Source organism: Sceloporus occidentalis, unplaced genomic scaffold, assembly GCF_023333645.1.
Source record: "Sceloporus occidentalis isolate IW3139 unplaced genomic scaffold, rSceOcc1.0.p SCAF_111, whole genome shotgun sequence".
In the NCBI taxonomy this organism is placed as follows: domain Eukaryota; kingdom Metazoa; phylum Chordata; class Lepidosauria; order Squamata; family Phrynosomatidae; genus Sceloporus; species Sceloporus occidentalis.
The window spans coordinates 155,337-212,500 of NW_028317091.1; the positions used below are offsets into that span (position 1 = coordinate 155,337).

Here is a 57,164-nt window from a genome sequence, read left to right on the forward strand (position 1 = left end):
CATTAACCCATTCCCTGCTGGGGCTAACGTGAACCCACTTAATGGATTGTTAGAGAAAGGTGTTAACCCTTTGAGTGCTGCAATGGGAGTCGACTGAATTAACCCTCTGCCATCCCTAGCAGGAATGAACCACCTGCTTATATAGTAATTAACCCTGTGTGTGCTGTACCAGTCGCATGCATTAGCCCTTCCCATGCCTCCTGTGTGCCATGAAATGCTCTTCTAGGTGATGTAAAGAGGCATTAACCCATTCAGTGCTCAGCTATGATAATAATAGAATTAACCCTTGCTATACTGCACCGGGAGCATTGGTGGGGTGCAGGTGCCCGGGGATGGTGCCCGCCGGGCGTTCTGGATCCTGACAGTAACCCCTCTTGTTGTGCCAGAGGTCAGCTGTGGGGGGTAATTGTGAAAGCCCCCTCGGCCCGTGCGCTGAGAGGCCTGTGATAATGGACGGGTGGGAGGGGGCCGCCAATCCGGCACAGCCGGGTGGCTATTCTTTGTTGAGAAAGGAGTGGCGGATTGTGGGGCCCCAGAATACAACAGAGCAGCTGCTTCCGCACGGCTGGGACACGTTCATACGTGACACACGCCAGGCCAGAGGAGCCCGGAATCTGCCTGCTGTGAGTGCTTAGTGGCCCTCAGCCTCGTCAGATGGGGCCCCGTCACTGCGCAGCCAGTCTGTGACAGGCGGCAGAATACCCCGGCTGGCATCGCACCCACCCCACCCCACCCTGGAGAAGCTGCGGCGGAGAGCTATGACATCATCGCTAGATCAGCGACATGCTGGAGGAAATGCAACTCTCATCAACCCCAGGCGGCACTGCTGTCCTACAAGTGAAAGCCGTCCGGCTCTGACGCGGTCATGTACACGGTAACAGTCTGGGCTACTTAAATGGGAGCGCTTTTGGGACATAGCGAGGCGACGCGGTCTCTTTTTGGGACACGGCCAGGTGACGGGGTCTCTTTTTGGGACACAGCTAGGCGATGCTGTCTCTTTTTGGGACGCGGCGAGGGGTTGCAGTCTCTTTTTGGGACACAATGAGGCGTCGCGGTCTCTTTTTGGGACACAGCGAGGCGTCGCGGTCTCTTTTTGGGACACGGCGAGGGGTCGCGGTTTCTTTTTGGGACACGGCGAGGGGTCGCTGTCTCCTTTTGGGACACGGCGAGGGGTCGCGGTCTCTTTTTGGGACACGGCGAGGGGTCGCGGTCTCTTTTTGGGACACGGCGAGGCGGCGCGGTCTCCTCTTTTTGGGACACGGCGAGGGGTTGCGGTCTCTTTTTGGGACACGGCGAGGGGTCGCGGTCTCCTCTTTTTGGGACACAGCGAGGGGTCGCGGTCTCCTCTTTTTGGGACACGGCGAGGCTGGGCGGTCTCCTCTTTTTGGGATACGGCAAGGTCTCTTTTTGGGACACGGCGAGGCGGCGAGGTCTCTTTTTGGGACACGGCGAGGCGGCGCGGTCTCTTTTTGGGACACGGCGAGGCGGCGCGGTCCCTTTTTGGACACAGCGAGACGACGCGGTCTTTTTTTGGGACACGGCGAGGGGTCGCGGTCTCCTCTTTTTGGGACACAGCGAGGCGGCGCTGTCTCTTTTTGGGACACGGCGAGGCGGCGCAGTCCCTTTTGGGACACGGTGAGGTCTCTTTTTGGGACACGGCGAGGTCTCTTTTTGGGACACGGCGAGGTCTCTTTTTGGGACACAGCGAGGCGGCGCTGTCTCTTTTTGGGACACGGCCAGGTGACGGGGTCTCTTTTTGGGACACAGCTAGGCGATGCTGTCTCTTTTTGGGACGCGGCGAGGGGTCGCAGTCTCTTTTTGGGACACAGCGAGGCGTCGCGGTCTCTTTTTGGGACACGGCGAGGGGTCGCGGTTTCTTTTTGGGACACGGCGAGGGGTCGCTGTCTCCTTTTGGAACACGGCGAGGGGTCGCGGTCTCTTTTTGGGACACGGCGAGGGGTCGCGGTCTCTTTTTGGGACACGGCGAGGCGGCGCGGTCTCCTCTTTTTGGGACACGGCGAGGGGTTGCGGTCTCTTTTTGGGACACGGCGAGGGGTCGCGGTCTCCTCTTTTTGGGACACAGCGAGGGGTCGCGGTCTCCTCTTTTTGGGACACGGCGAGGCTGGGCGGTCTCCTCTTTTTGGGATACGGCAAGGTCTCTTTTTGGGACACGGCGAGGCGGCGAGGTCTCTTTTTGGGACACGGCGAGGCGGCGCGGTCTCTTTTTGGGACACGGCGAGGCGGCGCGGTCCCTTTTTGGACACAGCGAGACGACGCGGTCTTTTTTTGGGACACGGCGAGGGGTCGCGGTCTCCTCTTTTTGGGACACAGCGAGGCGGCGCTGTCTCTTTTTGGGACACGGCGAGGCGGCGCAGTCCCTTTTGGGACACGGTGAGGTCTCTTTTTGGGACACGGCGAGGTCTCTTTTTGGGACACGGCGAGGTCTCTTTTTGGGACACAGCGAGGCGGCGCTGTCTCTTTTTGGGACACGGTGAGGCGGCGCTGTCTCTTTTTGGGACACAGCGAGGCGGCGCTGTCTCTTTTTTGGACACGGCGAGGGGTCGCGGTCTCCTCTTTTTGGGACACGGCGAGGTCTCTTTTTGGGACACAGCGAGGCGGCGCGGTCCCTTTTGGGACACGGCGAGGCGGCGCGGTCCCTTTTGGGACACGGCGAGGCGGCGCGGTCCCTTTTGGGACACGGCGAGGCGGCGCGGTCCCTTTTGGGACGTGGTTGGCATTAAATGGAGTTAAGGAGACTTCAGTAATGCGGCTCATCGTATCCCCCCCGGTCCTTGTCCCCTCTCTAAGGACCTTTTGGTTTAATAATAGCGAGGAGTGATTCCCGGGGGCCGTGCGTGAAATATTATTAGTGTCTGGCACAGTCTCGCCCCTCACCTGATGTTTTCCAGAATAAACTCCTCTGCAGCACTATTTTTTCCATCATTCCGCCTATTTCTGGCGATGGGAGCGTGAGAAAGTCCGATGATTCCGGCGTCTCGCTCCCCGCGCGGCTTGGTGTCTGGGAATGAGACACGGGATTGGGGTTCACTCTTTTGCAGCTGGAATCCCGAAACGTCACCCCGCAGAGAGGCTCCTAACGGGAGGCGAGCGGGTTCTGTGCCCTGCCGGTAACGGGAGCGCCGCCACTGGGCTCAGGGATTGGACGGGTTTTTGCGGTAATAATACTGCGCGGATATTAGAGAGTTTACGGGAAGAGCCATAAGCCAACTCGCTATCGGTAGCATATTAACTGCAACTCATATAACACTCAGCCAGCCCCCTTCACCACAGGGTTCACTAACACCACAAACGTCGTTATGTGATTTATCTAATCATACAGTGCTGTACAGATAGCAAACGGGGCTGGTCTGGCAAGCTGACAATCTAGGAGTGGCATGCAGGAGAAGCACCGGGTAGAGAGGTGATAGGGGGGAGAGGACGAGTAACAGCCGGGAGGTGCCGACGCTGGATGGACTCCAGCTTTGCCACTAATGAAGATTGTACTTTCATGTTTTTGGGGAGAAGGCATCTGGGTAGCTGACTCTGTGCATGCGCTGTGCTGAGAGACACACCGTGCGTCCGGTTACCGGACCAGGTAACCTGTGCCCATCGCGCCCCCAGCCCATGACACCTCCAGCCCATCGCGCCCCCAGCTCATCACATCTCTAGCCCATCGCACCTCCAGCCCATCGCGCCCCCAGCTCATCACATCTCTAGCCCATCGCTCCCCCAGCCCATCGCGCCCCCAGCCCATCACACCTGCTGCCCATTGCGCCCCCAGCCCAACCCAGGGCACAATTTCCTGTCACCCGTCAGTGAATGAATCAGACGTGGCAGGAATTAACAAAATATCCGTGGGAATGTCCTTCATTCCCCGTCTCTGCCGGCGCTTTATAAATAAACGTAATGTCTCTGCCCGGCTGGATTTCGGGCATTTAAAGGCCCCTGGTTTTTGTACCATCTTTGAGAAGCGGCCACTCCTAGTCACAGAATAATGAATTCCTCTGATGTACACTAATGCCTAAGACAGTAGCTTCCATGGCTGGGGATTATGGGAGTTGTAGACCGGGGCCCTTTGGGTGCCGGAATGGACGAGCCTGCTTTTCCACCCAAATGTGCCAGTGCTTTCTCTTCTCGTGGAAATCGTCAGCGGTGACGTTATTGGGGGCGTCTGGCGCATACACGCTCGGGTTACCACACCTTGGCGTGAGGCGCCCGGTCTTACCCCGGGGGGGGGGGATATAAGATGCCACGGCCGAGTCACTGAGATAACCTCATCTGTCTCTGGTGATCGGAGGGTGTGAGAAACCTTCCCCCGGCCCCCCGCGGCTCCTCATTCTGTGCCGGAGCAGAAGGCTGCAGTCGCCCGGCGTTTCCTGCATCGCTCGCTGTGTTGCCGGAGCGATGGCTGCCGGCCGGCGGGAGCTGATGCTGTAATGCAGCCCCCGTCTGGAGCCTGGCAGTAAATCCATAATGTCTGTTTGATCTGTAATGTGTGTGATATATATAACACACCCGATATATATATATATATCCTCCAGAATCTAGAAAATGGGTGTGGGGGCCCTAACTCCCATGACACTCGGCCTGTACAGAGGGAGTGGGATGGCTCAGGTGCTTTGCGTAACTGTGAAGTGTCGGGGTGACTTTGAGTCTCATGGTCTGAATGGGCCAATTCTCAGGGTTTTTACCCTTAGTCTCGGGGTGAAGGGGCAGATTCTTGTGGGTCACATGGTCTGGAGCTGATCCCTTCATATTCTCCTCTGGTTTAATGATACCTGATCACTCCAATGGGTGCTTTTTCTCTCTGCTGTATCACAACTGGAATCCCTGCTTGAATAGAGGTGTCTCAGGAGCTGATGAATTCTCAATCATGTAGAGAAGGTCAGACATCCGGAGCGATGTGATGTGTGGGCCGTTTTCAGGCAGGCAGTAGTTGGCGCGCGGGACGTATCCCCCGATGGGCGCTGTCTCCCTTTCACTCCTCGAAGCTTCTAGGCGGCTGCTGGCAGGTCGCCCGTCTCGGTTGAGCGGTCTGATGGCCCCTTCTGCGCGGTCAGCATTGAAGCGCCGTGTGGTTTCCGCCTGTTCTTTGTGCAGATGGATCGCGTCGCTCGGACCGACTTCTCATAAACCTCTCATCGGTTCAAAGGCCGGGACCCCTATATCTATATTATGGCTTCAAAGGACCGTTCCATCCTAAACCAATCATTCCGTCTACATCCATCCCAGTAATATCTGTCCCAACCAGCTTCGCCCAGGGCACCGGCTGCTCGCGGTCAGTGGTCTGGTACTTGGCTTTGGGTCTGACTCCCAGATCTGATGTCCTTCTACCCGCTGTCCGCAGAGGCTGAGCTAGGAGCCGGCCAGGGGCCTATGAACCGCCACCTTGGGGGCTCTGTCCTGGTGTCTGGTGACCGGTTACGTGTTTGGTGACAGACCCCCAAAAAGACACATTTCAGAGTCACTGCTTAATAATTATAATACAAATAAAGTATTAAATGGCGTCCGGGGGACATTGACATTGGCCCCCAGGGGCCCTTTTTTCCATAACAAACAATCCCAGTTTGGTTTTAACGCGGCTCGTCTTCCTTCATTAGCGCTGTTACCTCCCTTATGGTATGTGGCGTGAGGTCTGATTAATGCATTAAGTGTATTTCGGGATCTCCAATAACATCCCGCATGTGTCGTCTCTTCCGACAGCCATGCACGCCAACGCAGCCAGCGTCCGGATCCTCATTAAGGGCGGGAAGGTGGTGAATGACGACTGCACGCAGGAAGCCGACGTTTACATCGAGAACGGCATCATCCAGCAGGTGGGGAGGGAGCTGATGATCCCTGGTGGGGCAAAGGTGATCGACGCCACGGGCAAACTCGTAATCCCTGGGGGCATAGACACCAGCACCCACTTCCACGAGACCTTCATGAATGCCACTTGCATGGACGACTTCTACAATGGGACCAAGGTGAGACCTCCCAGCGGGAGAGGAGAGGGACCCCACTTTTATATGTACAAATATATCTGTCACATACATCTACCTACAGAGCCTGTCTAGGACATGCAGGTGCCTATATTATATAAATATAACTAATTTGTCTACCTAATAGATGAAGTATCTGTGTATATCGTACAGCCCTGAAAACGGGAAAACTGCCTTCCTGACTCCGAAAGGGTGTCTGATTTCTCACTGGATCAACAAACTAACTAATCCCGTCCTTATAACCTGTGATATCCCTGTATATTCCTCATATCATATATTATATACTCTCCGGCCGTATAACTAATCCCGTCCTTATAACCCGTTATATCCCTGTATATTCCTCATATCATATATTATATACTCTCCGGCCGTATAACTAATCCCGTCCTTATAACCCGTTATATCCCTGTATATTCCTCATATTATATATTATATACTCTCCGGCCGTATAACTAATCCCGTCCTTATAACCCGTTATATCCTGTATATTCCTCATATTATATACTCTCCGGCCATATAACTAATCCCGTCCTTATAACCCGTTATATCCCTGTATATTCCTCATATTATATATTATATACTCTCCGGCCGTATAACTAATCCCATCCTTATAACCCGTTATATCCCTGTATATTCCTCATATTATATATTATATACTCTCCCCCCGTATAACTAATCCCGTCCTTATAACCCGTTATATCCTGTATATTCCTCATATTATATATTATATACTCTCCGGCCCATATAACTAATCCCGTCCTTATAACCCGTTATATCCTGTATATTCCTCATATTATATATTATACACTCTCCGGCCGTATAACTAATCCCGTCCTTATAACCCGTTATATCCTGTATATTCCTCATATTATATATTATATACTCTCCGGCCGTATAACTAATCCCGTCCTTATAACCTGTGATATCCCTGTATATTCCTCATATCATATATTATATACTCTCCGGCCGTATAACTAATCCCGTCCTTATAACCCGTTATATCCTGTATATTCCTCATATTATATATTATACACTCTCCGGCCGTATAACTAATCCCGTCTTTATAACCCGTTATATCCCTGTATATTCCTCATATTATATATTATATACTCTCCCCCCGTATAACTAATCCCGTCCTTATAACCCGTTATATCCCTGTATATTCCTCATATTATATATTATATACTCTCCGGCCGTATAACTAATCCCGTCCTTATAACCCGTTATATCCTGTATATTCCTCATATTATATACTCTCCCCCCGTATAACTAATCCCGTCCTTATAACCCGTTATATCCCTGTATATTCCTCATATTATATATTATATACTCTCCGGCCCATATAACTAATCCCGTCCTTATAACCCGTTATATCCCTGTATATTCCTCATATTATATATTATATACTCTCCGGCCGTATAACTAATCCCGTCCTTATAACCCGTTATATCCCTGTATATTCCTCATATTATATATTATATACTCTCCGGCCGTATAACTAATCCCGTCCTTATAACCCGTTATATCCTGTATATTCCTCATATTATATATTATATACTCTCCGGCCGTATAACTAATCCTGTCCTTATAACCCGTTATATCCTGTATATTCCTCATATTGTATATTATATACTCTCCGGCCCATATAACTAATCCCGTCCTTATAACCCGTTATATCCTGTATATTCCTCATATTATATATTATATACTCTCCGGCCTTATAACTAATCCCGTCCTTATAACCCGTTATATCCTGTATATTCCTCATATTATATATTATATACTCTCCGGCCGTATAACTAATCCCGTCCTTATAACCTGTGATATCCCTGTATATTCCTCATATCATATATTATATACTCTCCGGCCCATATAACTAATCCCGTCCTTATAACCCGTTATATCCTGTATATTCCTCATATTATATATTATACACTCTCCGGCCGTATAACTAATCCCATCTTTATAACCCGTTATATCCCTGTATATTCCTCATATTATATATTATATACTCTCCCCCCGTATAACTAATCCCGTCCTTATAACCCGTTATATCCCTGTATATTCCTCATATTATATATTATATACTCTCCGGCCGTATAACTAATCCCGTCTTTAGAACCCGTTATATCCCTGTATATTCCTCATATTATATATTATATACTCTCCGGCCGTATAACTAATCCCATCCTTATAACCCGTTATATCCTGTATATTCCTCATATTATATATTATATACTCTCCGGCCGTATAACTAATCCTGTCCTTATAACCCGTTATATCCTGTATATTCCTCATATTATATATTATATACTCTCCGGCCCATATAACTAATCCCGTCCTTATAACCCGTTATATCCTGTATATTCCTCATATTATATATTATATACTCTCCGGCCGTATAACTAATCCCGTCCTTATAACCTGTGATATCCCTGTATATTCCTCATATCGTATATTATATACTCTCCGGCCCATATAACTAATCCCGTCCTTATAACCCGTTATATCCTGTATATTCCTCATATTATATATTATACACTCTCCGGCCGTATAATTAATCCCGTCTTTATAACCCGTTATATCCCTGTATATTCCTCATATTATATATTATATACTCTCCCCCCGTATAACTAATCCCGTCCTTATAACCCGTTATATCCTGTATATTCCTCATATTATATACTCTCCGGCCGTATAACTAATCCCGTCCTTATAACCCGTTATATCCTGTATATTCCTCATATTATATATTATATACTCTCCATCCGTATAACTAATCCCGTCCTTATAACCCGTTATATCCTGTATATTCCTCATATTATATATTATATACTCTCCCCCCGTATAACTAATCCCGTCCTTATAACCCGTTATATCCCTGTATATTCCTCATATTATATATTATATACTCTCCGGCCGTATAACTAATCCTGTCCTTATAACCCGTTATATCCTGTATATTCCTCATATTATATATTATATACTCTCCGGCCCGTATAACTAATCCCGTCCTTATAACCCGTTATATCCCTGTATATTCCTCATATTATATATCATATACTCTCCTCCCCGTATAACTAATCCCGTCCTTGTAACCCGTTATATCCTGTATATTCCTCATATTATATATTATATACTCTCCGGCCGTATAACTAATCCCGTCCTTGTAACCCGTTATATCCTGTATATTCCTCATATTATATATTATATACTCTCCGGCCGTATAACTAATCCCGTCCTTATAACCCGTTATATCTCTGTATATTCCTCATATTATATATTATATACTCTCCGGCCGTATAACTAATCCCGTCCTTATAACCCGTTATATCCTGTATATTCCTCATATTATATATTATATACTCTCCGGCCGTATAACTAATCCCGTCCGTATAACCCGTTATATCCTGTATATTCCTCATATTATATACTCTCCCCCCGTATAACTAATCCCGTCCTTATAACCCGTTATATCCCTGTATATTCCTCATATTATATATCATATACTCTCCTCCCCGTATAACTAATCCCGTCCTTATAACCCGTTATATCCCTGTATATTCCTCATATTATATATTATATACTCTCCGGCCGTATAACTAATCCCATCCTTATAACCCGTTATATCCCTGTATATTCCTCATATTATATATCATATACTCTCCTCCCCGTATAACTAATCCCGTCCTTGTAACCCGTTATATCCTGTATATTCCTCATATTATATATTATATACTCTCCGGCCGTATAACTAATCCCGTCCTTATAACCCGTTATATCCCTGTATATTCCTCATATTATATATTATATACTCTCCGGACGTATAACTAATCCCATCCTTATAACCCGTTATATCCCTGTATATTCCTCATATTATATATCATATACTCTCCTCCCCGTATAACTAATCCCGTCCTTGTAACCCGTTATATCCCTGTATATTCCTCATATTATATATCATATACTCTCCTCCCCGTATAACTAATCCCGTCCTTATAACCCGTTATATCCCTGTATATTCCTCATATTATATATTATATACTCTCCGGCCGTATAACTAATCCCATCCTTATAACCCGTTATATCCCTGTATATTCCTCATATTATATATCATATACTCTCCTCCCCGTATAACTAATCCCGTCCTTGTAACCCGTTATATCCTGTATATTCCTCATATTATATATTATATACTCTCCGGCCGTATAACTAATCCCGTCCTTATAACCCGTTATATCCTGTATATTCCTCATATTATATATTATATACTCTCCGGCCGTATAACTAATCCCGTCCTTATAACCCGTTATATCTCTGTATATTCCTCATATTATATACTCTCCGGCCGTATAACTAATCCCGTCCTTATAACCCGTTATATCCCTGTATATTCCTCATATTATATATCATATACTCTCCTCCCCGTATAACTAATCCCGTCCTTGTAACCCGTTATATCCTGTATATTCCTCATATTATATATTATATACTCTCCGGCCGTATAACTAATCCCGTCCTTATAACCTGTTATATCTCTGTATATTCCTCATATTATATACTCTCCGGCCGTATAACTAATCCCGTCCTTATAACCCGTTATATCCTGTATATTCCTCATATTATATACTCTCCGGCCGTATAACTAATCCCGTCCTTATAACCCGTTATATCCTGTATATTCCTCATATTATATATTATATACTCTCCATCCGTATAACTAATCCCGTCCTTATAACCCGTTATATCCTGTATATTCCTCATATTATATATTATATACTCTCCCCCCGTATAACTAATCCCGTCCTTATAACCCGTTATATCCCTGTATATTTCTCATATTATATATTATATACTCTCCGGCCGTATAACTAATCCTGTCCTTATAACCCGTTATATCCTGTATATTCCTCATATTATATATTATATACTCTCCGGCCCGTATAACTAATCCCGTCCTTATAACCCGTTATATCCCTGTATATTCCTCATATTATATATCATATACTCTCCTCCCCGTATAACTAATCCCGTCCTTGTAACCCGTTATATCCTGTATATTCCTCATATTATATATTATATACTCTCCGGCCGTATAACTAATCCCGTCCTTATAACCCGTTATATCCTGTATATTCCTCATATTATATATTATATACTCTCCGGCCGTATAACTAATCCCGTCCTTATAACCCGTTATATCTCTGTATATTCCTCATATTATATATTATATACTCTCCGGCCGTATAACTAATCCCGTCCTTATAACCCGTTATATCCTGTATATTCCTCATATTATATATTATATACTCTCCGGCCGTATAACTAATCCCGTCCGTATAACCCGTTATATCCTGTATATTCCTCATATTATATACTCTCCCCCCGTATAACTAATCCCGTCCTTATAACCCGTTATATCCCTGTATATTCCTCATATTATATATCATATACTCTCCTCCCCGTATAACTAATCCCGTCCTTATAACCCGTTATATCCCTGTATATTCCTCATATTATATATTATATACTCTCCGGCCGTATAACTAATCCCATCCTTATAACCCGTTATATCCCTGTATATTCCTCATATTATATATCATATACTCTCCTCCCCGTATAACTAATCCCGTCCTTGTAACCCGTTATATCCTGTATATTCCTCATATTATATATTATATACTCTCCGGCCGTATAACTAATCCCGTCCTTATAACCGTTATATCCCTGTATATTCCTCATATTATATATTATATACTCTCCGGACGTATAACTAATCCCATCCTTATAACCCGTTATATCCCTGTATATTCCTCATATTATATATCATATACTCTCCTCCCCGTATAACTAATCCCGTCCTTGTAACCCGTTATATCCCTGTATATTCCTCATATTATATATCATATACTCTCCTCCCCGTATAACTAATCCCGTCCTTATAACCCGTTATATCCCTGTATATTCCTCATATTATATATTATATACTCTCCGGCCGTATAACTAATCCCATCCTTATAACCCGTTATATCCCTGTATATTCCTCATATTATATATCATATACTCTCCTCCCCGTATAACTAATCCCGTCCTTGTAACCCGTTATATCCTGTATATTCCTCATATTATATATTATATACTCTCCGGCCGTATAACTAATCCCGTCCTTATAACCCGTTATATCCTGTATATTCCTCATATTATATATTATATACTCTCCGGCCGTATAACTAATCCCGTCCTTATAACCCGTTATATCTCTGTATATTCCTCATATTATATACTCTCCGGCCGTATAACTAATCCCGTCCTTATAACCCGTTATATCCCTGTATATTCCTCATATTATATATCATATACTCTCCTCCCGTATAACTAATCCCGTCCTTGTAACCCGTTATATCCTGTATATTCCTCATATTATATATTATATACTCTCCGGCCGTATAACTAATCCCGTCCTTATAACCTGTTATATCTCTGTATATTCCTCATATTATATACTCTCCGGCCGTATAACTAATCCCGTCCTTATAACCCGTTATATCCTGTATATTCCTCATATTATATACTCTCCGGCCGTATAACTAATCCCGTCCTTATAACCCGTTATATCCTGTATATTCCTCATATTATATATTATATACTCTCCATCCGTATAACTAATCCCGTCCTTATAACCCGTTATATCCTGTATATTCCTCATATTATATATTATATACTCTCCCCCCGTATAACTAATCCCGTCCTTATAACCCGTTATATCCCTGTATATTTCTCATATTATATATTATATACTCTCCGGCCGTATAACTAATCCTGTCCTTATAACCCGTTATATCCTGTATATTCCTCATATTATATATTATATACTCTCCGGCCCGTATAACTAATCCCGTCCTTATAACCCGTTATATCCCTGTATATTCCTCATATTATATATCATATACTCTCCTCCCCGTATAACTAATCCCGTCCTTGTAACCCGTTATATCCTGTATATTCCTCATATTATATATTATATACTCTCCGGCCGTATAACTAATCCCGTCCTTATAACCCGTTATATCCTGTATATTCCTCATATTATATATTATATACTCTCCGGCCGTATAACTAATCCCGTCCTTATAACCCGTTATATCTCTGTATATTCCTCATATTATATATTATATACTCTCCGGCCGTATAACTAATCCCGTCCTTATAACCCGTTATATCCTGTATATTCCTCATATTATATATTATATACTCTCCGGCCGTATAACTAATTCCGTCCGTATAACCCGTTATATCCTGTATATTCCTCATATTATATACTCTCCCCCCGTATAACTAATCCCGTCCTTATAACCCGTTATATCCCTGTATATTCCTCATATTATATATCATATACTCTCCTCCCCGTATAACTAATCCCGTCCTTATAACCCGTTATATCCCTGTATATTCCTCATATTATATATTATATACTCTCCGGCCGTATAACTAATCCCATCCTTATAACCCGTTATATCCCTGTATATTCCTCATATTATATATCATATACTCTCCTCCCCGTATAACTAATCCCGTCCTTGTAACCCGTTATATCCTGTATATTCCTCATATTATATATTATATACTCTCCGGCCGTATAACTAATCCCGTCCTTATAACCCGTTATATCCCTGTATATTCCTCATATTATATATTATATACTCTCCGGACTTATAACTAATCCCATCCTTATAACCCGTTATATCCCTGTATATTCCTCATATTATATATCATATACTCTCCTCCCCGTATAACTAATCCCGTCCTTGTAACCCGTTATATCCCTGTATATTCCTCATATTATATATCATATACTCTCCTCCCCGTATAACTAATCCCGTCCTTATAACCCGTTATATCCCTGTATATTCCTCATATTATATATTATATACTCTCCGGCCGTATAACTAATCCCATCCTTATAACCCGTTATATCCCTGTATATTCCTCATATTATATATCATATACTCTCCTCCCCGTATAACTAATCCCGTCCTTGTAACCCGTTATATCCTGTATATTCCTCATATTATATATTATATACTCTCCGGCCGTTATAACTAATCCCGTCCTTATAACCCGTTATATCCTGTATATTCCTCATATTATATATTATATACTCTCCGGCCGTATAACTAATCCCGTCCTTATAACCCGTTATATCTCTGTATATTCCTCATATTATATACTCTCCGGCCCGTATAACTAATCCCGTCCTTATAACCCGTTATATCCCTGTATATTCCTCATATTATATATTATATACTCTCCGGCCGTATAACTAATCCCGTCCTTATAACCCGTTATATCCCTGTATATTCCTCATATTATATATTATATACTCTCCGGCCGTATAACTAATCCGTCCTTATAACCCGTTATATCCTGTATATTCCTCATATTATATATTATATGACTCTCCGGCCGTATAACTAATCCCGTCCTTATAACCCGTTATATCCTGTATATTCCTCATATTATATACTCTCCCCCCGTATAACTAATCCCGTCCTTATAACCCGTTATATCCCTGTATATTCCTCATATTATATATCATATACTCTCCTCCCCGTATAACTAATCCCGTCCTTATAACCCGTTATATCCCTGTATATTCCTCATATTATATATTATATACTCTCCGGCCGTATAACTAATCCCATCCTTATAACCCGTTATATCCCTGTATATTCCTCATATTATATATCATATACTCTCCTCCCCGTATAACTAATCCCGTCCTTATAACCCGTTATATCCCTGTATATTCCTCATATTATATATTATATACTCTCCGGCCGTATAACTAATCCCGTCCTTATAACCCGTTATATCCCTGTATATTCCTCATATTATATATTATATACTCTCCGGCCCATATAACTAATCCCGTCCTTATAACCCGTTATATCCCTGTATATTCCTCATATTATATATCATATACTCTCCTCCCCGTATAACTAAGCCCGTCCTTATAACCCGTTATATCCCTGTATATTCCTCATATTATATACTCTCCGGCCGTATAACTAATCCCGTCCTTATAACCCGTTATATCCCTGTATATTCCTCATATTATATATCATATACTCTCCTCCCCGTATAACTAAGCCCGTCCTTATAACCCGTTATATCCCTGTATATTCCTCATATTATATATCATATACTCTCCGGCCGTATAACTAATCCCGTCCTTATAACCCGTTATATCTCTGTATATTCCTCATATTATATACTCTCCGGCCCGTATAACTAATCCCATCCTTATAACCCGTTATATCCTGTATATTCCTCATATTATATATTATATACTCTCCGGCCGTATAACTAATCCCGTCCTTATAACCCGTTATATCCTGTATATTCCTCATATTATATACTCTCCCCCCATATAACTAACCCCATCCTTATAACCCGTTATATCCTGTATATTCCTCATATTATATATTATATACTCTCCGGCCGTATAACTAATCCCGTCCTTATAACCCGTTATATTCCTCATATTATATATTATATACTCTCCATCCTGTATAACTAATCCAATCCTTATAACCTGTTACATCTCTGTATATTCCTCATATTATATACTCTCCATCCGTATAACTAATCCCGTCCTTATAACCCGTTATATGCTGTATATTCCTCATATTATATATTATATACTCTCCGGCCGTATAACTAATCCTGTCCTTATAACCAGTTATATCCTGTATATTCCTCATATTATACATTATATACTCTCCGGCTGTATAACTAATCCCATCCTTATAACCCGTTATATGCTGTATACTCCTCATATTATATATTATATACTCTCCGGCTGTATAACTAATCCCGTCCTTATAACCCGTTATATCCCTGTATATTCCTCACATTATATATTATATACTCTCCCCCCCGTATAACTAATCCCGTCATTATAACCCGTTATATCTCTGTATATTCCTCATATTATATATTATATACTCTCTGGCCCGTATAACTAATCCCGTCCTTATAACCCGTTATATCCCTGTATATTCCTCATATTATATATTATATACTCTCCGGCCCGTATAACTAATCCCGTCCTTATAACCCGTTATATCCCTGTATATTCCTCATATTATATATCATATACTCTCCTCCCCGTATAACTAATCCCGTCCTTATAACCCGTTATATCCCTGTATATTCCTCATATTATATATTATATACTCTCCGGCCGTATAACTAATCCCGTCCTTATAACCCGTTATATCCCTGTATATTCCTCATATTATATATTATATACTCTCCGGCCCATATAACTAATCCCGTCCTTATAACCCGTTATATCCCTGTATATTCCTCATATTATATATCATATACTCTCCTCCCCGTATAACTAAGCCCGTCCTTATAACCCGTTATATCCCTGTATATTCCTCATATTATATACTCTCCGGCCGTATAACTAATCCCGTCCTTATAACCCGTTATATCCCTGTATATTCCTCATATTATATATCATATACTCTCCTCCCCGTATAACTAAGCCCGTCCTTATAACCCGTTATATCCCTGTATATTCCTCATATTATATATCATATACTCTCCGGCCGTATAACTAATCCCGTCCTTATAACCCGTTATATCTCTGTATATTCCTCATATTATATACTCTCCGGCCCGTATAACTAATCCCATCCTTATAACCCGTTATATCCTGTATATTCCTCATATTATATATTATATACTCTCCGGCCGTATAACTAATCCCGTCCTTATAACCCGTTATATCCTGTATATTCCTCATATTATATACTCTCCCCCCATATAACTAACCCCATCCTTATAACCCGTTATATCCTGTATATTCCTCATATTATATATTATATACTCTCCGGCCGTATAACTAATCCCGTCCTTATAACCCGTTATATTCCTCATATTATATATTATATACTCTCCATCCTGTATAACTAATCCAATCCTTATAACCTGTTACATCTCTGTATATTCCTCATATTATATACTCTCCATCCGTATAACTAATCCCGTCCTTATAACCCGTTATATGCTGTATATTCCTCATATTATATATTATATACTCTCCGGCCGTATAACTAATCCTGTCCTTATAACCAGTTATATCCTGTATATTCCTCATATTATACATTATATACTCTCCGGCTGTATAACTAATCCCATCCTTATAACCCGTTATATGCTGTATACTCCTCATATTATATATTATATACTCTCCGGCTGTATAACTAATCCCGTCCTTATAACCCGTTATATCCCTGTATATTCCTCACATTATATATTATATACTCTCCCCCCCGTATAACTAATCCCGTCATTATAACCCGTTATATCTCTGTATATTCCTCATATTATATATTATATACTCTCTGGCCCGTATAACTAATCCCGTCCTTATAACCCGTTATATCCCTGTATATTCCTCATATTATATATTATATACTCTCCGGCCCGTATAACTAATCCCGTCCTTATAACCCGTTATATCCTGTATATTCCTCATATTATATATTATATACTCTCCCCCGTATAACTAATCCCGTCCTTGTAACCCGTTATATCCTGTATATTCCTCATATTATATATTATATACTCTCCGGCCGTATAACTAATCCCGTCCTTATAACCCGTTACATCCTGTATATTCCTCATATTATATATTATATACTCTCTGGCCGTATAACTAATCCCGTCCTTATAACCCGTTACATCCTGTATATTCCTCATATTATATATTATATACTCTCTGGCCGTATAACTAATCCCTTCCTTATAACCCGTTATATCCTGTATATTCCTCATATTATATATTATATACTCTCCGGCCGTATAACTAATCCCGTCCTTATAACCCGTTATATCTCTGTATATTCCTCATATTATATATTATATACTCTCTGGCCGTATAACTAATCCCGTCCTTATAACCCGTTATATCCTGTATATTCCTCATATTATATATTATATACTCTCCCCCCCGTATAACTAATCCAGTCCGTATAACCTGTTATATCCCTGTATACTCCTCATATTATATATTATATACTCTCCGGCCGTATAACTAATCCCGTCCTTATAACCTGTTATATCCTGTATATTCCTCATATTATATATTATATACTCTCCCCCCCGTATAACTAATCCCGTCCTTGTAACCCGTTATATCCTGTATATTCCTCATATTATATATTATATACTCTCCAGCCGTATAATTAATCCCGTCCTTATAATCCTTTATATCCCTGTATATTCCTCATATTATATACTCTCCCCCCGTATAACTAATCCTGTGTTTATAATCCGTTATATCCTGTATATTCCTCATATTATATATTATATACTCTCCCCCCGTATAACTAATCCTGTCCTTATAACCCGTTATATCCTGTATATTCCTCATATTATATATTATATACTCTCCGGCCGTATAACTAATCCCGTCCTTATAACCCGTTATATCCTGTATATTCCTCATATTATATATTATATACTCTCCCCCCGTATAACTAATCCCGTCCTTATAACCCGTTATATCCTGTATAGTTCTCATATTATATATTATATACTCTCCGGCCGTATAACTAATCCCGTCCTTATAACCCGTTATATCCTGTATATTCCTCATATTATATATTATATACTCTCCGGCCGTATAGCTGTTGCACGTTGGTGTGTTGGATGTTCCCCGCACACAGCTGCAGTGTAGATCAGTAATGAGCTCCAAGCTGTTCCGTCTCTCTGGGATCACAGTCTGTTCCGTTTACAAAGCCTTTTGTTGGGTTTGTTTATTGGGACGCTGTGCTTGCGCGCGGACCCCCGGATCATGGCCGGTTTCCAGAAAATGTTATGAATCAGAATGTTTTTCCAGATTGCAGATGCCAGTCCCGTTATCACTTCGAGGCGGTCGGCTCGTCGTCATATATATGTACATATTACACGCCATTCAGTGTATTTTCACGTGTTTATGTAATCGGGTTCCGTGAGTGGTGACCACGTTCTCCGAATGGAAGTAGTAGGAAGCCAACAGTTTTCAGGACTGGATCCAGTGCGGGTTTTATCTCGGAGGTGACCGTGAAAGACATGCGGTATCCGCAGCGCGGGTCGTCTGTAGGTTCCCGTGTAGCGTACGGTGGGGGGGCATTAACTCCGGAGAGATCTCTTCTATTTGGAAGCTGCGAAGGGGAATTATTTATGCCCCCAAAGACCTGCCCTGACGCGTTTTGTTCAGTAATAAGGTAAGAGCACAGGGCCCCCCCCGAGACCAACGACTGATTTAGAGTCCTTACATGTATATATCGCCAGCAGACGCCGTTGCGCTGTTACGATAGGGAGAGCAATGTTTAATCTTATTGCCGGTTTTAATGTTATTACGTTAAGACAGACCGGGACCGGAAGAGCTTACAATCTACTTTCATTCCTGGTAATGAACACCCCCCCCCCATCTCTGTAACCTCTCACTGAGCCTCCCATCCTATTCTTCCCCAATACCAGCGCCTTTCAGGGGGTCTTCCCCGTATCCATGGTAACCCCCGGCCTCCCGAGGGACCAGCGCGGTGCTTTGTCCTGAGAACGAGGCATTTGTATTCCGGAGTGAGCGTCGGAGATGATCAGACAGCGTCACGCGGCGGAGACAGACGGATCGCGTATACTCATAGGGCTCGGAATATCCTGTAAATGCCCCCCGCGGGGGTATAACCCCCCCCCGAAGGCTGCCGTCGGTGTCGCGTATACTCATAGGGCTCGGAATATCCTGTAAATGCCCCCCGCTGGGGTATAACCCCCCCCCCCCCCCCCCGCTTTCTATTCTCAATAAACGCCGAGCTGGAGTAAGAGTAAGGGGTTAATAATAAAGTAATAATAATTTCCTGTGATGTCATCCTCTGGTGACCCCCCCCCCCCCCCCCCCCCCCGATGTTGTTAGTAAATAACTCCCATCACTACAAAAGCTGCATGGCTCCTCGTGACGGTAATGCACATCATGCGGTGACGGTAATGCACATCATGCTGTGACGGTAATGCACATCATGCGGTGACGGTAATGCACATCATGCGGTGACGGTAATGCAGATCATGCGGTGACGGTAATGCAGATCATGCGGTGACGATAATGCACATCATGCGGTGACGGTAATGCAGATCATGCGGTGACGATAATGCACATCATGCGGTGACGGTAATGCACATCATGCGGTGACGGTAATGCACATCATGCGGTGACGATAATGCACATCATGCGGTGACGGTAATGCACATCATGCGGTGACGATAATGCACATCATGCGGTGACGGTAATGCACATCATGCGGTGACGGTAATGCACATCATGCGGTGACGGTAATGCACATCATGCGGTGACGATAATGCACATCATGCGGTGACGGTAATGCACATCATGCGGTGACGATAATGCACATCATGCGGTGACGGTAATGCACATCATGCGGTGACGGTAATGCACATCATGCGGTGACGGTAATGCACATCATGCGGTGATGTCACGGCGACGCCTCTCCCACAGATCGGCACGAAATGGATCCAAACGCTGACCTGTGATACCGGAAAAGTGTCCATGATATACAGGGGTCAGCATGGAGCTGTCCGTAGGGGCTGTGCTGAACGTTACTGATCCTTATATCATTATATAGGGTCCGGGATCAGCATGGAGCTGTCCGTAGGGGCTGTGCTGATTTTTCTAGTAACAAACAGAACATGTGGTTGTTGTTGTTGTTGTTGTTGTTATAGAATTAGGCTTGGTACGGGGCCGTGCATGTTTATGAACGCTGCTCTGCTATACATACACGCATAACATGTGAGTGTAAGCCTGCGGGCCGAGCTCTCTAAAGTTGAGTGATGCTTTCCTATGACCCCGATGAATGCGGCTGAATGTTTTATCTGCCCGCAGGCGGCCCTCATGGGTGGCACCACCATGGTCATCGGACACGTCTTACCCGACAGGGACATCTCTCTGCTGGACGCTTACGAGAAGTGCCGCAGCCTGGCGGACCCCAAGGTTTGCTGCGACTACGCCCTGCACATGGGGGTCACCTGGTGGGGCCCGAAGGTACGTCGCGTCCCCCGTAGGCTTGCGGTCGTCGCCGGATACCACGGGCAGGCTGTGTTTCCGTGTGACTCTTTGTCGCTCCCCGCAGGTGAGGGCAGAGATGGAGACCTTGGTGCGTGAGAAAGGCGTGAACTCCTTCCAGATGTTCATGGCTTATAAGGATCAGTACATGCTGCGCGACAACGAGCTCTACCAGGTCTTCCGACACTGCAAGGACATCGGCGCCGTGGCACGAGTCCACGCAGAGAATGGCGACCTGGTGGCCGAGGTAAGGAGCTCGGTACCTTTACTGCAGGCAGCTTAACATTTTCCATCTGCTTCCCAAGTTCTCCAGATGGTCACCCGGCCCCGATCGATGCCAGGCTTGGCCCCCGGCCACCAGGCCCATCTAGTCTGACCATAAGAGGTGCCCATCGGAGTTCTCCAGTCATTAACGTGTCTTGTCACAGGGCGCTAAGGAGACTCTGGAGCTCGGAATCACCGGCCCCGAAGGGATTGAGATCAGCCGACCCGAAGAGGTAAAAATTGGACCTTCTCCCAAAATGTCTGCCGCCCGTAGACTGTGCCCAGAGCGTACGTCGCCTCGTCCGCGGAGCTCGGGGGAGGAAGCGTGAAACTTCCCGATGGTGTCTGCTCAGGACGGGCTGAGTTGAGTCAAACTGAGATTCGAGTCGAGCTGCTCAGCCCAACTCAGCTGGAACCGAATAATTGGCCCATTCGCTAAACCAAATCCATGGCCGAGCTTCACCTGATATAAAAGCGCCGGCGTCTCGCGATACCGCGGTCTGATAATTGCCATGTTCTCCTTTCACAGCTGGAAGCAGAGGCCGTGCACCGCGCGATAACCATCGCTAACCGGGTAAGGTCTCGTGGGGAGCGTATGTGAGGGCCGGTGTCTGCCAGCGTCTGTCTCTCTGCTGGCAGCTGTCTCTTCCCCAGTGTCTGTCTCTCCCCCAGTGTCTGTCTGTCTGCTGGGTCTGTCTCTTCCCCAGTGTCTGTCTCTCCCCCAGTGTCTGTCTGTCTGCTGGGTCTGTCTCTTCCCCAGTGTCTGTCTCTTCCCCAGTGTCTGTCTCTCTGCTGGTGTCTGTCTCTTCCCCAGTGTCTGTTTGTCTGCTGGCGTCTGTCTCTTCCCCAGTGTCTGTCTCTCTGCTGGTGTCTGTCTCTTCCCCAGTGTCTGTCTCTCTGCTGGTGTCTGTCTCTTCCCCAGTGTCTGTCTGTCTGCTGGGTCTGTCTCTTCCCCAGTGTCTGTCTCTTCCCCAGTGTCTGTCTCTCTGCTGTTGTCTGTCTCTTCCCCAGTGTCTGTCTGCTGGCGGCTGTCTCTTCCCCAGTGTCTGTCTCTTCCCCAGTGTCTGTCTCTTCCCCAGTGTCTGTCTCTCTGCTGGTGTAGCGGGCTCTGTTTGACTGTCTGTTACTCTGCAGTGGTCGGGGGGTTACTGGTGTTACTGGTCCCAGTCTCGGGGGAACTTGTTTGTATCGGTGTCATCTGCCACATGGCTTGCAGTGAGAACATTTTATTTTTCCTCCCCAGACTTTTTGTCCGTTGTATTTGGTCAACGTCTCCAGCATTTCAGCTGGTGATGTCGTCGCGGCGGCCAAGATGCAAGGTGAGATATTACTGCCCCCGGTCAGGGAAGCTGCAGCTCCAGAGCGTTCCACATAAATGACAGAAAAAGCACTAAAAACCGATGGCGTGGAGCCGGACGTGACCCGAAGTAACCTTTCCCTTCAGGTAAAATCGTGTACGGAGAGACCACAACAGCCCACGCCACCCTGAACGGTCTGCACTACTATCACCAGGAGTGGTCCCACGCGGCAGCCTACGTCACCGCCCCCCCGCTGCGGCTGGACGCCAACACGCCCAACTACCTCATGAGTCTTCTGGCTAAGTAAGCGGCCGTCGGCGCGGCCCGGTGTCTGCCCCGACCACCGGCTCCCGAGAAACACAAACCGGGGAGGATTTTCTCTCCTTATTTATCAACATTTTGTTCTTTTTGCTTCTCTCTTGATTTGACAATTACATGCGCAAGCGGTTTGCTAATTACATGTGTAAGCGGCTTGCTTATTGTATGTGTAAGCGGTTTGACAATCACACGTGTAAGCGGTTTCCTGAGTACACGTGTAAACAGTTGGTTAGGATCCGTCTTGTTGCGTTGCAGTGACACGCTCAACGTGGTGTCCTCAGACCACAGAACCTTCACTACCAAACAGAAAGCCATGGGCAAGGAGGACTTCACCAAGATCCCCCATGGAGTGGGAGGAGTGCAGGACCGCATGAGCGTCATCTGGGAGAGAGGAGTGGTGCGTACCCATCCCCCATTCCCATCCCCCATACCTGTCCTCCACATCGGTCCTCCATACCCATCCACCGTCCCCGTCCTCCATACCAGTCCCCCGTACCCATCCTTCACACCCGTCCTCCATACCCATCCACCGTCCCCGGCCTCCATACCCGTCCCCCGTACCCATCCTTCACACCCGTCCTCCATACCCATCCTCCGTCCCCATCCCCCATACCCATCCTCCACACCCATCCTCCACACCCATCCTCCATACCCATCCACCGTCCCCGTCCTCCATACCCGTCCTTCACACCCGTCCTCCATACCCATCCTCCGTCCCCATCCCCCATACCCATCCTCCACACCGGTCCTCCGTCCCCATCCCCCATACCCATCCTCCACACCGGTCCTCCATACCCATCCCCCATACCCGGCCTCCACACCCGTCCTCCATCCCCATCCTCCACACATCCTCCTCCATACCCATCCTCCGTCCCCATCCTCCGTCCCCCATACCCGCCCTCCATACCCGTCCTCCAAACCCATGCTCCAAACCCATGCTCCGTCCCCGTCCTCCATACCCAATTGCCCTGTTTGCTCCCAGCACCCCTGTCCTCTTAGGTCCAGACCCTCCCCGTCCTGTTAAATCCCAACACTCCCCACCCTCTAGCTCTGCGCATGTACCGGATATAAGGGAGATTCTTTATCTAGTTGGTGGGGGGTTTCTGATAATAAATTCGCTGTCTCTTCCCCACAGGTTGGAGGGAAAATGGACGAGAATCGCTTTGTGGCGGTGACGAGTTCCAACGCAGCCAAGATTCACAATATGTACCCCCGTAAAGGGCGCATTATCCCGGGCGCTGATGCCGACGTGGTGGTCTGGGACCCAGAGGCCGCCAAGTAAGTGACCCCGTTTGGTGATCTGATGATGCAGTCGTCTGTCTTTAAGCAGCGAGAGAGCGTGATGTGGCCAGGTTAATGTTCCAGATGCCCCAAGAAACAACCCAACACCCCCCCAAAGAACAGAGGAGCCGGTATTTACAATGTGTCTGACGGTGTTCATCCCCCCCCCAGGACTCTGTCGGCCGGCACCCAGGTGCAGGGTGGAGACGTGAATCTGTACGAGAACATGAGATGTCACGGCGTGGCTCTCGTCACCATCAGCCGCGGCCACGTGGTCTACGAGAACGGAGCGTTTATGTGCGCCGAGGGATCGGGCGAGTTCTACCCCATGAGGACCTACCCGGACTTCCTGTACAAGAAGATGATCCAGAAGGAGAAGGTGACGGAGTATTTGCATTGTACTATAACACAGCTTCAGTGTGTCTGCCATGTTGTCTTTAACCCTGTATGCTTTAGGGACAGGGCCCTTAAATGATTATGCTTGGGGCCCATAAAAGCTTACGGCCACCACCAATGAGCAGCCAGCGAGGGAGCACCGGGGGGCACAGAGTCAGTGCGGGAGCACCGGGGGGGCACAGAGTGAGTGCGGGAGCACCGGGGGGGTTCCGAGCCAGCAATGGAGCACCGGGGGGGCACAGAGTCAGTGCGGGAGCACCGGGGGGGTTCCAAGCCAGCGAGGGAGCACCGGTGGGGCACAGAGTCAGTGCGGGAGCACCGGGGGGGTTCCCAGCCAGCGAGGGAGCATCGGGGGGGCACAGAGTCAGTGCGGGAGCACCGGGGGGGTTCCGAGCCAGCGAGGGAGCACTGGGGGGGGACAGAGTCAGTGCGGGAGCCCCGGGGGGGGGTTCCGAGCCAGCGAGGGAGCACCGGGTGGACTTTTAACCCAAATAACTAAAAACCAGTTATGCCGATCGACGAGTAAAGAGCCCCTGGTGGGGCAGTTCTGGTGAAGGAGGGTGATGCTAAAGCTATGCTGGCGAAGTTTCCTCTTTAATGGCGAGCGTTCCTGATCTCGGAATAATTCCAGCCGCCGGGTTCCGTCCCAGCTCGGAACGCTTGTTCTCATTCATCGCGGCTCGGTTTGTGCAAAACCAGAGTTATTTTATGAAGATAAATTAAAAGCCTGACTGTTTTTTTCCTTTGTTTTAGATTTTAAGTCTTAAATGTGTGGATCGCACTCCGTATCAGGGGGACGTGGCCGTCGTGGTGCATGCTGGGAAAAAGGAATCCGGCAGCCCGCTGGCAGACACTCCGACTCGGCCGACCACTCGTCACGGCGGCATGCGGGATCTCCACGAGTCTGGCTTCAGCCTTTCCGGTGAGACTGGGGTACAGGCTGGGGGAGAAATGCCCCGCTCAGGGCGGGGGTGGTAATTATAAAGAGGGATTGACGGGCAGGTCTTTTTTGGGGGGGAGGGGGCAAATGTCTATTTTTAGAAGCGGTCGTCTAGTCCGGCGGTTTATCTTCACAATTAGGAAACAGAGACACCAGGGGCCCCCCCGGGGTGTCTGATGCCGCGAGCTGAGTATCTCTCGTTTGCTTGCAGGCGCTCAGATCGATGACCATGTCCCAAAGCGAGCCTCGGCCCGGATCCTCGCGCCTCCCGGGGGAAGATCCAGCGGGATCTGGTAATCCACATCAAACCGACCCATGTTTGCCCTCGGCTCCCGTCTCCAGGTCCTTTAACGTCCCGGGGGGGGGGGTCCAGCACTGCTGCACCCAGCTCACACTCACCACGTACACTCACCCGTCTTGTGTCAAGAGAACAGAAGGATCCACTCACCTCGCCGTCCAGGGCAGCTTCATGAACGCTGAGCCGAGCTTCAAAATCCCGCGAGTAACCGCTCAGCCCGAGACTCACAGATCCAGCGAATTCCAGCGTCTGCCGTCTCACTCCCTTCGTTAGAGTAGCCGTAGGTCCTCCATGTTTGGGGTAGCCAGGCCGTAGTGGACCCCGTCCGTCTTCGTAGCGATGAGATCCTTACTCGTTTGACGCTTGGGTATGGTGACCGGACTCTGTGAAACGCGCGGGGGGCGAGCTTATCGTCCGCTACGTTGCATTCCGGTGGCCGCGTCGCGTTCTGCGCGAGTCGGTCCCGCTGCGTCTCACTAGCCAGTACGGTGATTATTATGGCCAGACAGCGAGAGCGCGGCGCACGGAACCCCTTATTGTACTTCCACGTTCCGTGCGAGACCTTTTACCAAGAAGCAGGGATGTCTCGGCAGCTCGGTGAATCTGTTACACGTCTCTCACATGATACACGCCACATTCTATGGCCGCTTATCCCGTAGGACGTGATGGACAGCCACAGAACCTTCCAGAACCTCAGAGGTCCGATCTTCACCATGAAGCCACGCATCTAAACAACGAAGCTTCCTCAGAATGATTTGTCCGTCGGTGGACCCGGGTGAATGCCGTGTGCCTTCCGCCGGGCACAGATCCTTCCAGAACACGCGATTTAGACGTTTTGCCCCACTTTTTCCTCGCTTCTAGGAGATCCGCGTGCCCCCCCCTGGCCTCCCAAACACTTAAGTGCAAGACGTGTGGTTGGAGCGGTGATGGTGGTACCCGTGTGCGGAAGGGCAAATTGTTTAATTACCCCTCCGGGTTGTTTCTGCTTGTTTGAAGTTGTTAGCCCCCCCCCGGAGCATTGTGCGGGTCTGTGTGTTTCGTGCGCGTCTGTGTGTTTCGTCCGCCGCGTGCCGTAGGGTCGTCCGGGGAGAATGTTTCCGTTGTACGTTATTTCCATGATATTTTCTATTTTATTTATTTATTTATTTTTCGGCGTGGGGCGGCGAACGCCACGGACAAGCAAAAAAAAAAAAAACCCCAGCCACACGGAGTGCATCTCTGTCCCCCATTCCCGCCGAGACGCTTCTCCCCGCCGTAATGGTGCTAAGAGTGAGTTGCACTAACCCTGACAGACCTGCCCCACCCCCCCTCGCTTCCCTTCCATTACCCCTCCAGCTGTTTTTGGGAGTTTGTGAGCCACTTAAACCCTGCTTGTCCAACAACGTGGCTCGTTCAGCGATGGGGGAAAAACAGTGGATTCTGGTTCAAATTTTCATTAAACTGTGAATTCTTCAAATATCTTCTGCGTTCGTGCCTTTTTTCTTTTCTCCATTGAGTACAGAACGGGTTAAATTATTCCCTTCATTGGGAATTTACACGGTTCATGTGATTTAACCCCTTTGCAACCAATAATGTTCCAGGTACGTCATAAAAAGGTATTCCTACGGGACCAGTGACATGCCTGGTACGTCATTGTTAAAAAATATATATTTTTTTTTTTTAACCTGATTCCAAGGCGTTAATTGCTGTGTTTCCTTTTAACTTTATATTAATATAGATATATATATATATATATATATATATATATATATATATATATATATAGTGGGGAATTAGGTTTAGGTAGGGGTTAAATAAAAAAAAAAATCCAAAATATAAAATACGGTATTTGCTCGATTATAAGACAAGGTTATTTTCAGAGCAAATGCTCTGAAAAATACCCCTCCTCTTATAGACGTCTGACTACAAGACCAAGATCCAGACCCCGACGCCCCCCCCTATCCTACTCTCTGGCAGCCAGTATGCATGCAGATGACCTCCGCCAGAGAGGAGGATCCCCCCGCAGCGCTGCAGGAGACCCGGATCCTCCTTTCTGCCAGCCAGGGAATGTTGGCAAATAAAAGGAAATAAAAACAAAAAAAAATTCTCAATCATAAAAATTCGCAATCATAGTTTTTATTAAATATGAAAAAAATAGTTTACATGAATTAACATTTACTGGTAAAACATTTTTCCTATAGGGTCGTCTTATATTCAGGCTTTTTCTTTTTTCCCAAAATTAATATTTGACTTTTGAGGGGTCGTCTTATAATCGAGCAAATACGGTAATTCAAAATCATTTATACTCGATGTGGATAATTTATATATCTGAAATAAAAAATAAATAAAAACTTAAATCCCATATTTTAAAAATGGTTTTCACAAAAAAAGTGTCTTGAATATATAAATATGGGTAAAAAAAATAAATATGTGAGGGGTTTTTTAAAATAAGAGCTGTACGTGGGGGGGATTCCGGCTGCAGATGCACGGAGGGGACGCGAGTGACGCTCTGCGAGTGACGCTCGCGCTCTGTATATACGCAGCGGGTCCCTTTAAAGCTGCCGTTCCACTTGTTAAGCTTTCATTCCTGGAGTCTCTAACGTTTGCGCTTCGTAAATGCCACCAGTTTTTGTGAAGTTTTTTTGGTTTCTACGGCAACAGCCAATCAATGTCTATCCTGTGAGGGGTCCGGGCGCTGTCCGCAGGGGCCGCGAATGGTTTAGTTACATTCGGGGCGAGCGATGCGTAACTCTTCATCGGGGTTTGGGCGAGGGCGGCCCGTGTAGGATCGGGGAATGGAGCGCCGTCGGAAACCCTTTCCTTCTTCTGCTCAAAACGCAGGACCCGACTTACATCGCAGACGGGGGCCACTCCGGGCCGAAACACTGCATGGAGGACGGCGAGAAAGGGTCCCGGCACTCGTTTATAAGGCCGTTTCTTGCTGTTTCTATACACATTATCGGGGCTTTTAGGGCTGTAGAACCCTGCGATCCCCTCATACCCAGCAATCACTCTGACCTCCTAGAAAAGAGGGGCATCAGGGGAGGAGAGAGGGGTAAAGGGGGGCACAGGATTGGAAAGAGAGATAACGGGTTTGGGAGAGGGACTGGACATGCTGATCAGGGACACTTGGCAGGTAAGCACTGGCCAGACCCGGGAAGTTGTCAGGTATGTGTGTTGGTTCTGAGGAATGGGAGTTTTTGCCCCAAGGCCTAGGGGCAGCTGCACCCCTTGTTACCCCTCGGGCCCCCTCTGCAACGCGTTCCTCACATGCCCCCCCATTAGCTCTCCTGCCCCACTCGCTCTCACTATTTGCCGCCGCGCCCCCCCCCCCCTCTCTCCATCCCTCTCTCCATCCCTCTCTCCATCCCTCTCTCCATCCCTGTCTCTTTCACTCTACCTGTCATCTTCCCCTCCCCTACCCGCCAGGCCGCGCATGCGCAGTGCGCTCAGACAGTGTTTGCTGGGCCTGTGAGATTCGGACAGGGACGCAGCATCACGGTGAGCGGGGACCGGGGAGCCGGGGGGCCGGAGGAGGGTGCAGCACCGGACACGGCCCGACACCCAACATTACACATCATGCCCGGCGACACCCGCTGCGCAGCGACACCGCCTCCCGCGTCACCCCCACCTGCGGCACTACTGGGCAACGGCCCTGCCAACCAACCATGCCCCTGCCCGTCACCCCCCCGCCACTATCACCCCCCTGCCGTACCCCTCACTCCCTTACCCCTCGGCGTCATCACTGACACTCAGCACCACACCTGTCCCCTGAGTGAGCGCTCATCTGTCTGTGTCACGGTCCTTGTTGGAAGTGCTGTGTTCTGAAAGGGTTAAATGTATTTGCCCCGTGCCAAGGTGATCATTAACCCTTCAGGTATCGGTGATCTCAGGGAAGAAGGGCAGAACCTAACCATAGAGGGCCAGAGGCTGAGCTGGAAGGAAGTTTTACTTAACTGAGTGGGTGGTAGATAAGTGGAGTGGCCTCCCAGCAGAAGTGGTAGAAGCTAATTCAGTGAGGGATTTAAACATACGCGGGGTATGCCGCTGCCAGGCCGTGGGGCGGAATCAGCAGAGGTGCTCGGCATTGTGCGAGGATTACGGGGATCACGAGACGCGGCGTTACTGCTGACAGCGTGAAAAACACGCCGAGAAAACAGCATCACTCTCAGCCAGCCGGGGGGGGGTAGTCTCACCCATACAGTGTAACAGTGTGCAGGTTGGTGCCCGGCAAGGAGGGGCCGGGGGTCTGCATGCAGTGTGGGGGGGGTTCCTGGGGTCATCCCCCCTGCCTGGAATAGACTCCCAGTGGCAGCAAACGCACCGGTAAAGAAAGGGCCGGCCGGACAGGCATCACGGCAGGGAGCGTATAGGAGGTTTGTAGTTCTTTGCACTGCTCCGGGGGCCGCGGCAGGGGCCCTCACTGTGTGGCGCGGCGGGGGCCCTCACTGTGTGGCGCGGCGGGGGCCCTCACTGTGTGGCGCGGCGGGGGCCCTCACTGTGTGGCGCGGCGGGGGCCCTCACTGTGTGGCGCGGGCAGCGGCAGATGTAACGGGGTGTTAAGAGTGATTCAGATGCGCTCTAGTCGCCGTAGCAACCAGCGCTCCTGGTACCTGCCGGGGAGTCCCACCAGTCCGTACCGGCCCCGCGTCCCATCAAACCTATTAAACACAGATTCCGGTGCAGCCAGTCAGACATTCCGGGGTACAGGAACCCGGTCCAGGACGCTGCGTGTATGCAGCGTGTATGCAGCGTGTTTGCTGCGTGTTTGCTGCGTGTATGCAGCGTGTTTGTTGCGTGTATGCAGCGTGTTTGTTGCGTGTATGCAGCGTGTTTGTTGCGTGTATGCAGCGTGTTTGTTGCGTGTATGCAGCGTGTTTGTTGCGTGTATGCAGCGTGTTTGTTGCGTGTATGCAGCGTGTTTGTTGCGTGTATGCAGCGTGTTTGTTGCGTGTATGCAGCGTGTTTGTGTAACCGACGCTCTCTTGTTTGTAGAAACTCCGGGGAGAGACGCGCGGAGCGAGAATCTGTGTGCAGCCGGTCACTGCGGAGCAGGGGTAAGAGATCGCGCTCCGTCCCCATGGAAACCGCACCACGCACACACATTACACACCGCACCGCACACACACATTACACACCGCACACACACATTACACACCGCACCGCACACACACATTACACACCGCACCGCACACACACATTACACACCGCACCGCACACACACATTACACACCGCACCGCACACACACACATTACACACCGCACCGCACACACACATTACACACCGCACCGCACACACACATTACACACCGCACCGCACACACACATTACACACCGCACACACACATTACACACCGCACCGCACACATTACACACCGCACCGCACACACACATTACACACCGCACCGCACACATTACACACCGCACCGCACACATTACACACCGCACCGCACACACACACATTACACACCGCACCGCACACATTACACACCGCACCGCACACACACACATTACACACCGCACCGCACACATTACACACCGCACCGCACACACACACATTACACACCGCACCGCACACATTACACACCGCACCGCACACATTACACACCGCACCGCACACATTACACACCGCACCGCACACATTACACACCGCACCGCACACACACATTACACACCGCACCGCACACACACATTACACACCGCACCGCACACACACACATTACACACCGCACCGCACACACACATTACACACCGCACCGCACACACACATTACACACCGCACACACACATTACACACCGCACCGCACACACACATTACACACCGCACCGCACACATTACACACCGCACCGCACACATTACACACCGCACCGCACACATTACACACCGCACCGCACACATTACACACCGCGCACACACATTACACACCGCGCACGCATCATCCGCTCGTGTCAGTCACGGCGCTCGTCTGATCCGATCGCACCTGATTTTGGCAGGATATCTCTGTGCTATCTTTTGTTAACACATTTCCCTCTACCACTTCTGCTGGGAGGCTGTTCCACTTATCTACCCCCCTCTCAGTAAAGTAAATCTTCCTTCCATTCCATCTCAGTCTCTGAAGAAGTTTCTGTCTTCATAAAACGTGTCGGTGAGAGGAAGCCGTGACGATTGTTTGTAATAAACACGCCGGCGCTGGGGATGTGACTGGTGTTACTGGGACGTGCCGTGGGGGAGCGATTAGATCGCTGTGTTTATAGGCGTGTGCATGTTTTGTGCATGTATGCAGTATGTACTCACACACGCCCGCCTTATCTCCACGCTGTCCCTCCAGCTACTGAGGACTGTAACTCCCAGAGTGCTCAGCCACGATGCCACTGCCCCCCCCCCCCGTGCGTGCTGCAGAGCCCCGGACCCTCTTTAACCCTTACTGTGTGACTGCGGGAGGCAGCGCTCTCGCAAGGTGACCTTAAACCACGTTGGGCTTATGCCGAGGGCTCCCGAGGGGCAAATCTGTACTCTGGGGCAGAGATACCGGGGTGGTGACCCCATCATTAACCCTATGGGAGAGTTTCCCTGCACCCCTTCCATTGAGAGTCTATTTCAGGTATCTACTACCCCTTTCTACAATTACCCCTCAGTCCTCCACTCTTCACCCCTTGCTTTTGTATCCCAAACATGCCTCTCTCTCGGGCTTTAACCCCTCGCGTCTCCCGTATGCTGCAGATATCATCGTCTCGGGGCAGGGGGCCGGTTTCGGAGCCTCGGACCCCAGGCGGCCTCCCTGCACGTTTAATGTGTTAACGAGACTCCGGGGACACGCGGCTGAGCGTGTAGTGTTAACCCTTTCACTGCACAAAGCCAAGGGACGTGTCTTAGGCCTGAGACACGGAGAGGGTTAATATGAGAGATGGAATGATCTGCAGACGCCGATGCTCTGACGGCCGGCCGCACGCGCAGTGCCTGCTCACTGCAGGAGGAGGCGGCGGGGCCCGGCAGTAACTGCCTGCTCGCTGCCGTATGGGGAAGCCCCCGACTCCGCTCTTAACCCCTTCATTCCTGGGACGCCTGTGACGTGTTCCCCAGCACGGTGTGGCATCTCCGCCCGCTGTCTCTGCCGCTGCTCACCACAGTGAAGGCCTCGGCATCTCATGTAAAACGGTCTCTTTGTGTTATTTACTGAGAGGGCAGTAGGTAAGTGGAACAACCCCCAGGTGAGGGTATGTGTGTCAGCGGGTGGGTGTGTGTCAGCGGGTGGGTGGGTGTGTGTCAGCGGGTGGGTGTGTTAGGGCGTGGGGGTGTGTGTGAGGGTGTGTGTGTGTGTTAGGGCGAGGGTGTGTGTGTGTGTGTGTTAGGGCGAGGGTGTGTTACCATGTGTGTGTTAGGGCGAGGGTGTGTGTTACCATGTGTGTGTTGGGGCGAGGGTGTGTGTGTGTTAGGGCGAGGGTGTGTGTTACCATGTGTGTGTTAGGGCGAGGGTGTGTGTAACCATGTTTGTGTTAGGGCGAGGGTGTGTGTTACCATGTGTGTGTTAGGGCGAGGGTGTGTGTGTGTGTTAGGGCGAGGGTGTGTGTTACCATGTGTGTGTTAGGGCGAGGGTGTGTGTAACCATGTTTGTGTTAGGGCGAGGGTGTGTGTTACCATGTGTGTGTTAGGGCGAGGGTGTGTGTGTGTGTTAGGGCAAGGGTGTGTGTTACCATGTGTGTGTTAGGGCGAGGGTGTGTTACCATGTGGGTGTTAGGGGGAGGGTGTGTTACCATGTGTGTTAGGGGGAGGGTGTGAGGGTGTGTTACCATTTGTGTGTTAGGGCGAGGGTGTGTTACCATGCGTGCGTTAGGGCGAGGGTGTGTGTTACCATGTGTGTGTTAGGGCGAGGGTGTGTGTTACCATGTGTGTGTTAGGGCGAGGGTGTGTTACCATGCGTGCGTTAGGGCGAAGGTGTGTGTTACCATGTGTGTGTTAGGGCGAGGGTGTGTGTTACCATGTGTGTGTTAGGGCGAGGGTGTGTTACCATGCGTGCGTTAGGGCGAGGGTGTGTGTTACCATGTGTGTGTTAGGGCGAGGGTGTGTGTTACCATGTGTGTGTTAGGGCGAGGGTGTGTTACCATGTGTGTGTTAGGGGGGGTGTGAGGGTGTGTGTTACCATGTGTGTGTTAGGGCGAGGGTGTGTGTTACCATGTGTGTGTTAGGGCGAGGGTGTGTTACCATGTGTGTGTTAGGGGGGGGTGTGAGGGTGTGTTACCATGTGTGTGTTAGGGCGAGGGTGTGTTACCATGTGTGTGTTGGGGGGTGTGTGAGGGTGTGTTACCATGTGTGTGTTAGGGCGAGGGTGTGTTACCATGTGTGTGTTGGGGGGTGTGTGAGGGTGTGTTACCATGTGTGTGTTAGGGCGAGGGTGTGTTACCATGTGTGTGTTGGGGGGGGTGTGAGGGTGTGTTACCATGTGTGTGTTAGGGCGAGGGTGTGTTACACTGCCACCTGCTGTGTAAGGATGGTCACTACAGGTGGATAGATGGTCAGGGCTTTATCTTGCTGCCCTGCCCCGGTGGATGGCTGGAGCCGCCGTTGCGCGGTTGCCGCCGATGCTGATTAACGGGGCTGTTATTCTTTACAGCTGGGGGATGGCGACCAATGTTTATTCCACGTCGGTGACCAGCGAGAACCTGAGCCGCCACGACTTCCTCGCGTGGGTCAACGACTCGCTGCAGCTCAACTACACCAAGATAGAGCAGATGTGCTCAGGTGAGGGGCAGAATCCGGCTGCGGGGGTTATAACCCAATCCCCGGCCCTGCATCATGTATACTTCAATCATCAGCGTCTCTCCCAATGAAAGCTTTATCCGGGCCGTACAAACACGAGCCGGGGAGATGAAGCTGCAGCTCTCCTCCCAACTCACCCTTTAGTGAATAAAGCCCTGAGCGAGGCAGGCGCGTGTGACTGATCGTTAACCCCTTGTGTTCCCTCGCAGGGGTCGCGTACTGCCACTTCATGGACATGCTGTTCCCGGGGTGCATCCAGCTGAAGAAGGTGAAGTTTCAGGCCAAGCTGGAGCACGAGTACATCAACAACTTCAAGGTGCTCCAGGGGGCCTTCAAAAAGATGGGCGTGGACAAGGTGAGCGTGTGCGATGGGGCGTGCGTGTAACCGGTGCGTGTGCCCTGTCTGTGTCCCGGGTGCATGTAATATGTGCGCGTGTGTCCCGTGTGGACGGGCGTCTGTCCGCTTGCCCCCTATCGCGCAGGGGTAAGATGAATGCGATGCCGGCAGCTGCAGTACCGTATTTCCTCGATTATAAGACGAGGTTTGTTTCAGAGAAAGTGGCTTCTTCCTCTCCGCGAATCCGCCGGCGGTAATCCGGCCTCTTGGAGTACGTCCGAAAAGGGGCGGGGCCACGACACGCACCATGGGGACTGCCTCTCCCCTGTTCATCCAATAAGGGGAGAGGGTGTGAGCGGAGGCTCCGCCCTTTTACGGAGGTACCTGCATAATGGAGCTGATGCCGGAGAGAAGCGGGCGAAGAAAGAGGACGAGGAGAAGACAGGGAACGGAAGCGGACGGCGGAGAAGGTACAGAGACATTGTGAGAGTGTGTGTGTGTCTGTGTGTGAAGGTCAGTGTGTGAGTGTGAGTGGCGCTCTTGAGTTTTCTCCTGGTTGGCTGCTTTATATACGGATCTTTTCTTTTTTTTCTTTGATTAAAGAAACTTTGGGGAGCCGTCTTATAATCGACTGAATACGGTAATAGGCAGATCTACTGCCCCACTGTATAGCGCCGTCCTATACTGCGGTGCTGTACAATGTGTTTATGTCGCCGTCACACTCGGCGGTGCTGTCCGGCGTGTTGTTTATTTGTCGGCGGTGCTGTCCGGCGTGTTGTTTATCTGTCCGGCGGCGCTCTCTTTCTCCCCGCAGATTATCCCCGTGGAGCGGTTGGTTAAAGGGAAGTTTCAGGATAACTTCGAGTTCGTCCAGTGGTTCAAAAAATTATTCGACGCCAACTATGACGGGAAGGATTACGACCCCGTGCTGGCCAGGCAGGGGCAAGACACGGGGCCGCTGCCCAACCCCGGCGAGCACAAGCCCAAGAAGCCCATCGGCACAGCAGGTATGCGGGGGCACGTGCCTGTACGTACACACAGTAAGGGTATGGTGGGGCATGGAGTACGCCGGCACGTCTCGCTCTGTGACACCCCCTCTCTCCGCGCTCTCTTCGCAGTCCCGCAGAGAACGTCTCCCACGGCTCCCAAAATCATGCCGCCTCCCGCGAGGTTACACAACGCCCCCCCCACCCGGAAGAGTCTGCCGATCACCCGGAACGGGGGCCACGAACTCGACTCCCAAATTGTGGAACTCAACCAGCAGGTGAGACCCGGAACGACACGCACAGTGCGGAGAGGAGTGCGAGCCCCGGATAGCCTCATTCCCTTGCTGTGTTAGCCTCATTCCCTTGCTGTGTTATGTTAGGGATAGTAATGAGACAAAATAGGCAAAACCAATATTTCGTCACACACACAAAATAACGACGCTACCAAACATTGTAGGACCGCATCCACAATATTAATTTAAGGAGATACCCTATATTTTATCTCCGATCCTAAATCCTTTCAGATCGCCGAAAATTATAATTCAAATTATATAGATATCGCCACGATAGTCAAAATTATTATTTATTGTAAATACAATTTATAAAATCTATGTATGAGTCACACAGTGCATAATATAACACACAAAGTTCTTAAAACATGTCAAAAATGAATCAATTCAAATACAGTATATTATCGATAGTTATCAATATGAATCGTTATTTTATGAGTCTAACACACAATTAATTTCCAGTCCACTCAGCAACCAAAATAATCATCATCAGGGCAGTAATAAAGATATCACTATCTCTCTAATATTAGTTTAACTAATAATGACAAATTAAAAATAATTTGTTTGTGTCTAAGAGTATTAGTGAAGTTCCTAATAGATGCAAATAATGTCAAACTTCATCTATAGGTAAAAATACCTTTTCATTATTGTTATTATCACAGGTTATAAGCTGCAGTCTCACAAGCCGCCATATACAATAATGAAATATATTATTTCCCAGAAACAGGGAATTCTATACGAAGAAGACAAAATTCATCTCTATTCAGAATAATAAAACAATTATATTTACCACCACTTGTTGCTGTGGTCCAACTGGTCCTTGTAGAAACTAATCCAGATCTATTGTCAAGAAATTAAGTGGGAAAGAATATCACTTTCTACAAATTATATAGGTTAGGACTCCAAGTAACTCTAAGAGTGAAATATGGTGCCAGGATCTTAAGATTCCAATTATCTGGGGTAAATTTGGTGAATAAGTCTGTCAGGGTCTGTCCATTTCAGGGTGCGATTTTTTTATTTATTTATTTATTTTTAAAGACATCAGCTTTTAAAGACAGGGCTTATTATCATAGCCTCCACCTCTTGATTGGAATTCTCCAATCATAACGGTGGGTTTTACCCATTATAATTAGGATTTCTACTCATATTTACACCGTTGTAATTTCTTAATTTACCTGTGAGAGACGCTCTGGTCTAAGAATTAACTTAAAACCGTTACATATGTGTTTGGAATTTATCCTTGGTCACCCTAATCGCCAGGTGTTACTTCCTAGATAGTAACTCAGGCCTTGGTGGTCTTACGACGTATCCCCCATTCCAAGTTACATTTCTAAAGATATGCAGCGTCTACTCCTTAACTTTCTCATGGGAGATAACATTAATTGTATCATACATACTGAAACATCATTATACATGAATACTCCTTTGTTCTCTATTATAGAGGGAACAAACACAAAAATAAATCATCACTACATGATTAAATAAAATAAAATGGCTCTGACTCCATTTTGTGTAAAATATAAAGTACAGAATATATGGAATACATGTTTTCTATGATAAAATATCTGACAGTTAACCTCATTCCCTCGCTGTGTTAACCTCATTCCCTCGCTGTGTTAACCTCATTCCCTCGCTGTGTTAACCTCATTCCCTCGCTGTGTTAACCTCATTCCCTCACTGTGTTAACCTCATTCCCTCGCTGTGTTAACCTCTACCACTTCATCTGGAAGGCTTTTCCACGTATCCTGCTCACCTCAGTGAATGATTTATAACATATGGCGGGTCGATGACTCCCCCGGTGTTAATACTGCGCCTTTTTCCCACTCTCTTAGCTGATGGAGCTGAAGCTGACGATAGACGGCCTGGAGAAAGAGAGAGATTTCTACTTCAGCAAACTGCGAGACATCGAGCTGATCTGCCAGGAGCACGAGAGCGAGAACCCGAGCGTCCTCTCCAAGATCATCGACATCCTGTACGCCACAGAGGTGCGTCCAGAATACCTTCCCCCCGAGACATCCCGCGCGGCTCTTACACTCTCACACCACCCACGATCCTTCTCCTTCCCCAACCCCAATACTCCCCCCGTGCCACGATCCTTCTCCCTCCCCAACCCCAATACTCCCCCCGTGCCACGATCCTTCTCCCTCCCCAACCCCAATACTCCCCCCGTGCCACGATCCTTCTCCCTCCCCAACCCCAATACTCCCCCCGTGCCACGATCCTTCTCCCTCCCCAACCCCAATACTCCCCCCGTGCCACGATCCTTCTCCCTCCCCAACCCCAATACTCCCCCCGTGCCACGATCCTTCTCCCTCCCCAACCCCAATACTCCCCCCTGTGCCACGATCCTTCTCCTTCCCCAACCCCAATACTCCCCCCTGTGCCACAATCCCCTCCCCCTTTGGATGCTTTGATTCTTTCATGAGGTTCAGGAGGCTTTTTGCCGTTTTCAGGATGGATTTGCTCCGCCGGAAGATGATGAAAATGCTGACGTTCAGCCGGAGGATCAGGATGAATACTAGCGGCGTCCTCCTCCTCCTCCTCCTCCTCCTCGTCGGCCGCACTGCATTCTCTCACGCCATCACCCGCACCGTGCCCGGGGGACCAGCGGCCGCCGGCGCTTCCTTCACTTCGCGGATTTACGGCTCGTCCGTTCGTTTCGCGTCCCCCGTTAACCCTTCAGCACCGGCCGGCCGTTCCCTGGGGGCGGATGTGATCATTGCGTTTAAAATGCTGCGTTTGCCCTTTTTCCCCCCTCATGTTTCCTCCGTTAGACCCCGGCGGCGCTCTTACCCCCCGGCGGCGCTCTTACCCCCCGCGCCAGAAATTGAAGCCTTTCCCTTTCCAAGTGTTTTTAAAACCCTTAAGGGCCACTGGTGGGACTCGGTGCTAAGTACGCACGCATTGTCTCCTAATGTCCTGTTGCTGGGGAGGAATAACGTGCCTCATATGCAGTTCTAGCCCAGTGCAGGTTTTCAGTGTCGCTGCAGTCTTTTTATTACTATTTATTGGTTTATATAGTGCCGTCATATTCTGCAGCGCTGTACAAAAGGGGTAAACATAACAAGGAGCGCATCACATAACAAACTGAGGCAGAAGCAATAGGTGAGGAGCGTCCTGCTCAACAGAGCTTACAATCTAAAACAAAAAAACCACCCCGGGAGGCCATCCGTGGCAAAATTCGTTTTCCAAAATGAAACCCGAAGGGGGAGAGATGGGGTTTCCGGTCCCCCCCCTCTTCCTTTCCTCATTCATCCTCCTTTTCCCGGTCTCCCCCCTCTCCTCCTTTTCCCGGTCTCCCCCCTCTCCTCCTTTTCCTGGTCTCCCCCTCTCCTCCTTTTCCTGGTCTCCCCCTCTCCTCCTTTTCCCGGTCTCCCCCTCTCCTCCCTTCTCCTCTCCCCCCCTCCCCTCTGCTCCTTTCACTGGTCCCCCCCGCTCTCTCCTCCATTCCCCGGTCTGTTTGTATGATATTTAAGTATCTGTTGGCTCCGAGGGATTCCTCTCCGGGGCCCCTGGAGCCGGCAGGTGAAATGTGAGAATTGAATATATGTATATTTTTGATTGTTCTAAATGCACTTTTTTTTCTTCCCCAACACAGAAAACAAAGCTCCCCAAAAGCTGAGAAAGTGAAACATCCTTTAACCCTTCCGGTTCCAGGACGTGTTCATCTTTTCTCAGCTGGAGGGCCGGCAGCGTTGTGTCTAGGGATTTAACCCCTTCGCTGCAGAAAGGCCAGCATTGAGTTGCTACATATATCTGGCGCTGAAGAGGTTAAGAGGCACTTCCGTTGTGTGATGTTTGACAGATTTGCTGAATTCAGCTGTTTTATTCTCGGAATTATAATGAATATTTTGGGTTAATGCTTTTATGTAAGAATTAATCAGCTGTCCCGTAATGTAGACTTATTAGTTAATATTAATTAACGCTCGATGAGTAAATATTGGGGTTTTCTTTATTCTGTTACATTTTTAGCATTTTTGCTAATAATAAGTTATTTAACCCTTGATTTACCCGGAAGACTCGAGCTTTCCACGGCTATGTGGCTCTTGCCCCGTCGCTACCGAGGGGGTTAAATCATGTCACTGCCGGCAGTGAAGGGGTTAAATTGGGAGCCCCTGAACTTTCTGTGTTGGAGTAAACCGGAGGATTGACGGATTTCCATGATTATTTATTTATTGTATACTATTAACCCTTTCATGGTCAGAGAGGCTCACAAAGCGTTAAATCCTCCTCGGGGGATAAGATGGGGACATTTCTGGGTGAAAACCTGAACGGTGGTCCTCCTCAGAAAGGTGTTATACCCGAGCACCTCCGTACTCCCCCCATTTACTGGACGGACAGAGGGCCTACGGCCCCCGGGAGCCCCTGCTTCACGCTCCTGAAGTCCTCTGTTAAAGGTCCTCTGGCGTTATTGTTGAGAATGGCTGTTTTCTCCATCTTTCTTCCGCTTGGTGAATCTCTCGAGGGCCGGGTCTGGCTTGGCTCGGGGGGAGGGCCAGGTCTGGCTTGGCTCGGCTTGGGGGGCCGAGGGCCGTGGGCCATGTTACAGGAGCTGTAGGTGTTCATACATATCTGCGAGGATTTCGGCACATGGCACACCGAGCACGCCGGCGTCCGTTCACCTGCGTAACGAGATGGCATCTGGCGTGGGGCCAACCCGGACCGGGACGTGAAACAGGCCCTGGGACTTTTAAGGCCAGGGGCCGCCGGCTGGGCACAGATCAGAGGTAGAAGGGGGGTCGTCGGTCATTATGCCCAGCGGCCGGTCCGGCGATCAGTAACAAGATGGCCACTGAAAGCTCGATAACGCTCGTGCACCGGTTACGGCCCAAGGACGCCGGTACCCGTCGCCAGCGAAAGCGTACGCCCAAGGCGTGAGTCCTGCGCCGGTGCTCGCTGTGTTTGGGGGGTCTCTCTACGTCCGTGTCAGATCCAGGACATTCCGCGTGTTTTTATTAAGTTGCTGCTGGAGTTTTCATTCTTTGTTGTTTTTTTTTTTCCTCCCCACCCCGACGGATGCGATCAGATGTGACCCCGAGACTCGCCCGCCCTCACCGTGGCTTCTGCGAGGGGCATCGACCCAGAATGAGGGTCTTCAGTTACCAGCCTGAGACCCCGCGGGGAGAACCTGCATCTGTGTTTTCTTTCAAATAAACTGCTGTGAAAAGTGAGCGTCGCCCGCTTCTTCTGAACGTTCTCGCCCCGTTAGTCTGCGACCAACTACTTCATTCATTAAAATGGGGTTAAAAGTATAAAAATGTATGAAATTATTACTAAGGACCCCGTAAAATAGGAAATGTTTATATGAATGAAGTGAAGGCACGCGGCCCCCCACCGCCCGCCCGCGGAAAGAGTATATAGATAGAGTATATAAAAGGTCATGTGAGGGACACCCCCCCCACTGTTATCCATCAAGGTGCCTGTAAGGGGTTAAATCTCTGAACGTGGCGTTTGATACAGGGCTGGGGGGGGGCATTAAGGCGGTCGTGTGTTATTACGCGGGGCACTTGGCTGGTATTGCTTAGAGCCCCCGGGCGAGTCTGGAGCCGGTTCTCTCCGAGCGACGGACGTGGAGGCTCCTTAGATTTGGCCAAAGGTTTTACGTCTGTTTTTGTTGCCCCGGCAGCCCCCTAGACCCCCCCCCCCCCGTGTGCACTTTGGGGCAGCTAACATTGCCTTTTTCGCCTTAATGTTCTGCAGATCGTCTCTTCAATCTCTCCATCTAAAGATGTCCCCTGCTTATTACTTTATATAGCGCCATCATATTCCGCAGTGCAGTACAACAGGTAAACAGGACGTAACATGTAACATGACATACAGAAACGGGGGGGCGCGCTTGTGCACAGGAGCTTACAATCTAGAGGGAGTCCAGGTTATTACACCAGAGGTAAAGGTGCCACAGTGACTAGTGTGGGGATCCCGAGCCGCCCGGCACTGGGAGCCGTGACAAAAATAAAACGTTTTATGAAAAAAAACTGCCCGATTGCCTTAACCCTGCCTGTGCCGGTAAAAATCCCTGCGCCCGCGGACCGGAGAGCGACACCATGGAGCCGGAGACCAGAGAGTGACATCTCCTGCCCCTCTATTACATCATCTACCTACCTCTGACATAATTACCCCCTAAACCCCTCCCCTCAGGACTGTATCAGATATTCTATACCCTGCTCTTGGGTTTTTATGCCCCGGGGGTATTTAGGATAAATAAACGTATCCACATTAAATACTGGTTGCCCTCTGCCCCCAATTACATGCCCCAGTGCCTGTCCCGGGAGGTATATGACGCAGGGTAAGGAGGGTAAATGAGGGAGGGTAGGGGTCTAACCTGGAGAGTGTGGGGTAAAAAGGGGGGGTCAGGCGTGGAGAGTTTGAGGAGTCTGCTATGATACGTGACGTCACACACACTGCGCAGGCAACTCAGCCTTGCGTGACGTCACCGAGGGCAGCACAGACGTGGCGGAGTCCGAGCAGGCCCAGTGCGCGTGCGCGTCCCTGTACCCTATCGGAGCCTGCCAATCAGCAGGCGCCACGTCACTCGTTGGGCCGGAGGTGACGCAGTGAGCGGTGCAGACATGGCGTCCGGCGCTACAGATGGGAAGTGGAAAGTGGTGAAAAAAGGGAAAAAGAACGGAGAGAAGAGCGGCGGCGGCGGGGAGAGGAGAGCGCTGGGCGAGAGCAACGCCGCCCCCGGAGGTCTGTCTGCGTGGATACCCCCTGTCTGTCTATCTGTCTGTCTGCGGGGATACCCTCCGTCTATCTATTTATCTATCTATCTGTCTGTCTGTCTGTCTGTCTGCGGGGATACCGTCCGTCTATCTATCTATCTATCTATCTATCTGTCTGTCTGTCTGTGCGGGGATACCCCCTGTCTATCTGTCTGTCTGCGGGGATACCCTCCGTCTATCTATTTATCTATCTATCTGTCTGTCTGTCTGTCTGTCTGTCTGCGGGGATACCGTCCGTCTATCTATCTATCTATCTATCTGTCTGTCTGTGCGGGGATACCCCCTGTCTGTCTGTCTGTGCGGGGATACCCCCTGTCTGTCTGTCTGTCTGTCTGTGCGGGGATACCCCCTGTCTGTCTGTCTGTCTGTGCGGGGATACCCCCTGTCTGTCTGTCTGTGCGGGGATACCCCCTGTCTGTCTGTCTGTCTGTGCGGGGATACCCCCTGTCTATCTGTCTGTCTGTCTGTCTGTCTGCGGGGATACCGTCCGTCTATCTATCTGTCTGTCTGTCTGCGGGGATACCCTCTGTCTGTCTGTCTGTCTGTGCGGGGATACCCCCTGTCTGTCTGTCTGTCTGTCTGTGCGGGGATACCCCCTGTCTGTCTGTCTGTCTGTGCGGGGATACCCCCTGTCTGTCTGTCTGTCTGTGCGGGGATACCCCCTGTCTATCTATCTGTCTGTCTGTCTGCGGGGATACCGTCCGTCTATCTATCTGTCTGTCTGTCTGCGGGGATACCCTCTGTCTGTCTGTCTGTGCGGGGATACCCCCTGTCTGTCTGTCTGTGCGGGGATACCCCCTGTCTGTCTGTCTGTCTGTGCGGGGATACCCCCTGTCTGTCTGTCTGTGCGGGGATACCCCCTGTCTGTCTGTCTGTGCGGGGATACCCCCTGTCTGTCTGTCTGTCTGTGCGGGGATACCCTCTGTCTGTCTGTGCGGGGATACCCCCTGTCTGTCTGTCTGTCTGTGCGGGGATACCCCCTGTTGGTGGGTCTGTCTGTCTGTGTATGGGCTTCCTTTGTCTGTCTCTTCCTGTAGCAGCTCTCTTGCTCTCCTCCCCGTCTATTGCGTGGGGCACCCCCTGTCTGTCTGTGTGCCGGGGGATCATGTGTCTATTTGCCCCCTCACCTACCCCTCCTCTCCCTCTCCCCCCCTCTCTCTCATTGGCCCTCCTCCCCGTCTATTGCGTGGCTCTCGCTGTCTTTCTCAATACGTCCCGTTGAGAGCCGAGCCGCTGTTGGCATCGCTGGGGTAAAGGGGTGGGGGGCGATTCAGTAACTGCCCCCGTGTGTGACGCCGCCGCCGCGTGTGTTTCTGCCCCGCAGCACCGGTGAAGACGGCGAGCTCTCTCTACGAAATGGGCTTCGACAAAATGCTGAAGAAGCAGAACAAGGAGCAGGTCCCCCCGAGCAGCAGCGCGGACCCCCCGCAGAGGAAGCAGCCGGCGGGCAAAGGGGGCAAGAAAACCCAGACCGCCGACTCCAATTATATCCCCAGGAAATTCGGCACCCTGGAGGAGGCACTGAAAGCGGTGAGTAATACCCCCCCCCCCGGGGCAGTATAGGTGGGGCGGTGGGGAGGATTGCGAAGGGTTAACGGGGATCTCTTGCAGTTGGATATCGCTGCCCTTCAGCGGGAGCTGGAGAAGAGTCAGCGCATGTTCCACGACAGCCCCTCCATCTGGCTCAAGGACCTGGCGGGATATCTGAACGACAAGCTGCAGGCCCCCCGCGGAGACCCCACGCTGAGCCAGCACCCCCACGGTGAGTGACGGCACAGGGGTGGGGGGGCAATTCCTGACTGTCCGTCTGGGGTATTAGTGGCGTGTGTGCTGAGCGTGGTGGGGCATACGGGCTCATTTTATACGTGCGGGAAAGCATGTAACACCCCCCCCCCCGCGCTATATAAGTAGAATGTTCGGGCCGGGGTGTCTCCGCTGCACACGTGTGCTCCGTGATATGTAGCGTGTTGTAGGTCCTCCCCGTAACCCGTGTGTCTCGGTGCAGATTACCCGTACTGCCTGGTGAGCAAGGAGCTGAGGAGCGTCATCCGCGCTCTCGTGGGGCGAGCTTCCGGCTGCCTGGAGGATTTCATCGATCACTGCGTCCTCCTCATGCTGCTGGAGCTGGACAGACCCTCAGGTAAAGTGCCCTGCGGGGGGCGTGGGGGGGGGCGTGTGCTGCGCGGGGGGGGGGGGCTCGCTTAATGCCTACCATAGAAATGATTCCCAGTCTCGTTATAACTATTTCTAGTCCGCGGAATCGGGTGGGAAGCGACGGTCTCTCTGCCCGCCTGGGTTCTCGTTAGGGGGGTCTCTCTGCCCGCCTGGGTTCTCGTTAGGGGGGGGTCTCTCTGCCCGCCTGGGTTGTCGTTAGGGGGGGGTCTCTCTGCCCGTCTGGGTTCTCGTTAGGGGGGGGTCTCTCTGCCCGTCTGGGTTCTCGTTAGGGGGGTCTCTCTGCCCGCCTGGGTTCTCGTTAGGGGGGGGTCTCTCTGCCTGCCTGGGTTCTCGTTAGGGGGGGGTCTCTCTGCCTGCCTGGGTTCTCGTTAGGGGGGTCTCTCTGCCCGCCTGGGTTCTCGTTAGGGGGGGTCTCTCTGCCCGCCTGGGTTCTCGTTAGGGGGGTCTCTCTGCCCGCCTGGGTTGTCGTTAGGGGGGGTCTCTCTGCCCGCCTGGGTTGTCGTTAGGGGGGGGTCTCTCTGCCCGCCTGGGTTCTCGTTAGGGGGGGGTCTCTCTGCCTGCCTGGGTTCTCGTTAGGGGGTCTCTCTGCCCGCCTGGGTTCTCGTTAGGGGGGGTCTCTCTGCCCGTCTGGGTTCTCGTTAGGGGGGTCTCTCTGCCCGCCTGGGTTCTCGTTAGGGGGGGTCTCTCTGCCCGCCTGGGTTCTCGTTAGGGGGGGTCTCTCTGCCTGCCTGGGTTGTCGTTAGGGGGGGTCTCTCTGCCCGCCTGGGTTGTCGTTAGGGGGGGGGTCTCTCTGCCCGCCTGGGTTCTCGTTAGGGGGGGTCTCTCTGCCCGTCTGGGTTCTCGTTAGGGGGGTCTCTCTGCCCGCCTGGGTTCTCGTTAGGGGGGGTCTCTCTGCCCGCCTGGGTTCTCGTTAGGGGGGGTCTCTCTGCCTGCCTGGGTTGTCGTTAGGGGGGGTCTCTCTGCCCGCCTGGGTTGTCGTTAGGGGGGGGTCTCTCTGCCCGCCTGGGTTCTCGTTAGGGGGGGGTCTCTCTGCCTGCCTGGGTTCTCGTTAGGGGGGTCTCTCTGCCCGCCTGGGTTCTCGTTAGGGGGGGTCTCTCTGCCCGTCTGGGTTCTCGTTAGGGGGGGTCTCTCTGCCCGTCTGGGTTCTCGTTAGGGGGGTCTCTCTGCCCGCCTGGGTTCTCGTTAGGGGGGGTCTCTCTGCCCGCCTGGGTTCTCGTTAGGGGGGGTCTCTCTGCCTGCCTGGGTTGTCGTTAGGGGGGGTCTCTCTGCCCGCCTGGGTTGTCGTTAGGGGGGGGGGTCTCTCTGCCCGCCTGGGTTCCATGTAAATGTTTATTAACCGTTTCCTTTCCTTCAGGGGAGTCCTTGTACGGTTACCAGATCTGTATCCAGGCGGTGCTGACGGACAAACCCAAGGTCGTGACAGGCAACCTGAAAAAGGTGAGTCTGATTGGCTGGGGCCTGCTGTCCACCCCCCCCCCGCCCCCCGCCCCTTTCACAAGCCAGTGACTTCATATGGGAGGGTTCTGGGATTTTACGTGTTTGCTGTTTTTACCATTTTTTGTATTGCCCCCCCAGCACCTGGATCTCCTGTCCACGTATAAGAACAGACCGGCCAAGGGTCTCACCGTGATGTGGCTGGTGGGCCAGGCCGGCTTCGTCGACCTCACCGAGGGCCTGAAAGGTCAGTCTCCGTCTCGGACTTCTCTTCTTAGTCATGGCTCAAGCGGAAGCCGCGTAGCGTCATACGTGACCCCCGTGTGTACGTGGCTGACACCGATCATGTATTAATCATGCGCATGCTGCCGGCGACCGGCAGGGAGGGCAGAAAGCTGTGTGACTTAACCCTTTGTTTCCATGGTGTTAATGTGGCGTGTTTGTGTCTGCCCGGCAGTGTGGCTCGGCGTCATGCTTCCGGTTCTGGGGATGAAGACTCTCTCACCGTATGCCGTCTCGTACCTGGAGCGTCTGCTACTGTGAGCTACCCTTCCGCTACTCCATTTTATTTATGGGGGGGGGGGGTATATTACTGTATACGGTGCTGGGGGGGGGTATGCTCAGGGCCAAAATATATATTTTCGCATGACTTCCTATCACGTGTGTATGTTTAGCCTCTACCACTTCTGCTGGGAGGCTGTTGCGCTTATCTACCACCCTCTTAGTAAAAAAAACCTCCCACCTGCTCCCTCTCAGCCTCTTACCCGCTAGTGTTGTAGTGTTGGGTGGTAGCGTCATCGTCGCCCTAAACCACCCCCCCCCCCGGTATGTAATTGGGATGTGTGTGCGAGACGCCGCAGGGTCTCTGGGGCAGCAGCGAGAGGAGGCGCTCTCCCCGCGTCACTTACATCGGAGGAATGCGTCTCTTTGCCATGGTTTTGTAACGCTCTCGCGGGAGGACGCTCACTCAAACTCGTTGTGTCTGAAATCCGGGGGAAAGGTTGTCGTGGGCCGGTAGCTCGTTTAACGCGCCGTTTAGTGGATATTTGCCTGTGTGTTTTCAGGATGCACTCCAACTTGACCAAGGGCTTCGGGATGATCGGCCCCAAGGACTTCTTCCCCCTGCTGGACTTCGCCTTCATGCCGCACAATTCCCTCTCTGTCAGGTACGGGGCGACCCGCTGCGCGCTCTCTGCCGTTTCTTTTATATGCCGAGCGTGTCTCTGCTGGCCGGCGGATCGCACCCCGCCGGCCCGGGGCTGCGCTATATCTTCACTGGCCGCCAATCAACCAACTAGCCCGATCTGTCTGTGTTTATAGCCAACAGGGGCAGCTGCGTGACTTGTACCCGAGACTGAAAGTCCTGGCCTTCGGGGCGTCCCCGGAAAGCACTTTGCACAGTTACTTCCCGTCCTTCCTGTCGAGGGCCACGGCAAACTGCCCGGCGGACATGAAGAAAGAGGTAGGGCCCTCGGGCGCTCTCTGGGGGCCGCGTGTGAAGCGCCGCCGCTGTCTCGCTACGCAGGCTGCTTACCAGCCCCTTTCTCTTTCCAGCTGATGCTGAGCCTCACAGAGTGCCTGAATCTGGACCCCCTGAGCTTCAGCGTGTGGCGCCAGCTTTACACCAAATACCTGCCGCAGTCCAGGTGAGTGACCCGCCGGGGCCGCAGTCCAGGTGAGTGACCCGCCGGGGCCGCAGTCCAGGTGAGTGACCCGCCGGGGCCGCAGTCCAGGTGAGTGACCCGCCGGGGCCGCAGTCCAGGTGAGTGACCCGCCGGGGCCGCAGTCCAGGTGAGTGACCCGCCGGGGCCGCAGTCCAGGTGAGTGACCCGCCGGGGCCGCAGTCCAGGTGAGTGACCCGCCGGGACCGGGGCCGCAGTCCAGGTGAGTTACGGCAGAGTCGCGGAGGTTCGGCCCTCGTGGGAGGTAATAGGGTCTGTTACGTGTGGCGCTGCGCGGCTCGCGGGTTTCCCGGTTACGTTTGCCGTCGGCCCGTGTGATTCGGTGTGATCTCGGCTGCCGCTGATGAGCGTCTCTTTGTTTCTTTCTTGAAGTCTCCTGCTGCAGCACCTCGTGGACGCCTGGGATGCGGCCTCCAGACCTGTGAGTATACCCCGTGCCCGAGAGGGGGGCGTCGGACCCGAGTCTGGCACCAGTAGCCCAAATTCACCCCAAGCCTATACGGTTCCAAGCCAGCGTTTAAGGAACAGCCGCTGCAATGCTATTTAAAAAGCCTCGCCTCTCCCCGCAGAGCGTTTCCACGGGAAAAACTCTGCAGAGCCGCCTGCTTTCCACAGCCGGGGCGGAATAACACGGCAAAGCTACCTGCGGCTGCTTGGGGATAGTACAAGGCTAGTGCACACACATACATGTGCCGATGCCTCCCCCGTCACGTGGATGAAAACAGGCAATGGTTTACTGACCGCTGGAACGTGCGCCTTTCATTTGGGGATTATTGAACTGTGTGATACAGAGATCACTCGCACTCGCACTCACACTCGCCTTGTGTTTGTTCTGATCCCGTAGATGCGGAAATCTCTGCGTGAAACGGTGCATTCCTTCAAAGTGACAAACGAAGAATTCTCTGCGAAAGGACAGAATGTGAAGGACGTGGAGTCGTGCGACGCTGCCTGTGGGGTAGGGAGAGTGACGGCGTGGGGTGGAGCTCCTCGGGGCAGGTAGTGATGTAAGGGGGGGGGGTTAATCGGTGCTCCGCGTGCCGCCTCTATAACTGCACTTCTCTCCAGGCGCTGCTGCAGAAGATGAAGGGCCGGGGGCCGCCCTGGTTCCGGTTCTTTCTCGTGGCTCTCGTCTTCATAGCTGGCTTCGTGATCCACGATATCCGGACACACGGGACGTTTGAAGGTAGCGCTGGGGGCAAAACCGATTATTTAGCCGGTTACCAATAACAGCCACAAGGTGGGGCAATATCACGCAGAAACGGGGGGGGCGAATCCCAAAAGAATTAATAATTACCCCGGAAGTGGGGCGGGTATATAATAACACCAGCTCTGTGGGATATAATATCGCCTCCTGTATAATAATCCGGAATAAGGGGAGAGAATGTTACTTGTACCTTTCTACCAGTTTAGTTAATGAAGCGCTTCCTCCGCCGGGCGCTTTGGCGAATGAAGCGTTTCCCCCCGCCGGGCGCTTTGGCGAATGAAGCGTTTCCCCCCGCCGGGCGCTTTGGCGAATGAAGCTTTCCCCCCCGCCGGGTGCTTTGGCGAATGAAGCGTTTCCCCCCGCCGTGCGCTTTGGCGACTGAAGCGTTTCCCCCCGCCGGGCGCTTTGGCGACTGAAGCGTTTCCCCCCGCCGGGCGCTTTGGCGAATGAAGCGTTTCCCCCCGCCGTGCGCTTTGGCGAATGAAGCGTTTCCCCCCGCCGTGCGCTTTGGCGAATGAAGCGTTTCCCCCCGCCGGGCGCTTTGGCGAATGAAGCGTTTCCCCCCGACGGGCGCTTTGGCGAATGAAGCGTTTCCCCCCGACGGGCGCTTTGGCGAATGAAGCGTTTCCCCCCGCCGGGCGCTTTGGCGAATGAAGCGTTTCCCCCCGCCGGGCGCTTTGGCGAATGAAGCGTTTCCCCCCGCCGGGCGCTTTGGCGAATGAAGCGTTTCCCCCCGCCGGGCGCTTTGGCGAATGAAGCGTTTCCCCCCGCCGGGCGCTTTGGCGAATGAAGCGTTTCCCCCCGACGGGCGCTTTGGTGAATGCCGCGTTTCCCCCGCCGATTTCTGATTCCGTTTGTTTATCGGCAGCATCGTCGTCGGCGAGGATGCTGGAGCAGTCGGGACTCCTGGACGTGTCTCGGGAGGCCTGGAGCAAGGCGTCTGATTACACCGAGCGGGGGCACAGGTCAGCGCACGTTCCTCTGGGCCACTAGTTACACCCCCCCCCCCCCCGTCTGCTAATGCCACCTCTGTCCCCTCGTCTTCCAGCTGGCTGCAGGCGAACGTCCCGCTCTATTACTCCCAGTCCGTGGAGGTGATGGGGCCGAGCCTGGAGCTCCTGTGGGCAAAATCCAAAGAAGGGGCCGAGGTCGTGGGCCGGAAATGCACGGCGTTTATAAATTTCACCATCGACAATTTACCGTGGTTCATTGAATGGGTAAGAACCCGAAATCTGAGGCCGTGGCTGCAGCGGGACCCTCGCGGGATTACGTTCTGTCTGGGGGGCTGACGTTTTATATGCTGGTAGCGTGTATCTAATCCCGTGCCTGTCTCTCCGTTTGCCAGCTCCAGGCCCGGACGCCGGACTTCGTGTATCACCTGATCGAGTTCCTGCGGGAATTACTGCTCTACGTTCACAGAAACATCCTGCTGCCTGCGGCGGAATATTCCGGGGCCGCCGCACAGAGAGCGTGGCAGCAGTATGTGGACTCGTGCAAGTACGTCACGTAGAGACCCCACGCAGACCTATTCTAACGCTCTTTAGACCGCCGTCTATCCCTTACTTATTCTGCAAATGATTTTAGTGTAGAGTAGTGGAGCAGCAGATCCGCCGCCATGTGAGGGTACCGCTAATCACATCAATCTTGTCCAGCCCCACGCCGCTCTGACGTCGGTCACTGCAGGAATATCCCACGTTTAGCTGAAAAGTATTAGGATTGCTATCACTGCACAGGACCCCCCCACTGTGTAAAGCGGGGGTACTGTGGGGGGGGGTTCCTGGGCTGTGTAAAGCGGGGTACATCGGAGGTGGGGGGGGTTTCCTGAGCTGTGTAAAGCGGGGTACAGCGGAGGTGGGGGGGGGTTTCCTGAGCTGTGTAAAGCGGGGTACAGCGGAGGTGGGGGGGGTTTCCTGAGCTGTGTAAAGCGGGGTACAGCGGAGGTGGGGGGGGGTTTCCTGAGCTGTGTAAAGCGGGGTACAGCGGAGGTGGGGGGGTTTCCTGAGCTGTGTAAAGCGGGGTACAGCGGAGGTGGGGGGGTTTCCTGGGCTGTGTAAAGCGGGGTACAGCGGAGGTGGGGGGGTTTCCTGGGCTGTATAGAGTGGGGTACAGCGGAGGTGGGGGGGTTTCCTGGGCTGTATAGAGTGGGGTACAGCGGAGGTGGGGGGGTTTCCTGAGCTGTGTAAAGCGGGGTACAGCGGAGGTGGGGGGGTTTCCTGGGCTGTGTAAAGCGGGGTACAGCGGAGGTGGGGGGGTTTCCTGGGCTGTATAGAGTGGGGTACAGCGGAGGTGGGGGGGGTTTCCTGGGCTGTATAAAGTGGGGTACAGCGGATGTGGGGGTTCTGTGGGGACGTGGGGTCCATGTACAGATTTCATACATCCTGTAGCCCCCCAGGCTTCACATTCCTTGGCTTTGCCCCTTTGGTGCTGAGTGATTGTTGTGTGTTCTCTCCCCAGGGGCGAGGTGTCGTGGGACTGTACGAAAGGCCACGTCGGCAACGTAACGCAGTCTGTCTGGACGTATTTGCACAATGCCACGTTGGCCATCAAAAACTGGGCTCTGGCGGTGATTTCCGGGCACTAGAGACTTTGGGCTATAAGAAGGATCGGTGCGGCTGCTGACCCGAGCGGCCGCTTTCCATAACCAATGACTGAACAAACGAGGGAGACGCGGCTTGGAACGGGCCGTGTCTGTTAGGGGTTAATGGAGGGGTTTCTGCACAAACTGCCATCTGTCTCGTGTTTTTAATGCTGATTTGGGGAAAGCTAGAGTGCATTGCGATGATGTGTGTAGAGGGGGTCGTTCTAAAAGTGTTATAATTAATACAGCTGCCTGACCCCCGCCATTTTAACTGATTCGGTGTGATCTCCCCCTGGCCTCTCGTCGTTTTGGATAATATTCTCCCGGTGAGCTTGCGCTCTGTACGTTTCTCCCAGCAACAGTCAACTGGACCCACGTGTTTTTAGCCAAATAAAAATGTTTTCTTTAAAGATAAACCAGTACGGTGAAACGTGCCTCCCGCTGGCTTATGTCCCGTCAGCCGCCGCCCCCCCCCGTCCTTCACCCTCGCGATGGGCTGCACGTGGGATGATGAAGGGTTAAATCGAGCCAAAGGGCCTGCTGAGGACACGTCTCGGCTTCCTCTGATAATGAAGCTTAATAAGAACTGTTCGGAGTCGGTAGGAAAGCAGCAGCGTAAAGCCCGGGAGCTGGAGTGTCTAGTCCTCAGAGCACCCAGGGTTTACTGATTCTCTCTCCCCCCCCCCACTACACTAGCCACGGGACCGCTTTCTGCTGCCTTCGGATCACTGCCATCATTGGGGTTAGCGTAAGTAATGAAAAGGTATTTCACGAAGCGCTCCCCCCATTCCTTCACGTAGATATTTAGATATCGCCCCATAATATAATGGTTTCAGGCAGCTGCATGTCAGCAGTTGGTATAACTTCTTGCTCTGAGCCCAATCTACTGCACAAACCCCCTGTCTCCTTATCACACTGCCCGTGGGGAACAATAGAATGACTCGGACTCAATCACCCAGATGGACTTTCTGACTAATGAAAGTCTATGGAGGAACAGACTTCATTAGCATTGCCATAAAGCATCAGCGTGGTGTTTGACAGCAATGGCAGCCTCCAGGTCTCCAGATAAAGGGGGTTTATTGGGGCAAAACGGGATAAAACCATTTTTATCCCGGCCATTCTTGTGAGAATGAGTGAAAAGGGCAAATAACCCGCGCTGGAAATAACTGAATACTGGCCCCATACGTCATAGGGCCGTTATTGGGCATACGGCACATGTAAGGGGTCTGGACCCCTTACATTACAGTAGACCGGTCCGGCCAAGAATGTCGCAAATTCAGTTTGTTAAAAGAATGGGGGATGTTAGCAAAAAATACAGAAAAAGCAAGAAAGGAGAGGAAATAAAGGCCAAAGGGTGCTGGGTGTATTGCGAAGGGTAATTATTTTCTTTCAAATGTTACAACATGTGAAGAACATCTGTCTGAGGAGGAGAAAAAGAAAACCGTCCCTGGGTGGGCTTGAACCACCAACCTTTCGGTTAACAACCGAACGCGCTAACCGATTGCGCCACAGAGACAGGGTTGTGAGAATTGGTGCTAGAGATGAAACAAACAACTATTCTCCATTATCTTCTTACGCTGCAGACCGGGGCCGACTCGCTGCTGTTAGTCTCGTTTACAGGGTTTGAACTGGTTGGAGACGAGCAGGTGACATGTTTGTGTATTAGTATTTAGAAGTGTGGTCTAATGAACGGGGGATGGTAGAGCGCTCGCTTAGCATGCGAGAGGTAGCGGGATCGATGCCCACATCCTCCAGTTATCTTTTCTTTTCTTCTTGTCCCGCAGCATGATTCTTTATACAAATAATACACATAATATAATTGACGTACTCGCAATCACATGTGCCAGTAGCCACTTTACAGAAAACTATTCCCTCCAGTTCTTCATGGATTAATGTGTTTCCAGTAAATTGGGCTCGGATAACAGATAGAGATCATATGCAGCTGCCAAAATCATTATATTATGGGGCTAACGCTAAAAATGTATTTTTAATCAGTTTACCTCTATTTTTCCTCTATGGCAATGGTTTAATGTTGCTAACACCCCAAATAAATAAAAATAAAAAAAACTTCAACGAGAAGCTGCAGCCCTACCATTGCCCTCTCCCCCGTAAACAGTCGGACGACTATGTTCTTTCCCTTGATTTGAAAGATTTGAAAACCCACCTGTGTTGGAAGCAGAAAAAGAGTCACAGAGGCCCCTTGGAATCACAGGTGAGACAGCATCTGGTTTCTGTAGTGTAGTGGTTATCACGTTCGCCTCACACGCGAAAGGTCCCCGGTTCGAAACCGGGCAGAAACATCATGTATTTCTTTTTAATTTTCCTGTTTTCAATTCGGGTTCAGACCGGGGCCGACTCGCTGCTCTTAGTGGGGAAACACTTGATCCTCTGGCTGTAGGGCCGGGAAAGTATGGAGCCCGAGGTGCTAAATTGCCCTGGCCGTAATGCACTGGTGGCCTTCCTGCACTCTTCTCCTCGCACCATACGGGCTTGGAGTTAAGAATTTATTTTTGAACCTGGCTAGGCCAGAAATGGCCTGCCCTTATTTATCTTTCTTAAATTATACATTCACTATGTTTTTACACATGTGCCCATTAATTTCTTGTTTTGGACTGCATGGTTTATTTTGAAATTCACGGCGAGGACACGGTCACGATTTTGCTTTCTGATTTTGTTCCCACGTTTTTTGGACACTGCTTTTTTTTAAAGCAGTGAAGCCTAAAGGGGTTTACTCCCTTGCAGGGGTGCCCTGAAGGTTAAAGGGGTCTCACCCTTCGGGGAGAGACTCGAAGATCCGGCCCCCACATGGGGGGGATTTGTCTGGGATTTGTCTGGGTTCCCCTTGTGGAACCCAGTGCTTGTAGATTGCAGTTACACTTATGATTGGCCCTGCCCCTTTCTGACTCACTGATGAATGGCCCCACCCCTTTCCTTATAGCGTCCACACCGCTCAGGCAGCAACTCATCTAACATTAAGTATAAAATTAGTATTTGGGCTGCTGAAAGTTAGGGGAGGTGGGGGTTAATTTAGGAGCAGTTATATCTTAGTATCTGAGTATTTTCTACAGTCCTCTCCTCACCTGCTGACCTATTGAAAGTTTGTACTACATGTAATTTCATGAAAATGGGTTCTCATTATGCATTAAAAGGGTTTTAATTACTCAGGACCTGCTCCTAGTGTACCCTTTGTTTATATAAATGGGGTTCGCTCCAGCACTCCAAGCCACGTGTGATGAGATTGTGTGTTTTGGCTCTCTGTGGGTGGAGGAAAACCACAAGAAGTAAAAAAAAATGACCCTGTGATGTCAGCAACCAACATGTCAGGGGGATTAGCTCAAATGGTAGAGCGCTCGCTTAGCATGCGAGAGGTAGCGGGATCGATGCCCGCATCCTCCAGCAAAGTTTTCTTTTCTTAAAAAATATTTTATCATTATATATATGAATACATATAATACAGATAATATAATCGAAGTAGCCACAACCACATGTACCACTAGCCACTTTACAGAAAACTATTCCCTCCGGTTCTTCATGGATTGAAATTTTTTCCAGTAAATACCCAGCTGCCTGAAAATAATGTATTATGCGGCAAACACTAAAAAAATGTAAAACATGAAAAAACACACATTTTTAATCAGATGCTAGTAATGAAAGAATAGAAGTTCTCCTCTATGGCAATCGCCAGCGTCTGCTTTATGGAGTGTAGTGGTTAACATGTTCCCCTCGCATGTGAGGGGGCCGACTCGCTGCTGTGAGCCTCGTTTACAGGATTTGAACTGTGAGGAGAGCAGCATGTGGAATGGATGTGTATTTGTATTTATTAATCGGAGTATCCAGCGCTTCATTGTGGGAGAATCCTCTATGGCAATAACTGTCTTACTTAACAGTAATTGGCATGTTTGGAACAGTTTAATGTCACTAACACCTTGGCTAAATGATCTTTTTTTCTTACAGAACGCTTACTTGAATTAGAAGCTGCAGCCCTGCAGCAGACCTCCCCGCTATGCTATCCTTATCTTCCTGGACTGCAGACCAGGGCCGACTCTCTGTTAGCCTTATTTACAGGGTTTGAACTGTATGTGAAATGGATGTGTATTTGTGTTTCTGAATAAGTGTATCCAGTGCCTTACCACATCAGAAAAGCAGATCTTTACGGGGGACTCGGAGAAATGACTACAAAACCAACACCACCAACAAACACCACCAACAAACACCACCAACAAACACCACCAACCCCAACACCAACAAAGAACACCAACACCAACACCAACACCAACACCAACACCAACACCAACACCAACACCAAGCAGCAGAGTGGCGCAGCGGAAGCGTGCTGGGCCCATAACCCAGAGGTCGATGGATCGAAACCATCCTCTGCTAGATTTTATTTTTTTCCCCACTTTGCCCTCCATGTGAGTTTATTTTCATTCTTTGTATTCATCCCCCTCACAGTCACTCACTCTCATTAATTTTTGAATAGACCTGGCTGTAGGGTTCGCTGAGCCAGCGCTGGAGCTGACTGGATGTAAGTATATTTGTGTTTGCAAAAGGAACACCAGATTTCTTGTCCCATTAAAAGTAACTTTATAATTCTGTGTACATCAATGAACCCTCCTGCCTGCCTACTCTGGTGATGGCACTGAAGGCACAGAGTCGTTCAGGGAATCGAATCTTACAGAGAATATCACTGACACCATATTATAAATAAATACAGGATTAATCTTCACTGCCCCCAGGATTTAGATTCCCCTTAGTTTGCCCCCCTTTACCTCCAACTGCACCTTAAGTTAACTTTATTAAATTAATTAACCCTCAGTCATCAGCATTAAATTAACCCTAAACACCCCATCAACCATAACTGCCCCTAAATTAACCCTAAACACCCCATTAACCATAACTGCCCCTAAAAGCATCAGCGTGGTGTTTGACAGCAATGGCAGCCTCCAGGTTCGGAGATAAAGGGGGTTTATTGGTGCAAAATGGGATAAAACCAGCACCAATATTGTGTCTGCTACTGCGATACACAGCGGGACGAGGTAATCGTTATGGAGCGTGATGGCGTTTAAGAGACTGCCTCCCATAAGAGCCGTACATGCTTTTTGCATGCGCTGAC

The 57,164-nt window shown here is 50.2% G+C and overlaps 3 protein-coding genes and 3 non-coding genes across 7 annotated transcripts; 5 read left to right on the forward strand and 1 right to left on the reverse strand.

Moving 5' to 3' along the window:
* Window positions 1-5,705: 5,705 nt before the first annotated feature.
* On the forward strand, window positions 5,706-25,908 carry LOC149282591 (dihydropyrimidinase-related protein 5-like). The gene is made up of 12 exons (XM_089497917.1): window positions 5,706-5,966; window positions 20,935-21,093; window positions 21,182-21,361; window positions 21,543-21,611; window positions 21,908-21,952; window positions 22,622-22,697; window positions 22,823-22,979; window positions 23,250-23,391; window positions 24,130-24,272; window positions 24,447-24,654; window positions 25,425-25,593; window positions 25,823-25,908. The coding sequence occupies exons 1-12, from the start codon at window positions 5,706-5,708 to the stop codon at window positions 25,906-25,908; spliced, it is 1,695 nt and encodes a 564-aa protein (XP_089354043.1).
* Window positions 25,909-34,504: 8,596 nt separating this feature from the next.
* Window positions 34,505-38,778, forward strand: LOC149282592 (microtubule-associated protein RP/EB family member 3-like). 2 transcript variants are annotated; one of them, XM_089497925.1, is made up of 6 exons: window positions 34,505-34,625; window positions 34,853-34,998; window positions 35,795-35,987; window positions 36,099-36,244; window positions 38,089-38,241; window positions 38,710-38,778. In XM_089497925.1, exons 1-6 carry the CDS (start codon window positions 34,505-34,507, stop codon window positions 38,776-38,778), a joined length of 828 nt encoding a protein of 275 aa, XP_089354051.1. The 2 variants fall into 2 exon arrangements, with proteins under 2 accessions (XP_089354051.1, XP_089354052.1); XM_089497926.1 differs by having other exon boundaries at window positions 35,795-35,951.
* A 6,312-nt stretch (window positions 38,779-45,090) lies between these two features.
* LOC149282593 (transmembrane protein 214-A-like) lies at window positions 45,091-52,054 on the forward strand. Its single transcript, XM_089497974.1, has 14 exons — window positions 45,091-45,118; window positions 46,508-46,590; window positions 46,729-46,834; window positions 47,045-47,126; window positions 47,652-47,753; window positions 47,908-48,049; window positions 48,142-48,233; window positions 48,642-48,690; window positions 49,114-49,224; window positions 49,335-49,452; window positions 50,342-50,438; window positions 50,522-50,690; window positions 50,819-50,970; window positions 51,928-52,054. The coding sequence occupies exons 1-14, from the start codon at window positions 45,091-45,093 to the stop codon at window positions 52,052-52,054; spliced, it is 1,458 nt and encodes a 485-aa protein (XP_089354100.1).
* A 1,439-nt stretch (window positions 52,055-53,493) lies between these two features.
* TRNAN-GUU (transfer RNA asparagine (anticodon GUU)) lies at window positions 53,494-53,567 on the reverse strand. Its single transcript has one exon. It is a non-coding gene; the product is annotated as a tRNA-Asn (tRNA).
* Window positions 53,568-54,278: 711 nt separating this feature from the next.
* TRNAV-CAC (transfer RNA valine (anticodon CAC)) lies at window positions 54,279-54,351 on the forward strand. The gene has a single exon. It is a non-coding gene; the product is annotated as a tRNA-Val (tRNA).
* A 1,023-nt stretch (window positions 54,352-55,374) lies between these two features.
* TRNAA-AGC (transfer RNA alanine (anticodon AGC)) lies at window positions 55,375-55,447 on the forward strand. Its single transcript has one exon. It is a non-coding gene; the product is annotated as a tRNA-Ala (tRNA).
* Window positions 55,448-57,164: the final 1,717 nt, after the last annotated feature.

Coding starts and splice junctions, on each gene's coding strand:
- LOC149282591 (XM_089497917.1), top strand. CDS start 5,706: ATGCACGCCAACGCAGCCAGCGTCCGGATCCTCATTAAGGGCGGGAAG. Junction 21,094..21,181: donor TCACCTGGTGGGGCCCGAAG/GTACGTCGCGTC, acceptor CGCTCCCCGCAG/GTGAGGGCAGAGATGGAGAC. Junction 21,612..21,907: donor AGATCAGCCGACCCGAAGAG/GTAAAAATTGGA, acceptor CTCCTTTCACAG/CTGGAAGCAGAGGCCGTGCA.
- LOC149282592 (XM_089497925.1), top strand. CDS start 34,505: ATGGCGACCAATGTTTATTCCACGTCGGTGACCAGCGAGAACCTGAGC. Junction 35,988..36,098: donor GAAGCCCATCGGCACAGCAG/GTATGCGGGGGC, acceptor CTCTCTTCGCAG/TCCCGCAGAGAACGTCTCCC. Junction 36,245..38,088: donor TTGTGGAACTCAACCAGCAG/GTGAGACCCGGA, acceptor CCACTCTCTTAG/CTGATGGAGCTGAAGCTGAC.
- LOC149282593 (XM_089497974.1), top strand. CDS start 45,091: ATGCTGCTGGAGCTGGACAGACCCTCAG. Junction 48,050..48,141: donor CGGCGGACATGAAGAAAGAG/GTAGGGCCCTCG, acceptor TTCTCTTTCCAG/CTGATGCTGAGCCTCACAGA. Junction 49,453..50,341: donor GACACACGGGACGTTTGAAG/GTAGCGCTGGGG, acceptor GTTTATCGGCAG/CATCGTCGTCGGCGAGGATG.